The sequence below is a fragment of the Arachis ipaensis genome, chromosome B1 (assembly GCF_059453495.1).
Source record: "Arachis ipaensis isolate K30076 ecotype BB chromosome B1, ASM5945349v1, whole genome shotgun sequence".
NCBI lineage: Eukaryota > Viridiplantae > Streptophyta > Magnoliopsida > Fabales > Fabaceae > Arachis > Arachis ipaensis.
In genome coordinates this window covers 138,870,607-138,932,270 of record NC_142436.1, presented here as the reverse complement: position 1 = coordinate 138,932,270, position 61,664 = coordinate 138,870,607, and the positions used below count along the sequence as shown (strand labels likewise).

Genomic DNA, 61,664 nt, shown 5'->3' with positions numbered 1-61,664 from the left:
ATTTATTATTTATAAATGGGTTTAAATAATAGAAACATAATATATAATTTTATATCAATAAATTATAATTTATATATATATATTAAAAATATTTTAAAAATTTATATATTATCTAACTATCAATTATAAATTGTTTATTTATATTTTATATCAAAATTATATAAAAAAAAAACTATAAAATTTTAAATAAATAAAAATATTAATATATATAAAATTATATATTATTATTTTTTTATATATAATATGTATATTAAATTATTAATATGCATATTCTATATGCATTTAATCTATAATTTTTATATTATATATAATCGAACTAGCTTATGAGCTAATGAGTTTAGCTTATCCAAACTCAACTCATTTAATTTATGGGCTCAATTCCATGTTCAAACTCTGTTCAAAAAAAAAAAAAAAACTCTGTTCACTATCTTACGAGTTCAGCTTGTTGAGCTACTAACGAGTCGAATTCAAACTGGCTCATGAGTTAGCTTGAATCATTTCCAGTCTTATCTGCAAATATAACAACTTGTGAAACTCGATTCATTGACTGAATTCGTAAATTAGTATAAACTTATCCTAACATATAATAATTTAGAATTAATACTGTTAATCGAAAATATCTGATTTCAAGAAATTTCATACTCGAAATATAAGGTAGCGTTTGGTGGAGAGACAGAGACGGAAAGACTGAGACTGAGAGACAGAGACTAAGAGACAGGGATTGAAATAAATCTCAGTATTCTGTTTGGTGCAAAATGGGAGACATGAATTAAAACAAGAATGAAACTCTAATTTAATTTGCACAAAGGGTAAAATTGGAATTAATTAATTGAAATGAAAGTATTTTAGGTATAAAATGTTATTAAAGTTTCAGTCTCTATCTCTAAAATTCCAGTCCTCTGTGTCCCTACTTTTTGGAGGTACTGAAATACTGAAATTTTAGAGACAGAGACAGAAATTTTAGTACCAGTCTCTGAACTAACAAACACGATACTGAGTCTCAGTCTCTGTCTCAGTACCTCAAAACAAACGCTACCTAATAGAATTTTATTTCAAGGAATAGAGGCTGTATCAAGTAAGATTTGTCAAGGAATGAGAAGGAGCCAGTCAATGGATTAAGTCGAGGAGATAGTTGATGTGCTCAGTCGAGAAACAAATTGGTTATTTGAAGTTTATTTTAACAGTTTCTCACGTTGTGCAAAAGAACCGAAACAGTTATTCGAAGACCAACATACACGGGAGTTACTCTTAAATTTGATTGGTCAAAGATTTTTATAAATAGACAAAAGATCAATAAAAAAGTGTTTGAAATTTTGCTTCAAAAAAACACTCAAATATATTTTTCTGTAGGATTTCTTCCATATTTTTATTTTCTATTTACATTTTTTTAATTTTTATTTTTCATACAAATTTATCTTTCAAGCAATAGTTATTTTTTTTTTCTTGTTTAATTTTAAGTTTTGAAACTTTATTTTCAATTTCAAAAATTTTTTGATTTAATCGAAGGCATTCTACTATTTCATTTAAATTCAATGCACTTTATTTTAAATTTTGTCAATTTATTTTTGAAATTTATTTTATTTATCTTTCATATTTTCTTTTATTTTGTTCAATAAATGTCCTTTAATATACTTTAGAAAACTGATACTCATAAAAGAATAAGCTTCACTTCTAAATCATTAAAATATCGAATCACTTTCAATTTACTAAAAATCGATAAAACAAATACATAACACATAATAAATTAAAATAATATAAATTAATAATTTCATCACATAAAATATAATAAACTAAAATAATAATTCAAATTATAATAAGTATATCCATATCTTTTATAATTATGTAATAAGTATGAAACAAAATACAAACACAAAACAAAAATAAGACTTGAATCAAGAGTAAAGATACAGACACAGAGCAAAAATATGAGTTAGAAGTTAGAAATTTAAATTAGGAGTAAAAGCTCGTAAGCACATGCAACCATAGCAAAAATAAAAAAAGCGAAATAAAACCAAAATAAGTGAGCGATGAAGAAGGATGGATGGAGGAAGAAGTTGGTCGAGAAGCATGAAGAAAATAAAAATTAATAAAATTGTGAAAGAATAAGAAAAAAAAATAAAAATAAAAAATTTTATTGATTATTGATTAATTGAATGATGAAGGTAAAACTAAGTATATATAGCATTGTTTATAAAAGATAAAAATAAACATAAGATAAGAAGATAACAAAAAGATAAGATAAGATAATAAAGGTTAAAAAATTATAACTGAATTTATGTATTCTGTTGGGTTGAATTTGTGGGTCGTGGGACTTCTTTATTGTTGTCATGAGATAAGGTGAAAGAATGGTTTAATACGCCTCCGCAAATTGGACGATAAAAGATGTCAAGAACACTAAACTTATTGAGATTAAGATGGAAGGATTGAGAAGACAAAGGCTTGGTGAAGATGTCAGCTTGCTGCCAGAAGAGGGAATGGGGAGAAGTTTCATCACTTCAACTTGAGCTTTTTGTCGAACCAAGTGACAGTCAACCTCTAAATGTTTGGTCCGATCATGAAAAACCGGGTTAGAAGCAATATGAAGAGCACTCTGATCATCACAATATAAAACTGGTGGGCGGATAGGAGAGATGCGTAAAAATTTTAACACATTTAATATCCATTGAAGTTCACAAGTTGTGTTGGCAAGTGCACGATATTCTGCTTCAGTGGATGAGCGGACAACGGTGGTTTATTTCTTGGTCTTCCAAGAGACTAAAGAACTGCCTAAAAAGAAATAATAGCATGTTAAAAATCGCCAAGTGTCAAGACATCCACCCCAATCTGAGTCACTGGAGGAGAGAAGCTGAATTTCTGATTCTCTTGAAAAAAAATCCTTTGTCGGGACTAGTTTTCAGATATCATAACACTTGCTTGGCAGCTTGGAGATGAGATTCAGTAGGAGATGCCATAAATTGACTTAATTATTGAGTGGCATACGTGATGTCTGTCGAGTAGTGGTGAAATAGATAAGACGCCCAACCAAACGACGATATACAAAAGGTCAGATAGCAGGGGACTTTTGTCTTGATATACTCTTGTGGTACTATCTATTGGAACAGAGGCATGTTTAACACCTAATAAACCAGAATTATCTAAAAGATCAAGACAATATTTTCTCTTAGATAAGCAAATTTTCTTCGTTGATTGAGCAACTTCAATACCAAAAAAATATTTTAATGGACCCAAGTCTTTAATTCGGAAGTGTTGGTGCAAAATAGACTTAATGACAGCAAGTTTAGAAATGAAATTATCAGTGAAAATAATGTCGTCAACATAGACTAGAAAGATAGAAATTTGAGTACCAGTAAATTTAACAAATAGACTATAATCAGATAAGGTCTGCTGATATCCATGAGATAGCAAAAAATGAGAAAGTTTGTCATACCACATACAACTAGATTGTCGTAAACCATATAGTGATTTCAACAGCTTGTAGCATTGGTCGAGAAGTTGTAAACTCGGGTGGCAGAGTCATATAAACATCCTCAAAAAGATTCTCATGTAAAAAAGCATATTATTGACATTCAACTGATGTATGGACCAATATTTCATAGAAGCCAATGCCAAAACTAATCTGACGGTGGCAGGCTTGATAACAGGGGGAGAAGGTTTTCAAGAAATCAATACCTTCAATTTCAGTTAATCCTTTAGCCACAAGGCGTGCTTTATATCGATCAACTGAACCATCAGACTTGCGTTTAATGCGATAGGCCCATTTACAGCCAACCGGCTTAACGCCTACCGAGCAATCAACAAGACGCCAAATTTTGTTCAACTCAAGAGCATCTAGCTCATCTTTCATGACACTACGCCTATTAGAGTGTTGATTGGCGTCTCTAAAAGATTTTTCCTCAACATCAAAATGTAGAGATAAAGAAACTTATGATGAGAAGATGAAAGAGAAGAAAAAGACATAATTGAAGATAGAGGATAACGACACATTGAGGGAGAGAAATTTGTGGATGTGAGAGAAAAATTACACAAGTAATCGGAGAGATATGCTGAAGGTCGGTGAGGTCGATCGGAATGATGAGGACGGGGTTACTCAAATGACGAGAAAGGTGACGTGGGATGAAGAGGTGATGGTGGGTAAGTGCCTATTGCGGAAAGTGGGAAGGTTGTATGGCTTGAAATAGATTCGGGGGTTTAGGGTTCAATTTGGGTAGGACACGGCAGTGAGAAAGAAAGAGGAGTTGTTGGAGAAAAGGAAGAATTGGATAGAAGTTGGTCAATGGATAAGGGTGAGGGTCTAACCGGAAGACTAACTGAATATTGTTTTTGAAAAGACATGTTTTGCAATGTTGGGTTAAGTGTATGTATGGAATTGGATATTTTTGTGACTAAGGATAAGATCGTTTCATAAAAAATCACATTTCTAGAAATCTCAGTTCTTTTATATTCTAAAATATAAACAATATATCTTTTAAAACCATGTTGAAAACTAATAAACACAGCCTTTTGACTCTTGGATCAAATTTTGATCTGTTTGCCATTAGAGTAGAAACAAAACATAAGCATAAAAAAAATTTTAAGGCCATGATAATTTGGTAGATGATTAAATAAAATCTCAAATGATGTTTTAAAATTAATTGTAGATGATGGAACTCTGTTAAGTAAATAAACAGCATGTTTAATAACATAAGACAAAAAAGATGATGGTAAATTAGATTGAAACATAAGAGCACGAGCTATATTCAAAATATGTTGATATTTATATTCTACCCTTCTATTTTGTTGAGGAGTTTCAACACAACTACATTGATGAATAGTGTCTTTTGAAGCATAAAAATCATATAAAATGAATTCTGGTCCATTATCAGAATGAATAGCTTTGACTTTAGAGTTGAATTGTATTTCAACTAAAGTAATAAATTTTTTTACATAATTAAAATAATTCATGTAAAGCGACTAAAATCATCAACAATAATAAAAAAATATTTATGATTATTAATAGACTTTTGTTGAAACGGACACCAAATATCAAAATAATAAATCAAAACTTGCATTGACTTTATTAAAACATTGAGAAAATCAAATTTTCTTTTGCTTAAAAAGATGACGAACATCACAAGTCTCATCATGATGCATAGAGATAAAAGGAAAATGTTTATGTAAATGATTAAGCCTTCGTCCAGAAAGGTGTCATAAACGAAAATGTCATATATTTGAAGGTGTAATGAGTGGGGATTGGATGGAATTTATGGAATGTATAGTGGATAAATTTTTACTGAAATTGGGTTCAATGAGATATAATCCCTCTCTTATTATGCCCAAATCAATCGTCCCCAAATTATTGGTATGTAAAGTGCAAGAAGAAGATAAAAAAGTGAGTACACATTTGAGGAGTTAATACTCAAATTGGCCCCGAAATTTGACCTCCGACTCAATTTAGCCCTCAAGATTTCAATTGACTCTAATTGTACCCTGAAATTTTGCCTCGAGCCTCAATTTGGTCCTTCCGGCGTTTTCCGTCACCGGAGAGCTGACCTGGCAAATTTAAATGACACCTGGCAGTCTCAAAACGATGCCGTTTTACTGTTGGCGCCGAAATTGTTAGAAACGACGTCGTATCCCTTAGGAAGGGGTTAAATGAAAATCCAAACACTAACCACTCCAAAGGTGAGACTCAGTTGACCCTTTCTCTTCCTCCACTTTCTCTCGTTTTTCTTCCCGTCAGAGAAGCACCATGGATGTCACAGTAATGGAGCTTTGAAGCTTTTCTTACTTCTTTCTAGCCCCATTGTGAAGATTAATTACTTGGGAGTCATCTTTTGAAAAACAGGTTAGTAACAAAATCGATGCTCTCAACTATCATGCTCTATTTTTATCAAAATATTGGTTGTGTTGTTTTTCATTTTTTTTCACCCTACTTGATCAGTGAAATTTTGGGAGAATGTGGTTGATTATGATTGTTGATGATGATAGAATTTTTGTATGTTAGGGTTTAATTTTTTTGCATGTGTGTGGCTGTGATCAATCGAATCGTTCAATTCTTTATCCGTTTGAGCAGTCTTTGATTATTCATATTCCATTTTAAAATAACAATTATACTCCTTCATATCCCATTTTAATTTAATTGTTGATTAGATAATTTCTTGTAAAAATAAAATATTTTCTGTGCTGAACATTATATGCATCAATGACCACCATGAATGTTTAAGTGATAATCATGAACTGAGGATTTTGTATTTTGGCCAGTCATTACAGTGTATTTAACTTTTGATTATTGTTTCGTTAACAGAGTTTATGCTAATTTTTTTTCATTATGTTCGTCTTGTTCTAGATATTCCTTTCTTCCCTTATCATGGCATAGTTTTCTACGGATCCTTATCACATTAAAAAAGGAGCTTGTTTCCATATTTTCATCTAATGTAGCAGAACACATAAATTGCTAATATAGGACAAAGAATAATACACCAACCAGTCCATCCCATATCAAATCACCCATCAACAGCACAAGTGAAAGCCCTTCCAATGCATCATCCAAGTCCCAACCTGATCTTGTCTTCATATACAGACTCATAGCAGCTTCATATATAATCTCAATTTTAAAGAATTTTTACAGGATATATCATTAGCAAAGAGAACATAAAATTTCATTTCTATTTTTTCATTAAATACATAACAATGCTTCATTCACATAACTGATATACAGTTACATATATTTCATCCCACCTAATCCACAAGCTACAATCACAATTCCAAAAATAATAACAAACACAAACAACATAATATTTCACATTTTTAATATTCTAATTTCAGCTTCAACTGCACTAATTTTCCATCCCAAAGATATTTTCCAATGGTCTTCACTAACTGAACTTTCATTTCTGCCAACTATGGCTTCTTCTTCTTCAACATCTGCTCATTTAAAAAAGCCACACCATCTCTTACCGGTAGTCTACAACACAAAAAATCCAAAAAAATTTGAGAGGAAGAACAACTACAAAATCAACAAGCATTTGAGAAATAAGACACACAATCAACTTGCAATAATTCAACCAACTCACATTATAGTTAGAGCATCCATAGAATGGTCTTTCTGGATTGGAATCCGTCCCAGACCACCAAAGAATAGGACGCAACCCACAACCGCACCAATGCGGAACCTTCCCACCTCTGTCACCATGTGTGTTCTTCACCCAGCCACCATACGAACGAGCTATACCAGAGCTACCTGAGCTTTGGCTGCTGCTTCGCAACATTCTTCTCACCTCTTGGAGACACTCTTCGATTTGGGAAAATTGGAACTTCTAGGTTTTATTTGAAATTTTTAGGGGTTAAATTGAAACCTTCAAACATTTTGCCACGTCATCTAACTGCTAGGGTGCCAGGTGTCTACCAAAATTGCCATGTCAGCTCTCCGGTGACGGAAAACGCCGGAAGGGCTAAATTGAGGTCCGAGGCAAAATTTCAGGGTACAATTAGAGTCGATTGAAACCTTGAGGGCTAAATTGAGTCGGGGTCAAATTTCAGGGGCCAATTTGAATATTAACTCCACATTTGAATACTGACTTAATTTTTGAGATGGAGATAATATTAAAGTTAAAATGAGATAAATAAAGAAACTAAAGATGGTGAAAATTGAACAATGCCATTTGAGAATCATTTGTTAAATGAACAATAATAGGAGAAATTTATGTGTAAGAAATGAATCAAGACAAATTTGATGCAATGTGATATGTGGCACCAGAATCAATGATCCAAGACCCCAAGTATTCAAGAATGAATCTCGATTTGAAAAATTGTTAACAATAGAAAAAATACTGAAAGAACAAAGATAATAAGTAGTTGGACTTGATAAAAGCCCAAGTTGGTTTGAAGGATGAGTTTTTTTATTGGAAGAAAGTGTCATGAAAAAAAAGTGTTGGGCTGATAAAGAGGTCTAAAAGAGGCTTTGATAAAATTGCTGCTGTGCCATTTCTCCTTAACTTAGAACAGAATAGGGAGACAACTCAGTAATTCGAAGAAGATCGCTTTGAGTTAAATTGGAAGGTTGATTATTCATAGTGAGGGGAGGTTGAAGGGATTTTAGGATCTGAATTGATTGGTTTATTTATGGATGTTAGCAGAGTTTAAAAGGAGCTCTAATACCATAATAAAATTATAAAAGAATAAGAAAAGAAAAAGAAAAGATGAAGAATTTTTATTGATTGTTAATTGATTAAATTATAAAGATAAAACTAAATATATATAGAATATTGTTTACGAAAGATAAAATAAAGATAAAAAGATAACATAAAGATAAGATAAGATAATAAATGCTAAAATTGTAAATTTGTAACTAAATTTATATATTCCAATGGATCCTGTAAGATTTCTTTATTATTGTTACGAACTAAGATAGAAGAATAGTTTAATAAAAATTAAAAGTATTGTAATAAGACAGGAAGCAATAACTTTTTTTTTGTTTTAACTCAAACAACATCAGTTTGGTTCAAAATAGGTAAAGTCACAAACTCACGAATTTAAATGAGTTCATTCAACTGTCCAAAAAAAAAAAGAAAAAAAAAGAAAAAAGGGTTCATTCAAGTCAACTCTAATTCAATTAACTCTATATAAAAATAAATTTGAGACCAAAGCAACTTGATTCCATTTCTTGAAAATATAAATTTAGAAAATTCCACGAGTTAACTCTAAATTTTTCAACAAGAAACATCATTTTTCAAGAGAAAAGAGGTTTTCCTGAGGAGGAATACATGTTGATTTTTACGATTTAATGCCACCGCAGTGTTCAGGTGCTGAGCCAATGAAAAATAACGAGCAACTGTGGCATCGACTTAAGAAGGAAAAAAAAAAAAAGGAAAACTAGCCAAAATATTCAAGCGGTGCACACGCAGCAAAAATTTTAAAAGATTTACTTCCTTTTTGATTTTTGGAGGGGTCGTGGAAAGACCGAAGAGGATTGATCTGGAAATATCTTCCCAAGGAGTGGTATCACTGCAAAAAAAAAAAAGAAGAAGAGAGATTTATATAAAAATAAATAAGCCAGCACGCTAAATACCCAAATGGATTCTATAACAATAACAATAGAGAAATAAATAAATAAAATAACAAAATACTAGTTATAACTTATAACAATTAGAGTTAATTTCGTTTTGGTGTCCGAAAATGGGAAGGCCGGTGGGTACAGCGGAGAAGACACACGAAAGAAAGAAACAAAATTAAAATTGCAATTAGAAAACCCTCTTTGGTTGTTGTTCTTCCACTGAGACTAAAGTCTGAAGCTGAAGCTTGGTCTTCATGAAACAGAAAGAGAAAGAGCATTGAAAAGAAAATAAACGAAACGACGTGTCGTTTTAGTCGACGGAGGAAATTATGGCTGAGAAGGCGGAGGTGCAGCTCAAGGAGCTGGGATCCAAGCTTGACACCCTTCCTTCCTCGAAAGACGTTCTTATCAAGCTCTTGAAGGTACCTTCCCCATTCCTCTTCCCTCTTCTCGCAATTCAATCTCTCTAGGCGGCTTCCTTATTTCTCGTTAATTATTTTTTATTTATATATAATTATAATTATTAGCTCAAATGCCTTCGATATCGGTGGGCTTAGTCCAAATTTAACGCTTCTCTTCTTCATGGTCATGAAGTTTGTTTGAAAGTGGGAATATGGCATCTGCTTTATGTCAACGGTGTTTCCTGCAATTGGGAAACGAGAAGTGCAATTAGTTGGTTTGAATTTGCTATATATTAGTTGAGGCTTGTCTTAATGTCGAGTAAGCTTGTGAAGAATCTTGTGACTTCTTAGGTTACTGCTTGAGTGGTAGGAAAGGTGTAAGGTGCTCCAGTATTGTCTGCTAAATCAAGGGAAATTGCTGAATTGACCATTATAATGATCTTGTGCTCTGATTCTATTAAGTTTAATATATTCGGGATGTGAAGAAAACTGGGCAGCAATGGATAAAGATGCTGAAAATTGCAACTTAAGTTTGTGGATGTGAATGTAATAAGTCCACGTTGCGGAAAAGGGAGAAATTGGGGTTATTTTTAAAATGCTATTGTGCTTGAAAGTTTGTTTACTTGAGATGGATTATGGCATAAAGAAACAAACAAGATGAAGAGAGAAACATATATTGGACTGTGATTGGTGAATGAGGGATTGTTGAAGTTTCATATGCTAGCGTTGAAGTTTATATAGATGTAGCCTTACAAACGTAGTTTTTGCTAGAAAGTTAATATGCCCTTTTTGTGTTGTCAACTGCTGTTCCCCTTCTCACTTTTCTCCCCCTCTTACTTGTAGCAAGCAAGTACATGCCTTGCTGAGTTGGATCAGTCACCTTCGGTTTCAACATTGGAGTCAATGAAGCCCTTTTTTAATGCAATTGTTAAGCCAGAATTGCTGAAGCACCAAGATAAAGATGTCAAGCTTCTAGTTGCAACCTGTGTGTGTGAAATAACTCGAATCACTGCCCCTGAAGCTCCTTATAGTGATGATATTCTAAAGGTGCCTTCCCTTCTCTAATACCCTATAATCATGAATCATCTTCTCATTTACAACTTGAAAGTACAATTGTTTCCCGTTTAGTTTCAGCTGAAGTTTAAAAAGAATTTGGAAAATAATTACAGTTATCTTTTGTCCTACTTAATCTTGGAAAGATCTCTTTACAGGAAACCTTTCACTTGATTGTGGGCACTTTCAGAGGTCTAAGCGACACTAATGGTCCTTCCTTTGGCCGAAGAGTTGTTATATTGGAGACTCTTGCAAAATATAGATCGTGTGTTGTAATGTTAGATCTTGAATGTGATGATCTTGTGAATGAAATGTTCAGTACTTTCTTTGCTGTTGCCAGGTTAGTTTATCATAAAATCTGCCAAGTGGTTAATTGCGTGATATGCTTGTTTATAATAAAACCTTTAATTATTTTTTTTGATTAAACATTCTCTTTGGGTTATGAGTGTTGCATGAATATTTTGTTTCATGCTCAGAGATGATCATCCAGAAAGTGTACTGTCCTCCATGCAAACTATAATGGTGGTTCTCTTAGAAGAGAGTGAGGATATCCGCGACGATCTTTTATCTATTATATTGTCTTCATTAGGTCATGAAAAAAAAGTAAGTACTTTATGTAATTTCTTTCTCCTGTTAAAGGCAGATATTAAGAAACTATATTTAAGAAATTTTAATTCCAGGATGGTACTATGGCTGCAAGGAAGCTTGCTATGAATGTCATACAGCAATGCATAGGAAAACTTGAACCCAGCATTAAACAGTTTTTGCTATCGCTAATGTCCGGAGATGACAAGCTGGTGAACAGTCAAGTTGAATATCACGGTGTTATCTATGACCTATATTGCTGTGCTCCTCAGATGCTATCTGGAGTTCTCCCTTATGTGACGGGGGAGCTACTGGTGAGTAGTGATTTATTACCTTGACACTGTCTTTTTAAACAGATTATCATTTATTTATAAGTTCCTTATTGCTCTATGAAGTGTTTCCGTTGTGAAATTTTATTTTATTTTTTATTTTTTTGTGCTTTGTGGAGGTTCTAGCTTTGAAATGTTTAAACTTGTTATATCAGAGTCACTACTGGAGCTTTTTTTTCCCTAATTAATCTAGTTCATGACATTAACAGAATTGTTTATTCTTGCGTGTCATCTTGATGTCCGGATTCTCACATGTAATTTGATAATTTGTAGACTGACCAGCTGGAAACCCGTTTGAAAGCAGTGAATTTGGTTGGCAACATAATTACTCTTCCTGGATCTTCCTTTCCTGAAGCATTTCAGCCTATATTTTTAGAATTTTTGAAGAGGTTGGCTGATAGAGTTGTTGAGGTTCGCATGTCTGTCCTTGAGCATGTTAAGAACAGTTTGTTGTCCAGTCCTTCTAGAGCTGAATCTCCTCAAATATTATGTGAGTGCATTAAGCACACCACCATTCTTTTACTATAGTACCAATACTATTATTGTTGTTGTTGCTATTATTGTCTATATGTACTGATTGTATTTGGGTCAAACTTAGCTTCCCTATGTGAGCGGCTACTGGATTTTGATGAAAATGTCCGAAAGCAAGTTGTGGCTGTTATCTGTGATGTAGCATGTCATTCACCGAATGCAGTTCCAATTGAAACTGTGAAACTTGTTGCAGAACGTCTTCGTGACAAATCTGTATGTATAGATTTATGTGTCTATTTTTGTTTTTGTTTCCTTCTTAATTCATTGTTTGATGATTTCAACTAAGGTATCTTGATCCTTATTTTGTTTTGCATTTGCAGCTACTTGTTAAAAGGTACACATTGGAGAGATTGGCTGACATGTATAGAATTATTTGTGAGAAGCGCTCTGACAATGTCAATCTTAATGAATATAACTGGATTGTTGGGAAGATCCTTAGATGTTTCTATGATAAAGATTTCAGGTGAAACACTTGTGCTTTTAATTCTTCATCTCTATCATCATGTGAATCAAAATTTATTCCTTTCTATACATGGGTTATACTTGTACTGATACCAGTAACACTCATATCTTGAGTTTCTATTTTCTTGTTATAATATTTAGTAATTATGATTTTGAAGATTTCTTCTTGTATTTGGGCACAGAATACCTAAAGTTTGGCCACTCTATTTTTCTGTTACATTTGATCAATGATTTCCCTGTTATTGCTTTCTTCCCCTATTTGGTTTGGTTTTATGTTATTTCTTTCATAGAGTTAGGGGTGTTCAGGATCAATGACTTCCATGTTGTTTCCCTCTTCCCTTTTTGGTTTGGTTTTCTGTTATTTCTTTTCATTTAGTTACTGGTGTTATAGTTGTTGGTCTCTCTCTCACTCTCTTTTTTCCTTTCTCCTCCATTCTGCAGGTCAGATATAATTGAATCTGTTCTGTGTGGGTCCCTGTTTCCTGCAGAGTTTTCAGTCAGTGAACATGTTAAGCAATGGATTGGGATTTTTTCTTTATTTGATAAAGTTGAGGTCAAGGCTTTTGAAAAGATGCTGGAACAGAAAAGCAGGTAAGATTGGTTGACCTTTGTGAATGCTTGTACTGCACCTGGCATCCTGATATCAGTATGTAAATCAAATTTCAGTTTTAACATTATCTCTTTGGTAGCAGGTTACAACAAGAGATGCAGAAGTATCTATCTCTGAGGCGGACAAGTCAGGTATGTGACTTTGGAACTTTTCAAAGGGAAATTGATGGGCAGAAAGGATTGACTCTTATTTAAACGCAGGGTAAAGATGTTCCCATGGTCCAAAAAAAGATTTTGTTCTGTTTCCGAGTGATGTCCCGTTCATTTATTGACCCTATAAAGGCTGAAGAAAGTTTCCAGATTCTTCATCAATTAAAAGATGCTAATATCTGGAAGATTTTGACAAATCTTGTGGATCCAAATACTAGCATTGACCAAGCTCGTGTTTACCAGGTAAATAGTCTATAACTTACAGATACTGACGGTTCCAGAGATATTTATTTTTATAAACATGTTAAAACTGTTTGGCCATTAATTGTTGAACATAGAACTACTAAATATTTGAAGGCAGTATTCAATTCCTCTGATATGTTTCATCCGCTGGCTTCATGAATTTGAGGGGTTATTTTTTATCCCTTTGCCATTGGCATCTTTGTTTGCTACCATACATTGCACTGCCAAATGCTAATTACTGTGCCTTTCTGGTGCTTTTTGGCAATAATCCTCATTAATTTTCTCATTCACTCTTCCAGTTAATTGTAGCCATTTTTAACATTATAATTGAGCATGAATCACAGTTTGATTATAATTTAATGTTTTTATCAACTGATGCTAGGACAAGTCAAACTGCTGTTTTACCAACTAGATTAAAGTAAATTTAAGTCCAACATTTTAATGAATTTACAACTTGATGCTTGTATATCTGTCTCTAGGACTGCTTTTCTCTAGCCAGTAAGAATTCTTTTTCTAGGTAGAGACCGATTGAACTGCATAGATGTCATTACTGTAGTTATTCAAACCAGTATAGTTTCTTTTCCTTGTGTGTAAAGAAAGAAACTCTAGCTTGTAATTTGTTATGTGTTGATTTAAAGTATTTATTTATGTATTTTTGTTTGCAGGGTGATTTGCTCAAAATTCTTGGTGAGAAGCATCGCCTCTATGAATTTCTGAGTACTTTTTCTGTGAAGTGCTCCTATATGCTTTTCAACAAGGAGCATGTAAAAGCAATTCTTTCAGAAACAGCTGCTCAAAAATCTGCTGAGTGTGCTCAGCATATACTATCTTCCATGAATATACTGGTGGTAAGAACACAGCTTCTTGGTGTCCTTGATTAAATTTAGTTCTTGAACATTATTTGATGTCTTCAGGTGTGATTTATATTTAAATAGTTGTTAACTGGCGTCAAAATATTTTCAAAATTGCAAGGTTTATTTCCATAAGCTTACTGAACAAATTTGTGAGACATGAAAATTAAAAAGTCAGCATTATCCCTCCCTTTTTACCTTTCTTGTTCTTGTTCTTCTTCTTCTTCTTCGTTAACTACCCTCATCGTAAACTGCAGATGATTGCTCGTGTCAGTCCATTTCTTCTTACTGGCAGTGAGGAGGAGCTAGTGAATTTACTCAAGAAAAATGATGATTTGATTAAAGAGGGTGCTTTGCGTGTGTTAGCCAAGGCTGGTGCTACTATTTGTGAACAACTTGCAGTTACTTCAAGGTTCTCCTGTTAAGGTTGTTAAACTTTTAAACCAAACTTTTCACATAATTTTCTTACCATCTCTTTATTTCTTCCAGTTCTGTAGAGCTTATATTGGAGAGACTATGTTTAGAAGGTAGTCGGAGACAGGCCAAGTTAGCTGTCCATGCACTGGCTGCAATATCAAAGGATGACAGCCACAAACCTCTCTCTGTTCTATACAAGGTTTATATGGTTAATTCATTGATTATAAATATACTCATGTTTTATAATATTCTGATTCTTTCCCACCTTATATACAGAAACTTGTAGATATGCTGCAACAGAAACAACATCTGCCTGCAGTGCTGCAATCTCTGGGATGTATTGCTCAGACCGCAATATCTATCTTTGAAACTAGAGAGGGTGAAGTCAAAGAATTTATTATAGACAAGATTCTGAGATGTGATAGTGTAAGCCTTTGGTGTCCCTCTGAATGGTGTGCTTTTTAATGGAACAAGCGTTGAAATAATTGATTTTCATACAAACACATCTTTCTCTCTTTCAGAAAGAAGATCGCACGCGAGAATCTTGGGATGATAGAAGTGATATTTGTATGTTGAAGGTTGGTATGAAGAATAGTCTCTTGCTGTTAGAGTTACTTAGGATAGCTTTTTGTTGCTCTGTAATTTGATATATTGAATATGTTTGTAAGTTTGGTTCTTTTTTAATAATTTATACTCTATGTTACCCTTTTTTTTACTTTCTTTGCTACAGATATACGGCATTAAAACCTTAGTAAAGAGCTACTTGCCAGTTAAAGATGCCCATGCTCGTCCTGATATAGATGGTCTTTTGGATATCCTTAGGAACATCCTATCTCATGGTGAAATTTCACAAGAGCTACAGTCCAGGTTTTATAAGCTTCAGAGTTGTATATATACGCATTTAAGTTTAGTTCAAATTGAATTGTGGGTTCAAATACTGTGTATTCATTGATGCTCTCTTGCAGTTCAGTTGATAAGGCCCATTTAAAGCTTGCTGCTGCAAAGGCAGTTCTTCGTTTATCGAGGCTGTGGGATCATAAGATACCTGTTAATCTATTCCACCTAACTCTAAGGGTATCAGAGGTTAGCTCCTTCTTCTGTGTAGTTAATCTTTTTCATGAACGTTTGTGTGTGTGTTTTTTTTTCTTCCCCACCTAATTATTATGAAGATTCAAGACTACTACTACCATATTTGTAAACAGTAATTCATTTATTGAAGTTTTCATTTCAATGTAGAAATATTTGTTTCTCTTTCTGTTTTGACTCTTGCAGATCAGCTTCCATCAAGCTAGGAAGATTTTCTTAAGTAAAGTTCACCAATATATAAAAGAACATCTTTTGGATGCCAAATATGCGTGTGCTTTTTTGTTCAACCTATTTAGATCTAAGCCAGAGGACTTTGTCGAGGTAATAAATTCTGTCTTTTGTAATTTTCAAGTTTTAGGTAAATTGTTGATAAATAATGCCGCCTTTGCAATTTTAAGTTTTCCTAGCTTTGACGTCAACTTTGTGTTTTTATGATGACTTGTCTCTGTTAATGCAGGATAAACAGAACCTGGCTGATATTATTCAAATGCTACACCAAGCAAAGACACGACAGCTTTCTGTGCAATCAGATGCAAACTCCTCAACAACTTATCCCGAAGGCATCCTTCCGCACCTAGTTCATGCACTTGCTCACAATTCATGTCCAAATGTTGATGAGTGCAAGGATGTTGGAGCATATGATAATATATACCGGTACTACTTTACCCAAATAAGAAATTTGAGCTGGATGAGTATTTATATACTCTTCAAAAAGGGTGTGAGAAGATTCGAGAGATCTGGAAAAAGGGGGGAATAGGGCAGCTTGGATGTTATGGTATTTCATATACGTTTTGTCCTGTGCAAATCAACTTGTTGCTTACTAATGCCTGTATTGCTAATATTTGGTTCTCTTCTGTTTGAATTTGAAAGATAAGAAGAAAGCCATGTGTATTAAATTTATGCCTTCAAAAAGTTTTGCCTTTATGCATATTGGGCTGCACTTGTTCTTTTTTGGCTCTGATGCTTACATTACATGTCTATGTTTTTGCTGATTTGTTTTGTACTTAACAAATATTTAGATGCATATGTGGTGTTGAATTCAAATATGGTTAGGAATGGAACTTGGGTTCAGTAGCTAGGAATTATTTTTTAAAATACTTGAGAGATGGAGTATGTTGCATATGCTTATTGCTAGTGTTTCAAATGTTCAGGCAGCTGCACTTAGTTATGTCAATGATACTGCAAAAATATGTAGATGCCAAGTCAGAAGCAATGACTGACAAAGAGAATGAAACAATATCTACCATCACCTCTATTCTTGAGAATATCAAGTGTTCTGAAGATATAGTTGATTCGTCAAAATCAAAGGTTGAGGACAAATATAGTTTAATTTTTGACCATTAAAACTAGTAAAAGCCCAAGTGATAAGGGAGTGTAATCTTACATTTCTGATAAATGGATGTCCAGAATTCTCATGCAATATGTGACGTTGCGTTAGCAATAACAAAGCAATTGGTGCCAAAGGTTGTTGATTCACAAGGATTTTCCCCTTCAGTTCCTCTACCTCCAATGCTGTACAAAGCATCTGACAAGGAAGGAGATGAAACCGTGGTATGCTTTCTTTGGATCTTTTTTTTTTAAAGAAAAATAAAGGTTCTCCTTCCAGTATGCTAAGTTATTTCATATGGAATTAATGCTTAGTAATGCAACTGAATTCATCTGGCAGGTAAGTGAAGTGAAAACCTGGTTGGCTGATGAAAGTGTCTTGACTCACTTTGAATCTCTTGAACTAGAAGTGGTAAGTGTGATGCAAAGTTTATGTCAACTTCTAGTGCTTTTCACTCTGGACCATGTGGTTATGCTTTTGCATGTCAGGTTCCATCTAAGTCTGCTGATAATGAAACTTCAAAGGACAACGAACAAGATGAAACTGACATGCCTCTGGGAAAGATGTTGAAGCGCATAAAAGCTCAGGCAACAAGTGGCAAAAAGGTGAAAAGGAGTAAGAATGTTACAGCTGAAGTGGAAGATGCTGAAAATGATGATGATATCTTAACTCCAGTCAAACAAAATAACTTGGATAAATCAGGTGTATCTACCAATTTTGAACCTAGTAATGGTCATGAACATTCTTTGAGTACGAATGAACTGAAGAATTCAGAGTATTCATCATCAAGTAAAAAACGAAAAGCTGGAGAAACTACACCTATCTCATCATCTAAGAGTAGGCGGTCATCTACCTCTACGACTTCTCAAAGAGTATCAGGAGAAGACTTTCCTGAAGCTGAATTAATGTTGAGTGCAGGAGTTGAGCCTGATGGAAAAAACAAAAGTAAACAGAGAAAAATGGTCAAAGGCAGTGACAAAGACTTGTTAGTCTCCTCATTAAAACGAAAAAATAAGCACTCTGATAGCTATCATAATGATAAGTCTGACGAACCTGATGATCATGAAATGAAGGTGCAGTCTTGTGGTCAAGTACATTTATGCTGATGTGGAATCTAATTTATCTACATTGTAGACTTGAGCCTTCTTTTTTATTTTTCCTTTTTCCCCTCTGTTGCAGAGTTCCCATAGTTTTAAACAAAGTAATAAGATGTCAAATACAGCAGGGTCTACAAAAATGGTGAAACGAAAAAATACAGCAGGATTGTCCATGGTAAATACTATATACAGGATTTTAGTTGATGTTGTAATGGTTTGCATTTTAATATTACCCATATGCAATGTGTGTATCTTAAATGACACGCACACAGTTATTATTTGTATTCTTGCAAGTCTCTTTATTCAGATCGTTTGATTTGATATATTATCTACAGTGCACAATGAAGGAAGATGAAATTGATACTGAAGATCTAATTGGTTGCAGAATTAAAGTTTGGTGGCCCTCGGATAAGAAGTAAGTGCTTATGATTATAAGATCATGATGTAGAAGCAAAACAAATTATTGATGTCAATATATCTCTCAAATGTTTGTGTTGCATTTTCAATTCGTTTGGATACTGCAATAAATATTTGCATCTGGCTATCCACCTGACATACTCAATATCTTCCTCGTTGGAACCCTGGAGACATTGCTTGTTAGAGTTTTCTTCATCTCTGCCACATTCCAATTGAAGTTTTTATGATGGTATATTGATGGTCTGCAGGTTTTATGGAGGCACTGTTAAGTCTTATGACTCACTAAAAGGAAAGCATGTGGTATGCTGAACTTACCTAATTTAATTAAACCCCCTTCCCCACGAAAAAAAAAACTTCCTTTTCTTCTCCCCCTCTGCTTTCTGCTGTTTAATTCTAATACAATGTCCCTGTCTCACATCGTGTTGAAGATATTATATGATGATGGTGATGTGGAAATACTCCGTTTGGAAAAAGAGAGGTGGGAGCTCATTGACAAGGGTCGCAAGACTTCTAAGGTGGGTTTTCCTCTTGTGCTGTTCCTACCTTTCACCGACTTGTTTCTAATATTTTTTGTTTCCATTTAAAGACATTAATTATATTTAAAATCTGAATATCTGATGCACTTTTTACTTTTTCCCCCCCTCCAGAAGTTCAAATCCTCTTCGCTTGAAGTGTAAGTATTCCTTTACAAGTTAGTTTTTATTTCGGTTCTATCTGCATGAATTATATGTTTTAGTGTATATGTATTATGAGAATGATCATAATATCTTAGAAAATGAAAAGGCCAAGTACGTGTTAATCTATTTTAATTTGTATGCTGACTTCCGCCCCCCCCCCCCCCCTCTTTTTTTTTTTTTTTTTAATTGTTTTATAGGTCTGGGTTCAAACATAAAGGTTCAAACATAAGGTCCGATAAAAGAACAAAAAAAAGGTGAGTGTAAATAACTGATGTCTTTTTGCACATTTGTGATTCTTTCATTTATTTATTTATTTTAACGCTTCAATCATTATCTTTGTCCTGTAGTATAATTGGTAAACAATCTCCGAAAAAGCCTGTAAGACGTGAGCAACCACATGCGTTGAAAAGTAATTTCCATGAGGAGAATGTAAAAAATTCTTCTGAAGTATCAAATCCTGAAGAAACTACTAGTGAGATGGACTCAGGTACTGCGTCTTAAATGAGGCCTGTGTGTTTGTGTCTTATTCAGACTAATCACGTTTAATCATGTATGTATATCAAGAAAATTCAACTGATTGATTCATGATTATTGATTCATCATTTAGGCTGGAATGAAACCTGGTAATTGTATTCTACTTTCAATGTATTTGTATTTCTAGTGTCTCATGAAATTTCTTTTGAAGATGGTTCAGAAAAGGAACTGGCTGAAGTGTCTGATGAAGTCATAACAAAAAAGAACGAGTCTAAGAAGAAAGCAACATCAACTTCAAGAGGAAGGAGGCTTCAGAAAAAGAAGAGCTGGAGTCATTTAGAGGAATCAGATGAGGAGAAGCAGGATTATGGTGAAAGGCTTTCTGATGACAATGTGAGCATCCCACAAGGTGGTCAAGACGACATTGATGGCGAAGAAAGAGAAGTGGAGCAATCAAGTGAAGCTTCAAAAGAAAATGATCATGGAGAAGAAGAATCAGATTCTGAAGGGCACCAGGATAACAGCAATGTGGGAGGTAGTCCTATACAAATGGAGAAATCACATATATCATCAAGCCTTGATGGTGCCGGGGTTGCTGAGATTTCTGATGATGAAGCTCCTCTGGTAAATGATTTATCCTTTCCAGTACTTATAACCCTTTTCTTTATTGCATGTTCTAAGCTCATCAATGAGTTTGTCTGGTGCAGAGCAAATGGAAACATCGGAAGACAACGTCAGGGAAAAAACGGTGAGCATTGTAGCAAATATGGACAGCAGCACTAGCAGCAGCAACAGAGGTGACAGGTTTCAACAAGAATGAAGATGACCCCCAACTTGGATGATGGATATCATAGTTATTATTAACACACCATAAAATATAAATGTGCTTAGCATGCCTGGTGATTACTGGTTAATGGCCATGGCCATTTTATACAATGTAAAAAGAAAATATTTAGCGCGCATCTAGGTTCATTAGGAGTAAGTTCATGCTAAATGAGATGACCTTTGTTTTTGGTACACTGCTAAATGATCTTGTATTAGGCTGAGGAAGTTATAGGTTTAGCTTTAGCATATGATTCATTACCGACTCTGGCTATCAACAATGTGTACAGCTATACCTATACGTGCTGGATAATTATGTTTGCATCTTTAGCATCTTTATGTTTTTGCTTAATTTTTATAATAAAATGTTTAAACGAAAGAAATTCAATTAATGAAATTGAAAACGGAGTATTTAAGTGAGAGTATACCAAGTAATTAATAAACGTTTTGTTCTTTGTTAAGAACTGAAGTCCTTTTTCAGGACGAAATAAATTAAGGACGCACTTGGAGCGAGTGAACTAATTTATACATGATATATGATATAGAACACATTTTTCGCTAGTAAATTGTGCATTTCAAAATAGACTAATAAGAAATGATTAAAATGCAAGAACGAATGTTGAGTATCAATATTTGTTAGTGAAGTGACGCGCTCTCTTCCAGTTTCCATGACAGCAGATCAGCGAGGAAGTCTGGTCAATGGTCAACCCGCGGTGTCGAGGTGGAATGACAAGCAAGCTTCACGTGGTGACTCTGGACGAGGATGTTCCATTAGCACTTGCTTCTTTATATAGTTGTGTGGAATATACTCTCCACTCATTCTGTTGAGTTTTCCCTTGCTTCTGTTTGTCGGCATTCACTTGCTGGTTTCTTTTTCTTTGTTCTAGTTGTGTTCTTGTTGCTCTATAATTAAAATTAATGGGTGAAGGGTTGAGGCTACTGAAAATCACAGTTGTGCGAGGGAAAACATTAGTGATCCGGGATTTCAAGAGCAGTGATCCTTATGTTGTGGTCAAGCTTGGCAATCAGGTATATCCTTTTTTTTTTGTTTTAATTAATATCATATCAACACTAATCAACATAGTTTAATCTCAGATCAGAATGTTAGTATGATTCATCTAACTGTGTATCAGACAGCAAAGACCAGGGTCATCAATAGCTGCTTGAATCCTGTTTGGAATGAAGAGCTAAATTTCACTCTCACTGAACCATTGGGATTTCTCAATTTGGTGAGTTGAGTTTCTTGATATTTGTTTGCTCTTCTTAAATAATCAAACTTCCTAATATAGTGTAAACTAACTAACAAGTTGGTCTTGTATGAATAGGAGGTATTTGATAAAGATGTTTGGAAGGCTGATGACAAGATGGGAAAATCATACCTGAACCTTCAGCCATTGGTGTCTGCAGCTAGATTGAGGGACATTTTGGGGAGTTCATGTGGTGAAACAGCACTGAGGAAGGTGATGCCAGAGAGAGATAACTGTCTTGTCCGTGAAAGCATCATCAAAAATAATGTGAATGGAGAGGTGGTGCAGAATGTTTGGTTAAGGCTTGATGGAGTTGAGTCCGGGGAGCTTGAATTGACCATCAAGTTGATCACTCCTGTTGCCTCTTCGTAGCTTTAGACCTTAGTCAATTTATTTATCTATTCTTATTATATAAAAGTTAATACCTGTTATAAATATATTTATTGTGAATATTCTAGCGAGACGTTGGACCCTTAGCTAAAAGTTGGGTCCTTGGCTAAGAGTTAGACCCTTGGCTATAAATAGCCCTTCTCATGTTCTCTAATGCATACAATCAATAATAGAATTATCTATTATTCTCCTTATTCTTTCTCCTTCTCTCAAATTCTAATCCTTATTTTCGTAATACATTATAAGTACGAGTTCTACTCTACGGCTAAGTAATTATCTCCCCTTATTACTCACTTTATTTTTCTTACTACTCATTTTATTTTCTCTTTTTTTCTTAAACATCATTGTCAAATTTTTTTTATATATATACACCACACATAAATAACTATTTTTATTATTTTTTTCATAAATGCATTTTTCTTTTTTTCTTTGTTTTAAATCATATAAAGATTTTTGAAGTTTTACTGAACAAATCTCTAAAAAATTATTGTATGCTTTAGGAATTTTGAGTCATTCAAGAACTTTCATATAAATTTCTTTATCAATTGAGCCGTATAAATAGGCTGTAACAACATTCATTAGGGGTATGTCAAGCTTTTCATACATAACCAAACTAATCATATATCTTAAATGTTAATTGAATCCACCAGGAGAATATGTTTCCACATCGTCAATACCAAGTTTTTTGTGAAAACCTTTGTACTACTAGTCGTGCTTTGTATCTTTTTTTTTTTTATTATTTTTCTCATTTCGTTTGCGCACAAAAATTCACTTGTATCCCACTGGTTCTATACATTCAGGGATTTTGACTATAAGACTAAAAACTTCACATTTTCTAAGTGAAGTTAATTCAGCGTGAATTGCGTCTTTTCATTTTGGCCAATCATCTCTCTGTCTGCATTCCTTGACAGATTTTGGTTCATGATCCTTATCTTGCTTTACTATTTCTACAACAATATTATAAGTAAAAATGTTGTCGACAACAGTATTCTTTCGATCTCATATTTTTTCGGTAGTGACATAACTTATCGAGATCTCTTCATTTTCAACTACCTGAACCTCTTCAGAGGTTTCGTCAATAGTTATGTTTTCGGATCCCCTTTGAGTATTTGCCTCCATATTGTGACCATGATGATTGATTATCTCTCTCCTTTTTTGGGGATTTTTATCCTTAGAACCGATTGGTCTTCCATTTATTAGGCGTGGATTGCTTTCATTTGTACTAACAATTCAACCTTCCGAAATACTTATTTTTATTGATACATTTGCAGCTGGAATGTGAAATTTTGTTACTCTCTTTAGGTCAATAAATACGTCTGACAATTAGTTTGTAATATTTTGCATATGAATTAACCTTTGTACTTCTATTTCACATTGTCTAGTGCGAGGATTTAAATGTAATAACGACAATATATTCTAAGTAATTTCCTTTTTCAACTGCTTATTTTCTCTCCCTAATTTTGAAAAAGTTTTTATCAAAATGGCAATAAAAAAATCTTGTCTTAAATAAATCACTTGTCATGGGTTCAAGATATTTTATAATGAACTCCGCTAAGGAGACAATGAGAAATCTTAACAATGTGTACAATGGACTGGTTGTTTATCCTAATAAGGGTAAAAAATAAAAATCATTCTACAAATTACCTTATATCCAAAAACCTTCGTTCAGTTATTTCAAAAATAACCATCCAAACCCTAAATTATAAACAATTTTCACCCCCAAATCACTCTTCCTCCCCAGCCAGCAGTCACTCCTGTATCCCCCTCTCTCGTCACCGTCGTGGGATTGTCATCAAACAACTATTCACGTAGTTATTAAAAGGGTTAAGTACTTTTTTCGTCCCTAAGGTTTGGGGTGAAAATCAAATTCATCCCTGACCTTTTTTTGTTATTAAAATCACCCTCAACATTACAAAACGTTATAAAATCATCATTTTCTACTTCAATTTTATTTTTTTGACCAAATTATCCTTAACAATTAATAAAAATAATAAAAATAATATTAAAAAAAACAAAAACAAAAACACTCCACCCCCCACACCCCACCTTCATCCCCGATCTCTCTTTCCTCTTCCTTTCCCATCCCCTTTTTTCCTACTCTCTTCGAATTCCTCCTTCCTCCCCATCCCCCACCCAAAAAATTCCAATTCTTCTTCTCTTCCTCAGTAACAGCAACAACCAAATTCAACAAACAATAAACTCAGCAAATTCACAATAGCAAATTCAGCAGCTCCGCCATGCAACCAATCCACGTTGGAGAGTGAAGTCCCATACTGCACCTTTAAGAAAAATCATCAGAAAGCCTGCAATTAAGAGCTTAATGTATGTATGTATTTATATTTAGGATGTGAAATAAAACTTACCGTAAATCTCAGCTAGTACTGCAGAATGGAATGGAGGTGGTTAAATAATTGAAATCCGAAGCATAAAAGAAGAGATATGAAAGGAAGGGAAACTAACTAGTGGCTCCGACGAAGGCGAGCAAGAAGTAGAAGTCGAAGAGGGTGAGGTTAGGGGAAGTCTTGGACTTGGTAATGAAGTAGAGAAAGGCTATGTATGGGAAGAGAGAGAATGCAAACAACTGGGAAGCAATGCTCGATTTCCACCTGCTTTTGAAGTGAGGGAGTATGGCGTGGAAAGGGGAAGGATCTGGTGACTGGTGGAACCTAGCTTTTGAAGTCTTTTTTTTTTTAATTTTTGTTTAAGGGTAAAATTGTCCAAAAAATATTGTTCCTAGACAAAATGATGATTTTATAATGTTTTGTAATGTTGAAGATGATTTTAATAACAAAAAAAGTAGGCGACGAATTTGATTTTCACCCCAAACTTTAGGGATGAAAAAAATACTTAATCCTTATTAAAATAATCATCTGGCTACCAGTAAAATGACCATCCAACATTTGTTAATTATATATACTTAATCTGAAACGAATAAAATAACCATCCAATTAAGAATTAAAATAACCATCTACATATTCAGTGAATTGAACATTCAACACATTTGCAAAATAGAGAGAGTTGACGGCGGTTAGATTGTGAAAGATAACAGAATTAAATCAGAAGTGTCAAAAAAAGGGAAAAAAGAGCTAAAAAACGTATTACTTGATATGTTTGCAATCAACATTGCTAATGAGTGAAGATATTGACAAGAACTAACATGTTAATTCCATCCAAACTGATCCCAAAAAAAAAACTATATTATATTGGAGGAAAAAAAAACAAACAAAAAAAATTAAAGGAAGCATGCATACATGATGTATGGTGTAAATTGCTCGGTAAAATGGTTTCTCTAGTAGCTTACTATACATTTTTTTTATGACAAAATTCTCCAACTGAAATCGAAAAAGAAGTGCTGCTAGGGGCTGCACGAACGCCGCAATGGGGCTGTTCGGGTCACTCTTTGTACGCGAAAGAAGTGCACAGACGTCCGCGGCGAGCACTCTTGCGTCAGTGGGTGTTCTGGGCGGTGGCGGCTTGTGTTTTTTGCGGCCACAGACCAGTGAGAATAGAAGAGAATAGGAGAGACGAAGAGAACTCACATGCAGAGGGAAGCGGGTTTGCTCTCTCCATAATTTCAAATCCTAGTGTTTTTTTTTTTAATTCAAGAACGGTAATTGTTAATAATTAATTAAACGGAAAAGCTCTGCATACAAGCCATTAGGGCTTGTATGCTTTACAAGTTCATTAAACAATAAAACCAAAATACGCGCTGCTCCACATACGTTGATTACACGCGCTATATAAGATCCCGCGTATATCTAACTACCAAATTTAAAATATTTGTTTCCTTCTTCGTTTTCGTTATTTTGAGATTTGGTTGTTCTTCTTCTCGCGCGTCTTCCGTCCTTCTTCTCCATCGTTCTTTTCCTCTCCTTTTCTCACTGGTATGTTCTTCGTTTACGTTACCTTTTTCTCTCTCTGCAACTCGAGCTTCGTTTTCTATTTTGATTTGTTGTTTTCTGAAATCAAAGTTTGAACTCGTTTTGAAGATAATGGATCATTCAACCTCAGATTGTCAGCTGAATCCAGGCGAAGTGGATTATGAATTTGAATCTAACGAAGTTCCTGAGGTTTGATTTACATAGGATTAGTATGAATTTTCTTTCAGTAATTTGTATAGCATTGTGTAGTTGAAAAATTGCTGAACATTGACTGTGAAACTAACACGTTAACATGAATCTGTCGATTCAATGTATTAGTTGTGATTAATTATCTGGAATTTGTAGCAGACGCTCGGGTGTAGATCAGGTCTTTTTTGGGTGTATTTTTGCTAGAAGTGTGGGTGTATTTACACTTTACTGGTTTTTTGTTATTTTAATTGAGTTGTTGTTGTTCAGGTGTATTATATCAGACATGATTGGGTGTGTTTTTAGTTGTTGACATGGTGTATTCTGCAGCCTGTGTATTTTACAGTTTATGGCTTTAAAGGTCATTCTGTAGTTGAGTTGTTGCAGTTCGGGTGTATCATATTAGACATAATTGGGTGTATTTGAATCATATCTATGGGTGTATTCACAGTTCTGACACGGTGTATTGTGCAGCCTCTCTCAGTTGTTGATGACGAGCTTGTTCCGAAGGTTGGAATGACCTTTACCACCCTTGAAGATGCTGAAAAATTTTACAGGAACTACGCCAAGGCTGCAGGTTTCTCTACAAGAGTTCGGTGCACAAATAGGAAGGGAAACGAGATTAAGAATCAACTGATTACATGTAGCAGAGAAGGAAAATGGAAATCTAAAATATCTCTGACCGAGAAGACCAATCCGATAGCTGGTTTAAACTGTCCAGCAAGAATTTATATACACACATTGAAGGATGTCGGTGCTTGGATCATTTCAAAGGTTGTGCTGGATCATTCACACCCCTGCTGTCCAAGTAAAGCAGAGATGCTCAAACAGCACAGGGAACTAAGCATGTCCATTCGTCGTACGATAGAGAATAACGAGGAGGCCGGTATCAGACCAAGCAAAACTTACCAATCATTTGTTGCGGCTGCCGGGGGCCACCGCGAGTTAAATTTTATCAAAAAGGACGTGAGGAATTACATTACCAGGGAAGTGCGGAATGTTTCCGAACAAGAAGATGCAAAGGAATTCGGGAAATATTTGTTAAGAATGAAAGAGAAGAATCCGAATTTCTTTTTTGAGCTCGAACTCGAGGAGGATCAATCGATTAAGCTGGCTTTTTGAGCCGATGCAAGAAGCAGAGCCGCCTTTGAGTATTTCGGAGACGTCATTTCATTCGACACCACCTACAATACAAACAGGTAACAAACTGCCCCTGTTTATGATGCTAAATTAATTTATTTTTACGAATCCGCAGCAGAGGTGTATATTGGCTGTTTCATTGGGTGTATACGAAGCATTTGTTGGGGTGTACCTAATGATTTTGCATTCTGGACTATGGTAATTTGTTTCAGGTATAATTTGGTCTGTGGTTCTTTTGTCGGGGTGAATCGCCACGGTCAGTCAACACTTCTCGGATGCTCTTTGATGAAGAACGAAGAAATTGAATCATTCAAATGGTTATTTCAATGCTGGCTTCGTTGCATGGGAGGAAACGCTCCGAAAGGGTTTCTCACCGATCAGTGCGCATCAATGAAAAGGGCTTTAGAGGCCTGTATGCCAACAACAGTTCACCGTTGGTGTATTTGGCACATCATGAAGAAGATTCCAAGCAAATTAAACGGGTACAAGGGACATGCCGATATCGAACAAGAAATGAGCCAAGTTGTTTGGAACTCTCACAGCAAAGACTCATTTGATAGGAATTGGAATGATTTTCTGCTGAATTTTGGTCTTGCGGACAACAAGTGGCTTTCAGGTAATGTCTTTTTAAAATCTGCAGCAGAGGTGTATATTGCATGTCCCCTCGGGTGTATTTATAGTCTATGTTTGGGTGTATTATGCAGATCTGTACGAACACCGTCACATATGGGTTCCTATCTATCTGGATCACCACTTCTGGGCAGGGATGAGAAGCACACAAAGGAGCGAGAGCATGCATTCATTTTTTAACAAGTATATCACCCGGAACAGCTTGCTTATTCAGTTTGTCAAACAATACGATAATTGCCTCGGAAGCAGGGAGCAAGCAGAGAGAGAATCAGATGCTGCAGATTTTCATACGGTCATACCGTGTGCAACCAAATCCTCCATTGAAGCTCAGTTTCAAGATGCGTACACGCATGCAAAGTTTAGGGAAGTCCAAGCGCAACTTAGAGGAAAGACGAATTGCATCACCAGATTAAAGAATTCCGCTCTAGGCTATTCAGTATACGAAGTCGGAGAACAAGTTTCCAGCTCAATATTCAACAAGTTCGTGGTTACTTACGACTCAGTTGTAGCCAAGGTAAAATACCAAAGCTTATTATTCGAGTCGAGAGGGATACTGTGCCGTCACGCACTAAGCGTGTTAAGCTTCGAACAAGTAAGCCAAGTGTCCCCTAGATATATACTGGAACGATGGAGCAAGAAGGTAAAGAGGCGACACACACACATCAAGAGCAGCCACGACGAGCCACTGATGGAGCCAAGAAGCAAGAGGTTCGACCAATTGGTTTTTCGTTCGCAAAATATTTGCGAATTTGCATCCAAATCGGAGGAGCTGACTGCAATTCTGCACCGTGCGTACGATAACGTCATGGTCGAGATGGAATCTTTAAAAGCCAAAAGGAAGGGGACATCTTCTTTATCCCACGAAGACGCCAACTTGGAATCCGTTAACGAGCTTCAAAGCCCGCCAAGGATTCGAACAAGAGGACGTCCAAAAAATAGGCTAGGTTCAAAATTGGACAAACAGATCGCAAATACCACAAAGAAGAAGAAGACGAAAGTTTTAAGCGAGGTAAAAGTAATGTTCTTTAAATTTGTGGCGATTGAGTTTATTTATCTCGTTAATAGTTTAGCTAATGTGTGAGTGTTATATTTAGATAAACCTGTTTGATGCTGCATCAGCGGTGCATTCAAATTTCAGCCAATATCAAGCACACGTTATAAATTATCAGTTCAGGGTACCAGCAGCAGGGGATAACTCTTTGGGTGTATAGTTTTAGAGAATATGGGTGTAAAAGAAGTGTTCTTTTGGGTGTATTTTTGTTCATTGACAATTTACATATAGATACATATATAGATACATATAGAACAAAAGCTGTAAAAATTCGCAGGTTATGAGTGTATATTTGATTTGATGTTTTTCTTCATATTTTAGTACATGTAATTCATACATTTTGAATACAGCACAGACAGTTTGGGTGTATATTTTATGCAATCTTGGGTGTATTATTAGGCCTGCGTTGGGTGTAACACTTTATAATTTGCGTTTATATATGCCTTGATTTTTTCCTTCATATTTTACCACCTGTAATACAGCTTTTGAATACAGCACAGACAGTTTAACAGCACAGATAGTTTAACTATGGAAAAAAATATACATGGAATAAAAATTGTTGATAAATGGCAAATATTTACATCATTTGTTCAATTTACAAACTACCCAGCAGTTGGATTACGCAGTTTCTATATCAGCAGAATTTATCTGACAAAACGGACTCAATAATACAGAGGATGGCTTTGACAGCCTTATAGCACTACTCTCTCTAATTGTCCGATCTCTCTGTTTATTCATCTCACTGAATAGTATCCGGGAAGCATACTCCACTCTATAGTGGTCCACCTCCTCCTACAATTAAAAAGTATATTCTGTTTAAACAGCAATATTAATTCAGTAAAGTAATACAGAGTTATATAATTCTAAAGATAGTTACCTGTTTCCAATTATCCCATTTATACTTCCCCTTTTTAATGTTTTCCGGCTCAATTAACTCAAGCCACTTCATAACGTAGATAGCGTAGTCATAGCTGAAAACGAAGAAAATAGATTACAAATCTCATTTAGGAAAGTTTAATGTTCAGAGTTACAAATTTATACCTTGTTTTTTGGCCTGATATTTTAACATATGATGCTTTAATTTCCTTCTCCTTCTCGTCTTTCTCCAGAGGTTCCCCGCCGACATATGCTCTCAATATTGAAAATACATATCCCTTAAATACCAAAACAAATCAGTAATACACCCGAATGAATGCACAAGATACACCCAACTGAATGGACAACATACACCCAACACAACTAACGAAATAGACTTATCTATTAAAGTAAAGAAGACAGAGACAACTTACATTGAATTTATTAATCTGCTTTCTCTCTTCGCTTGGAGCTTTTTTGTGTAGCGAGTCAAGTATATGACATTTCTGCTTCGTTGTATTTATCATCCATAACCACCAATGCCCCGAGTGGCAAACAGGTGCAAAAATCTGAAGGATTGCCACATTTCAACAGTGCGTTATCTTATTTGGCATATAAGTAAATAAGCGTACTAACAAATTTAGCAAACGAAAACTTACATATGGATGCGAAGTTAATTTTTTTCTATCTATGAAGGGAATAAAACTCGGGTAGCCTTCCACCCTGAATTCCTTATTCGTTTTCGGTGATATGAATTCCCCATTTGGGTGATCTGAAAGTGCCATGCTCTGCAAGAATTGCGAAACAAGAAATGAAATACTGAAAATACACAACTTACACCCAATTGAACGTAAAAAGTACACCCAATTCAATACAGAAAATACACCCAAAGTTCGTAGAAGTAACACTTACCACAATATCGGGGGGGAGACAGTATATTTGTTCTTGAAACCTCTTTTTATTTTTTTGGTTGAGGATGAGGCAGATGGCAGATACAATCTAGAAATATATGCCGAAATCAATTTTACATTAATAAACATTGCAATTGACTTTGGTGTAAAAACATTAATGTTATTCTAATATTACCTGAGATTCTATATCACTTTTTGCCTGGAGGGATGCAAGGTGCATTCTCATCAAAATGTATTCATTTTGGGCAATGAGAGTGCACATCTCCTCATACTCGTTAGTATTGCCATCTGCGTCTTCCTTCAGTCTCGTCCCCCAGATGTAGCACTTTTGTTTCATATCATCCGTAATCTGATTTATTGCCCCAGGAGTTTCAAACTTCGCAGAACTTTCTCCCCCAGTCTCCCTCTGAATTTGTGGACTTTTGTTTTTTCCCTTCGCCGCACTGCTTGCTATTTTTTGGACCAAATCGTCCAATTGTTCTAGCAAATTTGCAGCTTCAGGAGATTTTGCCCTTTCTGTCTCCTGCGTTGACGCCCCCTCCTGGCTTGAATCAGTCAATCCAAGGCTGAATGATGGCACACCTGGATATGTTTTAGGAACATAGGTTGCTGTCCGTGCCATCATCAACAGGGCAGCAGCGTCTTCTGCGGCTGGATGACTGCGTCATCATGTATAAGAATAAGAATAAGAATATACAGATGATAAGCAAAGATTAAATTTAGTCTGATGAACTTACATTTTAGTTGGAGCTGGGGGAATCGTGGGTGTGGTCTCTTGAAGTTGTTTGGGGGTTTCAGGAGTGCTGCACAGTTACACAAAATTAATCATGGCGTAAAAAAAACTAATCATGAACAATATACACCCAAACTGTTAGCAAATATACACCCAAACTCTAAACAAATATACACCCAATACTATTTCTTACGTTTCTGTAGTCCCTTCAATCTGTAGCATAGGGGTTGGTTCAAAATCTGTCTCAGTGGTTGTTTGGGATGCCGGCACAAAAACATGAATCGGGACTCTAAACAAGAAGAAAAAAGAAGGGTTAACAACGCCTTTGAAAATAATAAGGTTATAAGGTTTAAATATTCTTGAAAAACTCACATTGCAAGCGCATCCGACGGTGTCTGTTCCCTCACAACCATCATGTTCGAATCAGCCGGACTCAACCTAAAATACACCCAACGAAGGTCAAAAAATACACCCGAACAATTCAAAAAGAAGACAGGCTTTGTTTTTTGAGAACTTACATACTTGCAGTTTTTGCTTTCTTTTCCTGCCTTTTTTTTCTTGAATAAAATAATAAATGGCTTTTTTTTCTAAAAAAATATATATATAGAATTAGAAGTAGAAGGTAATAGAAGAACAAAAGTAACGGTTATCTGAAAGAGAAATTACATGCTCTCTGACGGCTGCTTTACACTACTCTGTTCTGTGCGTCCTTGAGAGGAAGGATCATCACTTCCCAAGTTCACAGCCGGTATTCTAAAACAGATTTGATGTTATTCAGACAAAATAAGATACAGGTATAAAATACACCCAAATGAATGCACAAGATACAACCAACCGAATGGACAATATACACCCAACACAACAAACGAAATATCCCAACTTAATAAACAACATACACCCAAATGGTTCCACAAAATACACCCAAATCATGATAACAAGATTTTATTAAATAAAGCTTCTTACGTTTCAGAGGACACATAGCGACCTTCTGTCGATCGCAGGTCTGCTTGGTTCTCCCTGCGAAACAAGAAACAATTATTAGCAAACAAAACACACCAAAATCTGAAATAGACACCCCACCAAGACATACTCATCTGCAGCAGATTTATCAACGTTTTTCCTTAGCCATTCTTCCAGTTCGTCACTTGATATTTCATATCTCTCACTACATTCATAAAAGAAGATGTTAACAAAAATAATTACGATGATAGACAGTAATATAGCTTACGAGGTACTGTACCCATCAAAGTATTGATCTTCTTAAGGAGGTGAATCCTCCACAACAACTTTTTTCTTTTTTGGTTGTGTTCTGGGTGGAAAAAAAGAGAGTACCAATCAGAAATAAAAAATTAATTTTATCACAGAATATTATCCAAAGAAGTGCTTACTTTTTTGGTGATATTTTTGTCTTTTTCTTTTTCTTTTCCTTCTCCACCGGTGATGATTCTTCGCTCCTATAAGTTAATAAGAGACACTTCAGTTAATACACGAAATCTTTATAATGAAGGCAAAAGAAAGGAGTAATAATTTCAGGACATTACTCATCACTTGATTCAGATTCAGATTCTAAATTAGAATCTGACCCCTCTTGACTCTTCTTTCTTTTTCTGGAGTCCATTCTGGAAGGCAAACAATCATTATTTAGAACATACTAAAAAATACACCCAAATGAATGCACAAGATACACCCAACTGAATATACAATATACACCCAACGCAGCAAACGAAACACACCCAGCTTAATAAACTACATACACCCAACGTGATCAACAAAATACACCCAACTCGAAAAAGAAATTACACCCAAGTATGGTACTTACTTTTTCTCCTTTTTGCTGCGGTGTTTTCTTCCTGAATCCTCTGAGTCTTCTTGAGTCTCAGACTCAGAGGTAGAAGTGTCCTTGTCAGTAGTTGTTTCTGTCTCCGAAGACGATGTTGAACTCGCCTTCCTTTTTTTGTTTTTTTGATTTCTTGTTTTTTTTTCTTTTTTTTTTCATTTTTTCTCTTGCTCTTGTCTCCGCCATCTTCACAATCCCCTAAAACATTAGATATTTTAGTTAGCAGCATTCAGGTAAATAAAATACAACCAACATATTATGTTTACTTACCAAAGTTTTCTCTCTTTTTGCAGTCATTCTTTCCACCAACTGCTCCTTAGTCCAGTTGGCAATCCAGGACTTTGGTGGTCTTTCAGCCTTCTTCTTTCCTTTGTTTTTTGAAAGATGAAAGTAAATTATCATCAGGGCGAAGAGGCAGCCATCAATTGCCTTCTTCTTTTTCTCCTTGTAGTCTGTGATGCCCTTGACCATGAAGGTCAAAACATGCCCCCCCAGTTTCTCTCCGATGTGCTGTCCATCTTAAAAATTGGGGCCAAGTGCACAGGCGATATTTTGTTTATCGTCGTTGGCAAAAGGAACGCCATCTGTATATAGAGGATGAATATCCTCTTGAACATCAGGCGTTCCTCTTCGTTGCCAACGCCGATTTCCATCATTTCATCGGTAAGACTTTTGAGGGTCTTACCCTGGAATCTTCTAAAAATTATTTTGTCATCATCAGAAAGTTTCTTATACTCAACTTTCTCAGGAAATAGATCTCCTAGAAAAAGGAAAATAACAAAGTATCAAAGTCGGTTCAAATACACCTAAGCATCAACTTAAATACACCCAAGCATCAACTTAATATACACCTATAATTTTAAGCTAGTTACCTGTTGCATTGATGCCAAGCGCATCACCTATTGTTTTTGGTGTTATTTGGAAAGAACCATATCCTGTTTTCAGTCTGTTCTCCCCAAGTTTGAATTTGTTTGCCAGCTCCCTTAACAGTTGGTGATCCACCCTCAGTGGTGGGATGTGCATCAACCCACCGAATCCGAGATCCCTCACAATCGTCTTCTTCTCCTCACTCATGTTTCTGAACTTATCACTTAGGAGATGTGTGGCACACTTAAGGTCTTTTGTTTGGTTTCTTGCTGCCATTTTCTCTGAAACGAAAAATACACCCAAAGATATCAGTAAGATACACCCATATATATGAGTCAGATACACCCATTAATAAGAGTAAGATACACACATATATGAGTCAGATACACCCATTGATAACAGTAAGATACACCCATATGTAAGAATCAGATACACCCATTGATAACAGTGAGATACTCCCATAGATATGATTCAGATATAGTATCCATATATATCAGTCAGATATCACTCAAACATGCTTCAATATCAAGCCACATTACAAGGTCAAGCAGTATACACCCCCAATCTACGGAATAAACCCCCAAAAATCAGTTACCAGAAGATCTAGAACAACAAGAATAACAGGATAACTTAGAACAACAACGTAGAAGAACAGTGTAACAAAGAAGCAAGAATAACAGTAAACCCTAGAACAACGACGTAGAAGGAAAGTAAAACGTAGTTTGTAATATGGAAAATATACAGGAATCTTAATGAACTTACGTTGACTATTGTTGCTTTGTTTTCTCTTCAGATTCTTGATGGAGAGTTTGATGGTGTTTTGACGGAGGTTTCGAACAATGACTTGTATATTTTGAACTTTGATTTTCGCTCGAAAATGGAAGGGTTTCCTTGTTTTCGAAGCGCTTTGAGAAGTGGAAGAAGTGGAAGAGTTTGCCATACGTAACCGTTTGAGTGTTGAGCGCGTGAAGGTGACGCTCCATGTAATCTCTCTTCATGCGCGTGACTTGTATTTGGGCTGGGCCAACTTGTAAGCTTGTAAGCTTGTATGTGTAGCAGGCCCGTTAATTAAATTAATTATTATATGATTTTAATTTTTTTTATCCTTATTGTACACTAAAATTAATGTCTCCTTATATTTTCTCTTTTATAATTGATGGGAATTCATAACCAACATATATCCCCAATTTTTTTTAAAAAATATGTCTTCATAAGAACATATAAAAAAAAAACAAATCTAATAACAACAGAAATTAAAAAAATTAAAACAAATACAAAATAAAAATAACAAATAAAAAATAACTTTGTATAATTTTAATATAAACAAATTTTATATTACAAATATTTTAAATAAAAACACATCAAATTTAATATTAATTTATATATATATTTTAGTTAATTTTTAAATAATATAATATTTATTAAAATATATTTTATATTATCATTAATTTATCATTCTGCGCATCATTCAGGTATCAATCTAGTTTAATGATAATGATTAATTCCATCATATATAGATGCATATGCCAATGTAATTTATCATCTAATTTCTAAATGAAAGTGTTCTGCTTCATGCTTATAATTTATGCCATGTGGTAATGGGATAGTAATAAAAAGATAAAATTGATAAAAAAAAATTACCAGCCAAAAGTCCAAAGCAAACAGAAAATGAATAAAAATAATAATTAAAAGAGGTTGCCTTACGTGCCTAAAATTTAATCCATAAGAATAGGATCAAAGAAAGGAAAGTGTATACTACTATGGAAATTGATGAAAGTGATGAGGAAGAGAGCGCGCAAAGACAAAAAAAAAAAAAAAAAAAGATGAGGAAGTGGGTCCCTTTCACAATAACATATAATAATTGCCGTATTTAGTTTCCCAACGTAATTCACTTTTCCTTCGTTTGATCTTAGCTACTTTGCTTGGCTTCTCAAAGTCTGGCGCCTCTGTTCTAACATCGACCTTCTTCTCTTCTGTTTCCTTCTTGTTCTGACTGTGAGTTTCCTCTGCAACCGTAACTGTAACAGTAATTTTAACTATGTGATGGTTCTTGTGACATAACAATAACATATCACTTTTGTTGTCAAAAGGTTATTTTTTCTATTTCCGGAAGCACCCCATGTCGCCAAAATCCCGAGGTATGTCTCTCTCTCGTTAAATTTTGAAACGCCAATCATTAATTTACAAATTTCAGTTTTGAGATCATGAGTTGGTGCTTCTCTCTACTTCCTTAGCTTGCTGAATTTTTAGAAACTTAAGATAAATCCCCTCTGAAGGGAAGTATAGTTGATAAATGAGAACAGCATGAAGCCTCTCTAATCAGTGAATTTAACTCCGCTTTAACTCAGCCTCGGTGCATGTGTGTGTACTTTTCTTGTTACAGATGTTTGTATTGTTGGTGTTGCAAGGACTCCAATGGGGGATCTACTTGGCAACCTATCATCTTTATCAGCAACACAACTAGGCTCAATTGTTATTAAGGGTAATGATCAATGTGCTTTGTCCAATTTTTTTTGTTGTGTGTTGGGGGGAGTGTTCTTATTAATTATGGAAAGGGTTTAGCTAACATGTACCCTTACCATTAGTAGAAAGTTTTAAATGTTTTTGTTTAATGCATGCAAAACAAATGCATTGGAAACTTAAATTTTTTATATCTTCAATGAAAACTTTCCTAATTTGTAAACTTAACATAAGATAGATAAACTCTTATGGAATCAAATACTTGATCTTCTTGTGTTTTATGCTGTCATGTAAATATATGCAGCTGCTCTCAAGAGAGCAAATGTTGATCCATCACTTGTGCAAGAAGTGTTTTTTGGGAATGTTCTTAGTGCAAATTTAGGACAAGCTCCTGCCCGACAAGCCGCCTTAGGGGCAGGCATACCTACTTCTGTAATCTGCACGACTATTAACAAGGTGTGTTCATCGGGGATGAAAGGTACATCTTTTAATGGGTTCGGAAGGCTATTCATACTCCAATATATGATTTATTAGCGGGTATGTGATGAAATCACGGTCCTGTGTTTTTTGTTGCAGCTACCATGCTTGCAGCACAGACCATAGAATTGGGTAGAAATGATGTTGTTGTGGCTGGTGGTATGGAAAGCATGTCAAATGCGCCTAAGTACATTGTAGAAGCAAGGTTTTCTTTTAATTCATAAATTGCCAAAATTATACACTTCTGCCGTGTTCAAATGATTTTCTTGTGGTGTTTCAGTAGATACTTTATCCCACCTAGTTTCACCTACTAAGTTGCTTGCATTTTATGCTGGGTTTTTCTTGTATATATTGCACTTGTAAAACAGGAAGGGGTCTCGGTATGGACATGATACGATCATTGATGGTATGATCAAAGATGGCCTTTGGGATGTCTATAATGACTTTGGCATGGGAGTTTGTGCAGAACTATGTGCAGATCAGCATGTCATAACAAGAGATGAGCAGGTTGCGTAATATATTTCATGCTATGCTTATATATTTCTTTATTATATCGATTTGAGAAGGTTTACCTTCTTGCCAAATGACATTACTCTATCCCTTGGAATATATTATTTCAACTCATTGAAAACCTTAGTTGAATCAAGTATTTATCTTGCTATTCTTTTTTTCTATGTATATCTGTTAGGACTCGTATGCCATTCAAAGCTTTGAGAGAGGAATAGCTGCTCAAAATGCTGGTCATTTTTCTTGGGAGATAGTTCCGGTGTGATTATGATTTCTGCCTGCACTGAATTGTTGATAACTTATGCAGTAATATTTATGTAATTCTGATTTAACACTTTGGTCTCCTACAGGTTGAAGTTTCTGGTGGAAGAGGGAAACCCTCTAGAATAGTTGATAAAGATGAAGGATTGGGGAAGGTAAGCAGATCACAGTATGTAATTACATGTGTTAACGTATCTCTATTGGACATAGTGGTAGATATTAGGATTACATTGTAATGCCATGTGTATGCGCATCTATAGTATAGTGTACTAACCAGAGTTACTCATAAAGGAGAGTTTATTAGAATTTAGAGTTTCTTTCACTTTACTCTTTTTTTTTTCTTTTTTATTTTGTGGTACTTCTGCCTCTATTGGTGTAACTAGAGAAATTTGTCACCAAATTCACGTCAGTTCCGTAATAAAAAAAAATCTGTATCTGTTGTTGATTTTTGGAAGGCAAGGGGAATTTTTCAGTTCATTGTTATTTGTGTTTTCAGTGTTATCTCAGCATCTAGCCTTTTGGTACCGCCAAGGTTAAGGTTCTTCTGAACACCCTAAAATTAAGCTCTGTTAATATGGTATCATACAATGGTTAATGTTGGTGTGATTACTTCTGTTATTTAGTTCAGAAGTTCTTCTGACTTTTTACGGTTCGCAGTTTACTTGATTCATGGTCTTTCTGACTTGCTTGGCATTGGATTATGGTGGAGACTTGTGCATTTTGATTGATATCTATATTATTGTTCTTGTGGCTAGTTTGATGCTGCAAAGTTAAAGAAGCTTAGAGCAAACTTCAAGCCGAATGGTGGTACTGTGACTGCTGGCAATGCTTCTAGCATAAGGTCCGTCTCTTCCACCATGTCACTCCTCATACATGTCTCTTTGCTTATCTGTTATGTGTGCTCTAAAATCTAGAGTGCATTCTTTATTCTTATGTGAATTCATGGGAATAGTTCCATGCATCATTGCAAGAAATTCGATTAGTTTTAATCATACCATTCTAGAAAACTGTGATATAGCACTCACAAGGTTGTGAAGTGCATGCCCTTTTATTGATAATGAACTGGTTTATGGATTTGACTAGTGATGGAGCTGCTGCGATAGTGCTAGTGAGTGAAGAGAAAGCACGTGAGCTTGGATTGCATGTAATAGCAAAGATAAGAGGATTCGCGGATGCGGCTCAGGTCTTGTGACTGATTATTCTAAACTGTTTTGATCTTGATAAATATGATCATGTAGAGCTGAATCAAAATGATCTTTACAGGAACCTGAATTATTTACAACTGCTCCTGCCCTTGCAATACCAAAAGCTATATCAAATGCTGGTCTAGAGGCTTCTCAAATTGATTATTATGAAATAAATGAAGCTTTTTCTGTAAGGAATACAGCACCCTTTACTCATTCATTCTTATTTCCTTTATCTTTTGTTGTTCTAATTTCTTCTATACAGGTTGTGTCTCTTGCAAATCAGAAGCTTCTTTGTCTTAGTCCTGTGAGTGTTCATGTGACTAAACTAGTTCTTTGCACATTAATCTGACATTTTCTTTTGGCTAGCATGGCTGCTTCTCCAATTTGATTCCTTCATTCTGCCCCATTACATGACTAAATATTGTATATAATTCATGCATTTCTTATTAAATGCAGGACAAACTTAATGTACATGGTGGAGCTGTATCATTAGGCCATCCACTGGGTTGCAGCGGGGCTCGAATCCTAGTTACATTAATAGGGGTAAATTGCAATCTTGGTTACTCTAAGCATCTTATTCCTTTGCCCTTACATACTTTCGCATGTATATGAACCAACTTGGGTTCGGCTGTTTTAGGTATTGAGACAGAAGAATGGGAGATATGGCGTTGCTGGCATCTGCAATGGCGGAGGCGGAGCATCTGCACTTGTCCTTGAGCTCATGTAAGCACTTTTTTTCTTTGGTTAAGCTTTAGCCAAGCTTAACATACTTTATACGGTGTAGTTGGTCCTTGTTTTTAATTAATGTAGCTTATAAAGTTATAACTATAATTTCTGGTGAATTAGTCAGGGGCCTTAAAGCCTTATGTTCAAATATGAAGGCTTAAATATGGTTTAAGATGATAAATATGGCTTAAATAAAGGGAAGAAGATAATCCTTGTAGAACAATGAGGGTTATACATAAAAGAATGGAAATATTGTCAATGAAATTGAACAATCTTAATTCCTGTAAGTTGTAACAATCTCTATCAACTGTCTTGGTATGTTTCTGAATGAATAATTAAACATATGTTTGCTTATTATTAATCAAGAAATCCCCAATAATTGAGGATTTTTGAAATTTGCAGGCCATCAGCCAGGTTGGGGCATTCTAAATTATGATCTTGGTCTCCTCACATACTGCTTCACAATACTTCTGTAGCATTTTTTTTTTCTTTGATCGATGAATAATGTAATAAGTTCAATTAGAGAAATATATGGAAGTATTAGCTAAGCATCACATTTTTCTTTCTTGGATTCATCTCCTATTCATATATCTTTTAACACTATTATTGGTTCAGCTTTCAATGGCATTCAGTTTCTTCCATAATAATTTGGTTTGGGGATTCTGAGCATGACTTGCATGCCTTCCCCTTCTTGTTTATAACATTTATTCTATGGAAAAAGTTTTTTTGTTAAAAAAAATTCACTATTGTGCTATTCATTATAAACTTACATAATGATTGAGAGATTTTGGTAATTTTATGGCAGCAGATTAGATTCAAAGGGGACAAATAATAATAATAATAAAAAAAAGAAATGCAAAAAGAAAGGAAAAGAAAAAAAAGAAGGAAGGCAGGAGTTATTAAGATGTGGAGTTATTCATTGTGAAACATGAATTGATTTAATTTGTTTTATGAAAATTAGCAAATTTAATACGAGGAGTATCAGAATGAGTTGAATAAGAAAGATGGTACCAATAGGGAAGCTAACGTAAAGTACAAATAACTATTTGACATCATCTTTTTCCTAAGAAGTGAGATGCCTTCAAATATTATACGTATTATTTTTTATATATATTTTATTTTAATATTAAAAGTGATTGATAAGAAGAGAAATTTTTTTATACAAAAAAAACGTACTCTTAAAAAAAAATAGTACAAATATATATATATTTGAAACCAAAGAGCTCAACACATTACAGTGGAACAAGAACTAGAGATACACAACAACCAACTTCTCAATGTAACACTAACACAAAGGAATCTCTATGTCATCTCCAGCATAGCCATTAACACCTTTCCACTCGTTGGAGCTCATCACGGTCATGGTTATAATTTCTTCAACATCCTTGCTTTCATTTGAAAAATCCTTCTATTTGTTTCCAACCAAATGTTCCAAACGATCGCACAGAAGCATCTCAACAGTTGCTCACAATCCTCCTTTCTCCTCGATTCCTCCGTCCAACATAGAAAGTGTTCTTTCATCGAACCCGGAAAACACCATTGTCGGCCGAACACCGATATCCAAACACTCCACTGTCCACACCTGCCAAGTAAAATCACAGCCTAGAAACAAGTGGTGTACGAGTTCCACATCTTTATTACATAGAACACAAATGTTATCTTCCTGGCTGATTACCCCAAATCGGCTTAGCCTTTCTTTTGTATTCACCCTATCTATCAGGACAAACTAAGTAAATAACTCCACTCTTGGTGGAACTAAGCCTTTCCAGACGGTCTTAGTGAACCTGTAGCTAGTAACCTCCTCTGGGAGTATCTCCTCCTGCAAAACCTGCACAAATGAGTTAGTTGAATAAACACCTTGTCTATCATATTTTCACACTACTCTATCCTCTCTGTTATTCACTAGCTTCACAAGTCTCAACTCCTCATGTAATTGACCCAGGAGTTCCAACTCCCATTGAAAGAGCTCTCTCCTCCATTGGAAGTTCCAAATCCACTCTAACCCATCACATAACCCACAATCTCCTATAACAGATCCACATTGGTTTGAAACAGAGAAAAGCCCGGGAAACCGATCCTTCAAAGGGCCACCAAGTAACCATACATCCTCCCAAAATCGTGTACGCCGCCCATCACCAATCTCCATGGACAAGGCTGTAATCATCTTATCCCTTACATGTTGATTCGTTATATGTAACTGGCAAATATCTTTCTATGGGCCTTCTCTAGTAGGTAGTACTTGGGTTGACAGTAACTCATTAGGATTCAGATGATTGCAAGAATATACTACTTTCTTCCACAACGGGCATTCTTCCTTCGCAAACTGCCACCACCACTTAAACAACATGGCTGAGTTACGAACCATAGCATCTCTAATTCTCAGTCTGCCTAATTTTTTAGGAGCCTGCACCACTTTCCGTCTTACTAGTGCCATCCCATTACTCCCATCCTCCTTGCTCCACAAAATCCTTCGCTGCAAGGAAATCAGTTTCTCAGCAACAGCTCTCGACATCTTGAACAGCCCCAAATAATACACTGGCAAACTATTTAAAACTGATTGATCATCACCAACTTTTTATCTTTGTTAAGTATTTTAGCTTTCCACAGACTGAGCTTCTCCCCCACTTTGTCTATTATAGGCTTCCAGGTCTTCACCAACCTCGGATTTGCTCCTAAGGGGATACCCAGGTATTTAACTGGGGAACCACCCTTACAACCCAACAATCGGCACATATGCTGGACCCACTGCTCATCACAATTTACCAGAATCAAGCTCGACTTGTCAAAATTAATGTTGAGTTCTGACATCAACTCAAAGCATCTCAGGAGCCGCTGGTAATTCTTAATAGTCTCCTCTTTTGGTCGACAAAACAGAATAGTATCATCAGCAAACTGAAGATGTGACAATTCTATACTATCTCTCCCAACCAACAAAAGTGATACACGTCTATTCCTGGCTGCCTCTCCAACCATTCGATGCAGTACATCCACAACCAGTACAAGCAGGAAAGGAGAAAGTGGGTCACCCTGTCTCAGACCTCTTTCCATTTTGAACGGCTTGGACGACGAACCATTTATCGGAACCGACATAGATGCGGTGGCCACACACTCCATAACCCACGATCTCCATCTATGCCCAAACCCCATCTTTTGCAATACTATGTCCACAAAGCTCCACTTCACTCTATCATATGCTTTTTTGGAAATCGAGCTTGATAATTGCTGCCTCCTTTTTTCTCAATTTAAGCCAGTTTACAGTTTCACACGCGATAAGAGCCCCGTCATGTATTTTCCTTCCCTTTACAAATACACTCTGAGTCTCCCCTACTAACACTGGCAACACTGATCTCATCCTCCTAACTAGCACATTGGAGATAACCTTGTAAACGCACCCAACCATACTAATAGGTCGCAGTTCTTTAATCCCCCTCGCCCAATGAACATAGGTGCTAATGCCACCCAAGTGATATTTGAATCCGCCGGTAACCTGGATGTCTGAAAGAACCCCATTACTGCTGCCATGAAATCAGACCCAATCTCACCCCAACACCTCTTAATAAAATTTATGTTGTACCCGTCACATCCTGGAGCCTTAGAAGACTCACAATCCCACACAGCCTCTCTGATCTCTTCTACCGATGGCATCGCCTCCAGATGCACAGAATCTTCCTAATCAATCCTACCCACCAGACCGTCTCTGAAACCTACCATATGAGAATTTTCCTGGTGATACAAATCCTTGTAGAAATCTCTAATAGCCAATTTTATTCTAGCTTGATTCCTGACCAGTCTGCCGTTGATTAACAGTGTATCAATCCTGTTATTCCTCTTTCTTGCTGACGCTATATTGTGAAAGAACCTTGTATTTTTATCCATATCTTTGGCTTGCCGAGACCGAGACATCTGTTTCCAGTGAACTTCTTTTCTCACATACCATCTCTCACAGCAAGTAACCAGTGCCTTTCTTCGAGCCTCCATCGTTCCATCATACACTCCCTTGCTGACCATATCATCAATCTTCTTAATTTCTTTCTCAAACTTCGTAATCTTCTTGTCCATCTCCCCAAAATTGGCCCTATGCCACCTCCCTAACGAAACCGTCAAAGCCTTCAATTTATCTGTAAACTGCATCTCCCCTAATCCTCTCCACTCCTCCTTAACCATTCTGAGAAAGCCTTCATGTGTAAACCAGGAATGTAAGCTTCGGAACGGCCTTGGACCTCCCTTCAACTTCTTGTCTTCCACTATTATAGGACAGTGATCTAACAAACCCCTTGACCCACCTCGTAACCGAGTCTCGAAAAACTTCTCTAACCACTCCAAACTAACCAGAGCTCTATCAATCTTGCTACAAGAACGTCCCTGAAACCATGTGAACTTTCAATCAGAGAGTGGCAAATCCACTAAATGCATATCTTGTATCCAATTCTTAAAATCTTCCGCAGACCGAGGTAGAACCGCAGTACCTTGTCTCTCTTCCACCTGTATGATTTTATTAAAGTCTCCCATGTAACAACCAGGAACTTGACATAACCCAGCCATATAGCTCAGCTCTTCCCACATCTGTATCTTCGCATCCCTACTATGTGCACCATAGACCAAGAAAAAAACACAATTGAAACAACTCTTTACCAGGACTCCTTCAACACACAACCATCTCTCCCCCTTATAACAGTGATCGATTTTAAATACTGATTCATCCCATATTAACAAAAGTCCACCTGATGCACCATTAGAACTAACATATTCCCATCCCGCACCATCTTGTCCCCATATTCTTGCAACATAAAATTTCGTCACTATCTGTCTTTTAGTCTCAATCAAACCCAACAAATCTACCTTATGTTTATTCTTTAAGTCCCTCACCATTCTTATCTTTCCATCACCCTGTAACCCCCTAACATTCTAAGAACTAAAAATCATTTTAAAATCTTTTGACACACCTTTTTTTCATGTTTGGGTCTGCAACATCTCAGCTTTTTCTTCTGCTTTGCCATTTTTCTTTTGCAGGCTATTTCTTCGTTTTGCGCTTAGAGTATTGCCATAAAGTCATCTTCCTCATTGAGCAGCATTGCACCTGACTCTTTTGCCAACTCCCAGGTCCTTCTGTTCTTCAATATCTGCTCCTCCAAATTCGAACAATGGGTGTCACTGTCTTTAGTAGCATTCCTCATGCCCAAGGTCATTCCCTTCAGAGCCACCCTCATCATGTCCGAGATCCATCATCCTTCCACTGTGAACAATAATTTGACCACCACCTCCACCCAGTACAAGATCGTCACTGGTTGCCTCTCAATACGCTGGTCCTTCGTGCCCCTTTTGAGTGATACTACCAATCTTTTGCACGGCTCCCTCCGCACCCACCTCGTTCAAGTCACCAGTCGCACCTGCTCCCTTCCGAATCTGATTCGTTGCCTCCAACTTATCCCTGCCATCATCCTCCATCTCGGGTCTGTCATGAGTTGTCCCAACCGGGTCGATGTCGTCGGTCCTGGTGCGTGCATCCCACTGCGGCGCAGCCTTCTTCCGACGTCCGCTGTCCGCCAGCTTTCCCCGTGGCCAGCCACAGCGATTGTGTCGCATGCACCGTCTACGGGTGCCCTGCGATGATGGCTGCTTCTAGCCCCTTCGCTCACGTCATTGAGAGGAAGGAGTAGAGCCCGACCCGGACTCCCTCTCGCAGGCCCAGACGCAGCACCGCATCCTTCACATGATGTTAGGCCCAAAAAGATCTTAGTTCCCTCCTCACCCTTTTTGTTTCGGCTGGCCCAATCCTTGCTTAAGAAAGTGGATTTTTCCCCTTTTGTGGACCCCCTTATCAGACCATTTAACGCGCATGAAACTGTTCTCTCAGAATCTGCCTCATCATCCATAACGGTTCCTGCCCCCAAATCATGCAAACCTTGAATGTTGCCATTAACTGCTTGATATGTTACGATATTCAAGCGATTGTGATGATTACCGCCGTTAGACCATTCATTCAAAATCTTAGTTGGAATTACTAATCCACCCTTGTCTTCTTCCTCTCCCTGTGTTACCTTCATCAACATCTCTTCATCTTGACCATCCTCCTGCGACCATTCTGCTTGATATCTCTGCCATATACCCACCCCTGGCCTCTTACTTGCTTTAACGTTGTTCTTTTGCTCACCGTTTACTATCCCTTCATCACCAAGTCTTTCCGTGCACTGTAGGTTACACGCCTCATGTCCAACCTCCTTCACCAAAACATCGAAGCGCCCAGTACCAACTATTATATGGATCCATTCCTGGATGACGTCCATGACACACGTATCAATTTGCACTTGACCTACAGTGAACGAATTGCATAATTTCGTCTTCCTATCACACCCAACTACTTCACCCCATTGGCCCCCTATCGTTTTGAATGTGTCAATAGACCATGCATGTAGGGGAACCCCAAAACATTCAAGCCACACTCTATGAGTTTCATTATGCTCCGACTCCTCCCATCTCCATACATTGTGGAACAACTGTAGGAGATGATTCATGTTCAAGGTGTATGTCTCTTCAGCATGTATAGCGCTATCAAAAGTTAGAAGAGCTTTGTACGCCCCCAACTCCCTAACTTGGACAACATTAGGCAAGTTTATCGCGACCCTTTCCTTCAAAGATTCAAAGATAATAGGCTTGGTCGTGCCCCCTACAAGACTTCGTTGCAGCCATTCCAAATTTTCCTTAGCCACTCCTACCTCTACCTTCTTCGTCCATCCATTTCCGAGCGGGTCCTTTTCGACCTTCTTCTGTAAAGCATGTCCAGATGACAAAGCATCATTCGGCACCCCTTCTCCATGTGGCTTCTGATTCGTGAGGTTTTTCGTGGCCTCTACTCATTGTCCATTAGTTATGTTGGACGTTTCTGACATCCTTCTGTATTTAGCCTCTTCCACAAATACAACCTTACCTTTCAGCCTCATTCGATTCATTTTCGCTATAGCTTTCAACGTCCCTCCTTTCATTGTGTATTGAATGAAGGCAAAAAAGTATACCCGTCCACTTTTTTGTTTTCCGGGATAGATATATATTATTGATGCATCCTGTCCAGTTGAACAATTGGTATAACTCTCTCTTTGATATGTCTTCAGGAAGGTTGCTCACAAAAATGGAGTAGGACTCATGCTCTAGCCGCCGATACTCTTCTCGGTTCCAAACCCTCGGATCTTTGTCATGTTCTCTAGATCTACCCCTCCCGGTGTTTCCCACCCATGCTCTCACTCTCTCACGCTCTCACTCTCTCATCCTCTAGTCCTATATTTTAATTTGATCTCCAATTTTTTTTTTGTTTTTTGACTTTCGTTTTGTACAAATATTATTTCTCAACTTTAAAAGCATTTTATTTTTAGAGAAATATTAAAAAGTGAGCAAAATTTATTGTTTTTGTCTTTTTGGACATCAATGTTTAACCTAATGAGTTAGAAGTAGAGATTTTATTTTTTATATTGTAGTACAAGTAGTATTTTTTAATAATGTAAAAACTTAGCGTATTTTTATTTTATATGAATACTACAAATCCGAGGGTTAGATTTGTATTCCAATACTGAAAATTTTTTGAGCAAGCAAATCGGACTCTCCAATTTGCGTTTTTTGAATTCTGTTTTGTTTTTTTTATTCAAAATCGATCTTCAGTTTTCTACCCCTACTCAAAATCGACTCTCAGTTTTTTACTTCTATCCAAAATTTGACCCTCAATTTTCTACTTCCACCCAAATCTAAGCCTCCAATCTATAAGTTCTAATTAAAAAAATAAATTGTCTCCATATCCATAAGAAACACACCAATTTTTTATAATTATGCATAACACATTCCTCCAATCCATTATCAAAAAAATTAGATTGATGTTAACGTAGCAGAGTTGTATTCAATTACTAAACTAAATAAATTGAATTGGTGGCTAAAAATGATGATAAAAAATAATAAATTTTGTCTATCCTTAAACATTTTTATTATTTTTTTATTTCATCATTTTTTACAAATTACAAAATAACGAACTCATATATCATATCATTTAGGCATGTAACATGACCACTATCACAGTTAGGAATATTATCGTTACGTAATTACATGAAATTGTAGTTGATTTCTACTTGTTGGTTATGTTATGTATGGTATGGAGTCAAATCTTATCAAAGGATTGGCTGTAACAATTCAATTCATGGACAAGAGAAGAAAAGAGAAAGACAATCCCCATCCCCATAATAACAATAACAGATCATATACATGATGTTATGGATAAGGTTAAGGTTAAAGTTAAAGTTAAAGTTAATCCTGTGGTGTTTCACTATGTCCAGCGTGGCATACTTACTAATGATATTCCGAAAATACCCCGGGAGAGAAATTTCAAAATAGTATTTTGACACCACCCTGTAATGACCACAAACCTGTCTGTGAGATGAGCCAAAATAGGCAAAGCGAAATGTACGTCGCTGCAGATTTATTCAAACACATTGTCAAAGGGGAAGGGTCCCTGAAGCCTTCGCATACGTGTATAGGAGGGAAAAGCTTGGGCTCAAAGGAACCTCTTCCTCTTCTTCTGGGGAGTTCTTTTGAGTTCCTACCTTCCCCGGGCCCCCCTCTCTCTCTCTCTTCTGCCTTCTTCATCATCTTTGTGTCTTTCACGTAAGATATCATATTATTTGTACATAGTAATAAGAAAATGCCGTTTGAAAAGCTTGCATATTTTGTTGTGCATTTTTTATATCATGCATGTCAAGATCTGTGTGCTAGAAACGGTTATCAATAAAATATTATATGAATTGTGGTGTGGTGCAGTGCGGTGCAGGTAATTAGAAGGATCAAAGAAAATGCACGGGTACACAAGGAAGGCAGCTTCTCCAAGAGGAGAGGTGGGAGAGATTGACACAACGGCTCCGTTCCAATCCGTCAAAGCTGCTGTTAGTTTGTTTGGAGAAGTAGCCTTCCACAAGGACAGATTTTCTATCAAGAGAAGATCTTCAGAGGTATTCATCAATTAAGATACCAAAATTCAATTATTACATAGATAAATGATATGCAATGTTCTTGGATCTGTAGGCAATTTTACAAACTCACAATCTAGATGATGGATGTTGAATAAGGAATATATATTTATAGATATATTGTTTGGCTCTTCTTTTATGGTTGCAGAATGTGTTTGAGAAGGAGACACAGCTTGTCTTGGCACAAAAAGAGTTGAGCAAGATAAAGAAGCAGCTGGACAATGCCGAGACGGCGAAAGCAAAAGCGCTGTCAGACCTTGAGAAGGCAAGGATGACACTCAAGAATTTGACAAGAAAGCTGTCCAACATGAGAGAATCCAAGCAATCGGTGATCAATGCTGCTCAGGCTGTGCAGAATCAGGGAAAACAACTCGAGAAGTCGCTAAAGTCGCTGTCCGTAAAAGCCATAGGATTTGAGGCATGGAAACGTGAAGTGGAAAATGCAAGGAAGAAGTACACGGTAACCATAAATGAACTAGATGCTTCTAAGCAAGACCTCACCAAGATCAGGCAAGATTTTGATGCAGCTTTGGAGGCAAAGCTGGCAGCACTGCAGGCAGCAGTAGACGCTCAGCGTTCGGCAAAACTCAACTCCGAAAGGATCAGCGAACTCTCGAGTGAAATCGCAAACATGAAGGTGAGAGCATCAATTGAGCAAATGAAGCTTTCATCTGAGGCAGCAGAACAAGAAGAACAGCAATCAAATGTCACAGGACAAAGAGAAGCCCAACTAGGCTTCTACAGAAGTGCTAAGGAAGGAGCATTGGAAAAATTGCAGGCCTTAAACAGCCAGTATGATCCAGAGCTAGTGAAGAGTCTAGATGCCAAACTTGCTGAAGCAAGTGCAGAGATTGAGGCTCTTCACGAGCAGATGAGAAAGATCCATGCTTCTGAGATGGAAACTGTGAGAATTGTAACTGCAGAGCTCAAAGAAGCAACAAAGACACTGCAAGACATTGTTGCAGAGGAAAACTCCCTCAAGAACCTTGTGTATACTCTCAGGCAAGAACTAAAACATGTGAAGAAGGAGCAGGATGAAGTGAGGGAGAAGGAACAGGCAGCAGCAGATCTTGCTTCTTCCCTTGCTGAAGAACTGCAAGGGAGCATGGCAATGGCAAAGCCTAAGCCTGGTTCTGAGGAGGAGAAGGAAGCTGAAACCTATTACGAGCAGAGTCTGCAAATCCGGAAACTAAAAAAGGAGGCAGACGAAGCGAAGAGAGAAGCTGAAGAGATGAGCAGTAAGGCTCAAGAGCTGAAGCAGGAGGCTAAAAATTCCCGGGCAGTGTCTGAAGAGCAAGGGATTAAGCTCCAAATTGCTATGAAGGAGGCTAAGGAAGCAAAAGCATCAGAACAAAGAGCCCTTGTGGAGATGGAGCATCTGGCTGAAGTGCAAGCCAGAGTCACAAACTTGAAAACCGGTGCTAGGATCAAATTGTCAAAGAATGAGTATGAAACAATGAATGAAAAAATCAAGAAGTGTGAAGATTTGGTTCATGAGAAAGAGGCAGCTGCCAAGGCTGAGTTACAAGCAATTTGCATGAGGAAGAATGAAGTGGATATGAAGGTGCAAGCTAATCTGAAAGCAATTCAGGAGATAAAGGCTGCAACGGAGATGGCTTTGTGGCATGCAGAGATGGCGGATTCTGCAAAGGAGGCATTTGAGAATGAACTTATGAGGTGGCGCCAACAAAAGCAAAAATCAGATGTTTCCTCCAAGATGATGGATTTCTCAGAGAGCTCTTCAAGATCAGTGTCACTTAGCATCTAGAAAGTGAAATCCACCAACAGATGCTTGTGAGATTGATTGACTCATTCTTTCATTCATTCATTATAACAAAGGAACACTCCTTGCAGTGAACCACCACTCACTTTATGTATCAGCATCTCTCATAGTACGCTTGGAAACATTTAAGGCTTCCTTTTTTTCATTGAAAAAACATTGTGCAAAAAATGCCAATTATCATTGTATACATACTCTTGCTCCTAGGTGATAACTTTAAAGTAAAGTTTCTGCCTCTTCAGTCAGGTAAACTTAAAATGTAGACATAGTTGTCTATCGTTCCTTACTGCACATTATGTAGACTTTTGCAAAGTCAACGATGGTTAAAAGTACCATGTGTTATTTCAGGAAGTAACAAAACATCATCAACATCACAAATTCACAATCTAGTCGTACCAAATAATCAGGATTCTTAGAATGCTTCTAAAACCAAACCAACTCGCCTAATATATATTGAGACATTAGGAGGCTTGAGCATCAAACATTCTCATTGGAGAAATTCTTGTATGAAATATAAATCTAGCACTTCATATTTTAACACAATAACAATCAAACTCAGTCCACTGGCTTTGTTTAAACTACACTTCACTGCTGTGCTTAAATTATGAATGTCATGTCCATCAATTTCAAGAGCCTTTTTAATTAACGAGGACAAAGGACATGATTATTTTATATTGTAATAACAAATGGGAAACAAAACACTGGCGCATAAATGAATTGGATGTGATGAATTGATTATATTCTGAGACTAACATTAATAGTAAAGTATTATGTAAACAACAATACTTTAGCCACAAATAAGAATGTATTTTTATTCCTACTTATTTCTCTATACAATACTTTCAATTTGATATATTATATCTGCAAAGAAATGGACAAATGATATATCTAATCTGGCTACTACCTCTGAATTTCTAAAACAAACAAAAATATGGCTGAGTAATTCCTGTAATCCTGATAGTAGAAATATGGATGATTAGTAGTACTGTCAAAGATCAGATGATCAAGAGATTCAACAAAGCCTTAGATGTTAACTCATCAATGCAAATCCTGAATGCAAGTATTAGTCATCAATGATTTTGAGGTCTGAAACTCCATTGCCATTATGAAACTTCTGTAACTCTGACTCTAAAGTCTTGGCAATTGATGCTTCTTCACCTTCGGCCGGCGGCTCCGGAAAATCTACATGAAAGGATCCCTGCTTGATGGGTTCAACAGATTCGCGGAGTCTGGCTTGCTGATTGATGTAACTGTAGAGCTGTTGGTGAAAGGGGTGATCCAAGGAATAGCAATTTTCACTTCCTCTCCCTGAATGCTTGGATGATCCAGAGCCTTCTTTTTTGCAGAAGTGTGGCAGAGATGAGTAATCCATGATCTACATACCAAGTTTTCTTTATTAGATTCAATTAGGCAACGTAGAAAAAGAATGCGGAAACCACATAACCAAGACTGTCTCTACCTTCAACAACTCCTCTCGCCCACAGCCTGGTAACACCTGCACTTTTCTTTTTGTCCTCTCTTGTAAAAGTGGCTTCACAACCTGCTAATGCTAAGTGTTTAACATCATGCTGGTGTCTCAATAGGTGCTCAGCAGAAAGCAACTGCCATTTAAAGTAGCAATTTCGCACAGGAAACAAGGTTGTACAGAATAATGTCTTCTTACCTTCCAACAAGCTGAAAATATGTATGGGGTATTTACAACGTAATAAGTTTCTGTCTTCTCGGGGTAGTTCAGATCATCAATGGATGATATAATAGTTAACAACTGCAACAGCATAAACAAGTCAGCAAGATATATAGCCATTAAACTCACGGAAGGGAGGAGAGAAGAAACTTCATTATGTCATTTTTCATAAAGCAATGAGCAAAGACTCCAATCTGGAACAAAATTTTGTGCATGTTAAGCACTTTCAGATATACTACCAGTTACTAATCCTGATCTGATAACAACCATTTTTACATGAGCACACACTTCTCCAGCATACCAATTCTTCACAAGCCATTCTATTCACAATCCATATATAACTTCAAGAAGGAACATAAATAAATTCAGTGCATAATTAATCATGGGCATGCTAGTCTTGCTGGATCAAGTGGCCGTATGAACTAAATAAGTACCTTAATCTGGTTCAGGGCTGACAGCTTCAATCCTGTCATATCTAAAACCTTTATACATTTGGTAATAGGCCGCCCATGCTTCTTCGACGCAGAAGGCTGCAGCCATATATGTGTCAAAACAAAAAGGAAGAAAGTCTCCTATAACTAATAACTGGTTAACAGAAGAATATTCCAAAGACTACTGCTCACCAAGATTACTCGATCACGATATTCATTAATTTGAATGTGAGACTGCACATAATAATGAACCTGCATTCAAACAAACATACAAAATAATGCCAGAAGAGATTGGAATCAAAAGCCTGAAGATTAATGTATACTGTACCCGAAAAAATAAAGCAGTGTCCTTTTTCTTTTCTTCTAATAATTAAACTTACAGATGCTTTATCTAATGTGCTAAGCCCAGCACCAATTGCGAAGACAGGAAGACCCTAGAGGAAAATAAACAGGGAAATAAGTCAACTAAACAATATTATTTAATCAACGTCAATGTAAGTATGTGGTCATAAAACCAATGTTTCACTAACAATTGCAATAATGTCAGGTTGCTTTCTGTTTTGAAGCACAACTACGATGAAATGGAATGAGAAAAAGAATATGCTTGAGAATGAGTACCTCTCTTGAGTACCCTGACAAACCTATGAGTTGTGAATCACGCACTGCTCTGTATAAATCAGGAGGAATAATTGGTCTCTGAAAAGAATCACCAAAAAGATTTATGTGATGTAAAAGAAAAAACCAATACAGCACTAATGAGACACACTGTATACTTAGCAAAAGAAAAAAAAAAAAAGGATAGCAGGAAACAAACTTCATTCAATCAAGCACTGAACTTGGAAAAAAAGAATCTATATATATATATATATAAACTATTGTGTTAGAGATACAACATAATATGAACTTACAGATAAGATGTTGTCAATATCATTTTGAACTCTCCAGTTTAAACAATCAACCAACTGAAACACAGTACAACATCATGTTACTTAGTTTTAACTTACAGTGAAGAAGATATTAGCAAGCAAAAGATTAAACAAAAAGGACACTTGCACTATGTATCTTACCATTTTATGGGCCTTGGAAGGATTCCATTCTCTTGCTTTTAAAAACCGCACTAGAGTTTGAGTGACATATCCTTGATGAACATTCTATCAATGAAAGCAAGTAAAATCAATGAGAGAGAGAAAAGGAGAAGGAACAAATGTATTATATCGAATTTAGAAGGAAGAGTTATTAGCTTTTTCAGCCAACTTTTAGTCAATACTAATATAGACAGAAATTATTACTCTTGTGTTGATCAGTATATAATTAAGAAACTGAGTGAAAGTGTGAAACACAAGAAAGAGTAGATACTTAAAAATTGAAACATTTTACATATTGTGCCAAATATTCAAATCACCAGCAAAGACAAAGATTTCACTTTCAGGGACTCGAGCTATGTTAAGAGAATCCATTATCTCACAAAACCTACAAAGCAGCGAGCTTTCTAACAGGCCATACAAGAACACAAAAATTAATGCAGATAAAAAAAAACAATATATAAACTGTCAAAATCAGCATAGTTTCCTAGTAGCAAAACCCATGAAGTAATTTTAATTCAAAGTCAATAACTGTGGTCGGGAGAAAAGTTGGAAGGTCAAAAAGTCAAGGAATGAATTTGACTTGAAGAATTTTGAACCGATCGGTTAGAGCAGAAAGAAAGGAAGGAAGAAAGAAAGGATGAAGAATGAATGCAGAAGGAAAATAGGAGAAATGCTAACCTGGAATGTTTTCTTCAATGGCTCCTCAACTGCCATTGATGGGAAATGGAGTTCAGCAAAAGAGAAAACAAGTGAGGAGCCCATAATGAGAAGAAAAAGAAGAAAGAGAGGTAAAGGAGAAACCTTGATCCATTGATGCTTGCAACTCTTTGACGGCTTCCTCGGGAACAAGCCCCATTTCCTTGTTGCTGAGAATGAATGAAGAGTCAACAAGCCCAGAAACTGGTGGCGTGAATGTGAACACAACACAAACCCACTTCAATTGGGGATAAGCCTTTGTCGCAGCTTGCTTAGGTTCAATTTTCTTCGCACTTTAATTTGCTATTTTGCTTCAATGTTACTGATACCGCTAACGAGAAATTTGAAGAACGGAGAGAAACACGCACGGAGAGAAAGGTCTAATGAAGAAAAGGAGGGTGCATTATATATAATTAAAGAGAGGAGAGTCAAAACTCAAGATTCAAGAATGGCGGGCCTAACCTAACCCCCCCTCTCACCTGGAAACAAATTCTCTGTGAATTAAATTTACATTTGATAAATTGAATCTTCTTGAGAGAATAGTTAATTCAAAACACACACACTCTCTCTCTCTGGATTAAATTGAATGTTCTCGTGATTAGTGGCATGGTTGATATTTATTTTTCCCTTACTACTATTATATGTTAGAAATAAAGATGCAGAAAAAAGGGAAGCTTCCGAATCTAAAGTATCAGAAGACTTTTCAGCATAAAGCAGGAACCCAAAGTATCTTTAATTCTTGAATAAAGTCACAGCCACGTCCCGGAAGATTTTGATTTCGGATAATTAGTGTCCGAAGAAATTTTTCTTTTTCATTTGGCCATTTACAATAATAAATGGTGATAATTTTTTATTAATTTATTACGTAAAATTTAATAATGATATTTATATATCTTTATTTGTATCTGAATCAAAGTTACTAGTTTATGAGTTTTGGATATTTTAATTGGCACAATATTATTTTTAGGTCAGGAGATAAAATTATCTGCGAATACACTCTAATGCTTAAGTTAATAGTGTTTTTAAGTGTTAAGATAGGTAGATATCTACTTGCTAAGTTTCCTCTTTTTCTTATATCATTTTTCCGGTTCGATGTTATTAGATATTTACTGTCTTCGATATCTATTTTTTATTATCATAATATGGTGACTTAAAGAGGTTTTAACGTTTTCTTTTTCTCATGATATATCCTTTAGTTCGTAACGTAGTCTTTTCGTTAAATGTTAATAATATCCTTTAATTTGTCGTTTCGGTAAAAAAATCTATCATTGTCTAGTCTTTGATAACATAACATGGTTTATATTGTATATCAAATTAGGATAACTCTATGGACTAACTCAACATCCAACCTGTCAAATATGCTTTTTGCAAAACCTTTCGAATCGGCTTATCGGCTCGTACTATAATTAAATAGCTTTGAAAATATTGCCGTAACTGACGCGCCGACGTAATCAAACCAAAAGCCAATTTTTCTAATTTTGAATATCTTAATTCATGTAATTGAAGAACCTTACTTATAAAATAGACAGGCCATTGGTGTTTACTCTCGTTTTCCAATACTAAAGTGGAAGCTATAGTTTCCTTAATCACAGACAAATACAAATAAAATGGGTTTTCAGGTTCTAGTTTCGCTAAAATAGGAGGAGACGGCAATAATTGTTTAAAATATTGGAAGGCAATCTCACACTCCTCTGTCCAAGCAAAATCCATGCCTTTTTCATTAAATTAAAAAACGGCTTCGTTTTTTCAGCAGAAGCACCCAAAAATCTTGATATAGCGACTAACCAACCTGTAAGTCTCTGAACTTTTTTAAGGCTCTAAGGTCTTGACATGTCGAGTATAGCCTGACACTTCTCAGAATGAGCTTCTATTCCCTTTTGAGTTACCATAAAACCTAAAAATTTACCTCTCCAAACTCCAAAAACGTATTTTGCTGGGTTCAACCTCATCTTGTGAAGTTGGAAGCAAAAGATTTCTTTCAAATCAGTAATCAAATCGGAGTCTTCTTTAGTTTTTATCAACATATTGTCGATATAGACTTTCATGTTCTTCCCAATTTGCTGTTTGAACACTTTGGCCATCAACCCCTGATAAGTGGCCCCTATATTTTTCAAACTAAAAAGTATTACGGTATTAGTAAATCCCTTCCGGGATAATGAAAGAGGTTTTATCTTCATCAGGTTTATGGATAAGTATCTGATTATACCCAATATAAGCATCTAAGAAACTGAGTATATGATATCCTGAAATAGAATTTATCATGTTATCTATATTAGGCAACCACGTAGAATAAGTTAATTCTCTGATAAATCCAGCATCCAACAACTCTTGAACCTATTTCTTGACCTCAAAAGTTCGATCAGACGACATCATTCGACGTTGTTGCACAACAGACTTAAACGTAGAATTAATAGCAAGTTGGTGGGACATAAATTTGAGATTTATCCCGCACATATCAAAAGGTTCTCATGCAAATAAATTTACATTACCTCTTAAGAAACCCTAAAGTTTCGACTTCAGGGGATAAAGTAGATCCTTATTAATTTTGCTGTATCTTTATACAACATCTCCAATATGAAACTTTTCCAAATTTCCATTGGGTTCTGGTCTCGACTTCTCTTGAATTCGGGAGTCCATATTAACAAGAAATATGCCAGTAGAATCCTTAGCTTTGTCTCTCAAGGACAAACTCGCTTTATTGCACTTCATGGCGGCTACCCGATCTCGTTGAATAGTTGCCACCCGACCTTCTGAGGTTATATACTTCATGACCAGGAATTTTGTTAAAATAAACGCAGACAAATCATTCAACGTCTTCTTTTCGAGGATCACATTATAAGTTGTTGAATCCTTCTGAATGACAAATTCTGCTAGAACCACTTTAACGTTTGGACCTTCCCTTACGGTAAATAGGAGATCAATACCCCCATGAGGCTTGATGTAGTGATCTCTTAATCCCACTATTCCAGGAAGGTATGACTTCAAGTGCTAGTCCTTCAACCCCAATGCATCAAAAGCGTTCCTAAAAAGAAAATTTGAATCTGCCCTAGTGTCTACTAGGATTCTTCTTATAATGTAATTTCCTAATTTTCCAGTAATTACTGATGGCTCATCATCATCTGATATGGTGAACTGAAAATCATCCGATGTGTATTGTACAGTAGGGATGCTGGTTACTTCCAGGACCTCTGAATTTACTGCTTTAACATATCTTTTAATGACATTCTTAGATTTAGGCAATCCATTTCTGCATATTTTGGTCTTCATCATCATTTTGCCGTCTGAGCGACCTAATGTGTTGAATAAATTTGGGAAGTTTCCCATCTTGAATTGCTTGTTTCAATGTATCCTTTAAATCGATGCAATCTTCAGTTTGATGACTATAGGATTTATGATAGTCACAATATTGTGACTTATTCAAAGAAGCCCTTGATCGTATTTGTCTTGCTTTAGGGAGGATACCCCTGTGAGACACTTGCTGATAAACTTTCGCTAATAAGGCCACCAATGGAGTATAGTTTAAAAACTTTCCAACTTGCGGGGTTGACGGTTTTGGGGGTGTAGCTTATCCCGACGTCCTGACCTTATTAGGTGATGGAGCGAGGTTTTTCCTCTTGGTCACAATCACTTTCGAGACATCTTCATCCCTCATATACTTTAAGGCGATCTGATGGATTTCTTCCATAGATTTTACATTCTTGGAAGTCAAGTGTCTCCAAAAATTCCCTTCTAACAAGTCTGCAACTAGGAACAAACACACAACCTCAAAAGTTCGTGTGTTGACTTCTAGTAAAGTCTTATTAAAGCGATCCAAATAATCCCGAATGCTTTCACCCATTCTCTATTCTATACCAAGTAATGAGATCGGGTGTTTAGCTTGAGTCCTCCTAGTCGTGAAGTATGCTAAAAACTTTATCTTTACATCATCAAACGATGATATAAAACCGGAAGGAAGAATGTTGAACTGTGCCATGGTTGGTCCAGATAGTGTGACAGGAAAAGCTTTACATCTAATGGCATTTTCGATCCCTTCCATATTCATTCTTACTTCAAATGTATCTATATGCTCTTGAGGATCTGACTTCCGTTTGGACTTCAAGTTAGTTAGCTTATCAAAGTGTTTTGATAAACAGACCTAAAGCACGTGTAAAGCAAATGGAGTCTGTTCCATAATAATGTGTTCCCGGGATATCCTTATGCCTTTTAGGACATGGGATCTTTTCTGGAGCTTGCCTCTTTCTAGATTGGGGAGAATGAGAACCAACTATATCCCTTTTCCCTGGGTCACGATGTTGCTCATCACGTCATGTGGAGTCCCTCCTATGTCTGTTGTTACAATCTAACGACCTTCTAGCGCGACTATCTCGTCGATCCCTTGTGTGACTCCGGGATCGAGAGTGTTGTGACATAGACTATTCTACCAATCGATGCTCCAGCTCCTGCATGTGATGTTGCATTTCTTGGATTATTCGCACATAATTTCCCCTAACCCTACCAGATGTTGTTCTCCAACATTCTGGATTGGTTGCTGCTCAAATCCAGGGGGAATTGGCTTCTTTTCAATAGTGTTGGGATCAATTTCATGCCAATCTTCATGGAGCTTCTCATTGTGAGGAGTGTTTCAGTTGATAATTAATTGTAACTTGAGGTCGGCCATGGAAACAATGATGTAGGATCCCCACATACGGCGCTGACTATTTGTATCTGAGTTGGGGTTACAAGCTTATGAGTTTAGGAGATCCTAACTGGTACAACATTGTTTCCAGGCCAGGAGAGCTACCTACGAAGATACTCTAACGCTTAAGTTAGTAGTGCTCTTAGATGCTAAAGTGGACAAATGTTTACCTACTAAGTTTCCCTTTCCCTTTATACGGTTTTTCCGGTTCGGCGTTATTAGACATTTAATGTCTTTGATATTCGTTTTTTAATGTTGTAAAACCTACAAAATTAATAAATAGATGGTCAATAAATTAATTATTATTTAAAAAAATTATAAGGTTAAATTTTATAGTTTGTAATGGAAGAAATAATTAAATACGAATTTAGACACTAATTTTAAAGAATTTGGCTAAGATTGGACCAAACGGACCAAACCGATTGAACCGGACCTGTATTGGGCCCAAGGCCCAACCCAACAATACTAAAGTGAAGAGCACAGCTCTTCTTCCCCAAAAGAAAGGGGGAAACACGCTGGGCAAGGGTGAGAGAGAGGAAGAGGGTTTCATGAAAGCATAACCTTCAAAGTGGGATAACTTTTGCTCTGGTGGTCGGAATTGCATATTGTTTGTGGCCACACGTCGAGCTCGTCGAGCTCTTCAATTCCATCCAAATAAAACTATAAGTAACTTGCGTTTGCCTAGCTCCATTTCTACCGGTGTGTTAAATTCAGGTTTAGGGTTTGAGGAACTCAATTCCTTGATAATTTTTATGTTTCAGGGGTTCACTAGCCTTGATTCCTTGTGGGTATTGCTCAAGGATCAGTGGGTGAAGGTAAGAACCTTAAACCTTTTGTTGATTAGTGAATTAGTAAGCTTGAATGTTGATTATAGTGATATGTTGTGAGATTAAATTGAATATTATTGATTTGGAGTACATTAATGATGTTGGGAGCTTGATTGTTGGACCTTTGGTGGCTGGAATCATTGGGTGTGGATTGGAGTCTTTAAAGCTTGAATTGTGGTGGTTTTGAGCTTAGGGAGGAATCGACCAAGGTATGGTTTTGGTTTCTCGTAAATAATATATAATGTCTCGTGAAAACATAGGCTAGATGACCATAAGATAGGTAGAAGCATGTATGTATGTTAAAAAGTTAGCAATCCTAATAAAAAGATTGATGATTGATGATTTTGAAGAGGATAATGAATGTGAATTGTTAAATGAGTGAAGGAAGCAAATTTGGATTGTGTGTTGGTGTAAATTTAGTGGTTTTAATTAATGCAATGTGTATTTGAATTGATGAATGATGATTACGTTGAATGATGATTTTGTTGGTGTTTGATGATGATAATATATTATGATGAATATATGTTGTTGATGTGTGTTGTGGTGAGAGTTTGGCTATGATATGAAAGTGGTTATGTGTATGGTGGAGAATTGATGTAGCTTTGGTAAGAGTTTAGAAGGTTTGGAATGGAAAGTTTTGAAAGCTTTGAGATTTGGTACTTTTATGAAAATTTGATTTTTAATGAACTTCTGCGATTTATAACTTAAGCCTCGGATTTTGAATTTGAATGAAACCTATTTCAAATTAAAGATAATTTCAAGAGTTTTAAAATGGTATAAAGTTTGTGAAAATCTGAATTTTGTAGAGGAAGTTATGGACATTGGAAGTTAGGTGCAAAAATCTGTTTTTGCATTCTTAACATTTTTCTGGAAACTGGATTGGATGCATACGCGACACACGCACGCGACGCGGGTGTTGGCCTCTGTCCAGCACTTTCTCGTACGCAGCACATAGCTGCATATGCGGCATGGTCCGATTTTACCTGCGTGCGTACGCACACTCCCATGTTTTGCACTAAAACTCTGTTTTTCACGGTTTTACCTTCTCGGCAAGCTTGTAAACCTTCGAAACTGTTGTTTTGATGAAAATTCATTATTTTTGAACTATTGAACAATCCTCTGATGTTCCAAACCTCTAGAAACTCTGATTAAAATGTATTAGTAAGGTTTTAAGTCACGGAGTAAGGGTTAGCGAGTTGAAGAAGGGGATACCTGATTTGATGAGACGATGAAGGTAATGAATGAGATGATAGTGAAAGAGTTTGATTGAGAGGATGATGAATGATTATGTTTGAGATATACGTGACCGGGTAAGACATAGTGGTGTAATCCACTTGCTCCGGGTATGAATTGAGAATGAATGGATGAATGAGAATAAATTGTAATGATAATGAAAATGTGTTTCTGTATGTGACTCCGGGTAAGATGCAATGGTGTTATCCACTTGCTCCGGGTAAGAGTCAATAAGCTGGATAAGATGCAGTAGTGTTATCCACTTGCTTCGGGAGAGTTCGAGGCTTCGGATAAGATGCAAGGGCTGTGTTCTGTCACCACTTGCTCCGGGTTAAGAACTATAACACCA

General features: G+C 36.2%; 7 protein-coding genes across 12 annotated transcripts; 4 read left to right on the top strand and 3 right to left on the bottom strand.

Moving 5' to 3' along the window:
- The first annotated feature begins 8,919 nt into the window (after positions 1-8,919).
- LOC107636891 (sister chromatid cohesion protein PDS5 homolog A) lies at positions 8,920-20,895 on the top strand. 5 transcript variants are annotated; one of them, XM_088501923.1, is made up of 33 exons: positions 8,920-9,453; positions 10,276-10,479; positions 10,644-10,825; positions 10,962-11,088; positions 11,166-11,384; positions 11,673-11,889; positions 11,998-12,143; positions 12,251-12,393; positions 12,834-12,983; positions 13,085-13,133; positions 13,203-13,394; positions 14,060-14,242; positions 14,503-14,657; positions 14,735-14,861; positions 14,939-15,088; positions 15,184-15,240; positions 15,393-15,529; positions 15,628-15,745; positions 15,935-16,069; positions 16,206-16,402; positions 16,900-17,056; positions 17,156-17,299; positions 17,415-17,486; positions 17,564-18,148; positions 18,255-18,347; positions 18,508-18,587; positions 18,838-18,889; positions 19,018-19,104; positions 19,237-19,262; positions 19,464-19,520; positions 19,614-19,753; positions 19,961-20,364; positions 20,448-20,895. In XM_088501923.1, the coding sequence occupies exons 1-33, from the start codon at positions 9,361-9,363 to the stop codon at positions 20,490-20,492; spliced, it is 4,923 nt and encodes a 1,640-aa protein (XP_088358049.1). In that variant the 5' UTR covers positions 8,920-9,360; the 3' UTR covers positions 20,493-20,895. The 5 variants fall into 5 exon arrangements, 3 of the variants coding, with proteins under 3 accessions (XP_088358049.1, XP_088358047.1, XP_088358048.1); XM_088501921.1 differs by having other exon boundaries at positions 19,952-20,364; XR_015902510.1 differs by lacking the exon at positions 19,237-19,262 and having other exon boundaries at positions 19,018-19,119.
- Positions 20,896-21,325: 430 nt separating this feature from the next.
- LOC107636908 (protein C2-DOMAIN ABA-RELATED 11) lies at positions 21,326-22,393 on the top strand. 2 transcript variants are annotated; one of them, XM_016340386.2, is made up of 3 exons: positions 21,326-21,591; positions 21,696-21,791; positions 21,888-22,393. In XM_016340386.2, exons 1-3 carry the CDS (start codon positions 21,481-21,483, stop codon positions 22,179-22,181), a joined length of 501 nt encoding a protein of 166 aa, XP_016195872.1. In that variant the 5' UTR covers positions 21,326-21,480; the 3' UTR covers positions 22,182-22,393. The 2 variants fall into 2 exon arrangements, with proteins under 2 accessions (XP_016195872.1, XP_016195867.1); XM_016340381.2 differs by having other exon boundaries at positions 21,663-21,791.
- A 1,968-nt stretch (positions 22,394-24,361) lies between these two features.
- On the bottom strand, positions 24,362-34,497 carry LOC110263072 (uncharacterized). The gene is made up of 11 exons (XM_021103611.2): positions 34,412-34,497; positions 31,959-32,024; positions 31,780-31,875; positions 31,591-31,656; positions 31,029-31,512; positions 30,855-30,941; positions 30,602-30,730; positions 30,377-30,511; positions 30,155-30,241; positions 29,965-30,030; positions 24,362-24,472 (listed from the first exon to the last, which is right to left on the bottom strand). Exons 1-11 carry the CDS (start codon positions 34,495-34,497, stop codon positions 24,362-24,364), a joined length of 1,413 nt encoding a protein of 470 aa, XP_020959270.2.
- Positions 34,498-36,039: 1,542 nt separating this feature from the next.
- LOC107636927 (acetyl-CoA acetyltransferase 2) lies at positions 36,040-40,549 on the top strand. The gene is made up of 15 exons (XM_016340401.3): positions 36,040-36,285; positions 36,381-36,428; positions 36,674-36,772; positions 37,055-37,228; positions 37,327-37,432; positions 37,596-37,734; positions 37,916-37,993; positions 38,085-38,150; positions 38,751-38,836; positions 39,079-39,178; positions 39,259-39,369; positions 39,445-39,486; positions 39,639-39,725; positions 39,820-39,905; positions 40,311-40,549. The coding sequence occupies exons 2-15, from the start codon at positions 36,410-36,412 to the stop codon at positions 40,342-40,344; spliced, it is 1,227 nt and encodes a 408-aa protein (XP_016195887.1). The 5' UTR covers positions 36,040-36,285; positions 36,381-36,409; the 3' UTR covers positions 40,345-40,549.
- A 2,546-nt stretch (positions 40,550-43,095) lies between these two features.
- LOC148578581 (uncharacterized) lies at positions 43,096-45,118 on the bottom strand. The gene is made up of 4 exons (XM_088503109.1): positions 44,951-45,118; positions 44,367-44,795; positions 43,596-44,270; positions 43,096-43,395 (listed from the first exon to the last, which is right to left on the bottom strand). Exons 1-4 carry the CDS (start codon positions 45,116-45,118, stop codon positions 43,096-43,098), a joined length of 1,572 nt encoding a protein of 523 aa, XP_088359235.1.
- A 3,212-nt stretch (positions 45,119-48,330) lies between these two features.
- Positions 48,331-50,946, top strand: LOC107636937 (WEB family protein At1g12150-like). The gene is made up of 3 exons (XM_021103584.2): positions 48,331-48,545; positions 48,699-48,886; positions 49,053-50,946. Exons 2-3 carry the CDS (start codon positions 48,731-48,733, stop codon positions 50,670-50,672), a joined length of 1,776 nt encoding a protein of 591 aa, XP_020959243.1. The 5' UTR covers positions 48,331-48,545; positions 48,699-48,730; the 3' UTR covers positions 50,673-50,946.
- A 447-nt stretch (positions 50,947-51,393) lies between these two features.
- On the bottom strand, positions 51,394-55,314 carry LOC107636954 (phosphatidylinositol/phosphatidylcholine transfer protein SFH9). Its single transcript, XM_021103588.2, has 11 exons — positions 54,686-55,314; positions 54,563-54,591; positions 53,867-53,950; positions 53,708-53,761; positions 53,418-53,495; positions 53,180-53,233; positions 52,992-53,051; positions 52,803-52,898; positions 52,348-52,449; positions 52,144-52,224; positions 51,394-52,059 (listed from the first exon to the last, which is right to left on the bottom strand). Exons 1-11 carry the CDS (start codon positions 54,738-54,740, stop codon positions 51,748-51,750), a joined length of 1,005 nt encoding a protein of 334 aa, XP_020959247.1. The 5' UTR covers positions 54,741-55,314; the 3' UTR covers positions 51,394-51,747.
- Positions 55,315-61,664: the final 6,350 nt, after the last annotated feature.

What these genes read in the sequence shown, in the direction of transcription:
- LOC110263072 (XM_021103611.2), bottom strand. Translation starts at nt 34,497, where the DNA reads ATGAGTGAGGAGAAGAAGACGATTGTGAGGGATCTCGGATTCGGTGGG. An exon ending in CCCCCAGCTCCAACTAAAAT is followed by an intron (nt 31,513 to 31,590) that starts GTAAGTTCATCA and finishes ATGATGACGCAG; the next exon opens with TCATCCAGCCGCAGAAGACG. An exon ending in AATGGGATAATTGGAAACAG is followed by an intron (nt 24,473 to 29,964) that starts GTAACTATCTTT and finishes TTAAAGGTGCAG; the next exon opens with TATGGGACTTCACTCTCCAA.
- LOC107636954 (XM_021103588.2), bottom strand. Translation starts at nt 54,740, where the DNA reads ATGGGGCTTGTTCCCGAGGAAGCCGTCAAAGAGTTGCAAGCATCAATG. An exon ending in CTTCCAAGGCCCATAAAATG is followed by an intron (nt 53,762 to 53,866) that starts GTAAGATACATA and finishes ACTGTGTTTCAG; the next exon opens with TTGGTTGATTGTTTAAACTG. An exon ending in TATTTTCAGCTTGTTGGAAG is followed by an intron (nt 52,225 to 52,347) that starts GTAAGAAGACAT and finishes TAGCATTAGCAG; the next exon opens with GTTGTGAAGCCACTTTTACA.
- LOC107636927 (XM_016340401.3), top strand. An exon ending in AGGCTCAATTGTTATTAAGG is followed by an intron (nt 36,773 to 37,054) that starts GTAATGATCAAT and finishes AAATATATGCAG; the next exon opens with CTGCTCTCAAGAGAGCAAAT. An exon ending in TCCTAGTTACATTAATAGGG is followed by an intron (nt 39,726 to 39,819) that starts GTAAATTGCAAT and finishes CGGCTGTTTTAG; the next exon opens with GTATTGAGACAGAAGAATGG.
- LOC107636908 (XM_016340381.2), top strand. Translation starts at nt 21,481, where the DNA reads ATGGGTGAAGGGTTGAGGCTACTGAAAATCACAGTTGTGCGAGGGAAA. An exon ending in TGGTCAAGCTTGGCAATCAG is followed by an intron (nt 21,592 to 21,662) that starts GTATATCCTTTT and finishes ATCTCAGATCAG; the next exon opens with AATGTTAGTATGATTCATCT. An exon ending in CATTGGGATTTCTCAATTTG is followed by an intron (nt 21,792 to 21,887) that starts GTGAGTTGAGTT and finishes TTGTATGAATAG; the next exon opens with GAGGTATTTGATAAAGATGT.
- LOC107636937 (XM_021103584.2), top strand. Translation starts at nt 48,731, where the DNA reads ATGCACGGGTACACAAGGAAGGCAGCTTCTCCAAGAGGAGAGGTGGGA. An exon ending in TCAAGAGAAGATCTTCAGAG is followed by an intron (nt 48,887 to 49,052) that starts GTATTCATCAAT and finishes TTATGGTTGCAG; the next exon opens with AATGTGTTTGAGAAGGAGAC.
- LOC107636891 (XM_088501921.1), top strand. Translation starts at nt 9,361, where the DNA reads ATGGCTGAGAAGGCGGAGGTGCAGCTCAAGGAGCTGGGATCCAAGCTT. An exon ending in ATAGTGATGATATTCTAAAG is followed by an intron (nt 10,480 to 10,643) that starts GTGCCTTCCCTT and finishes ATCTCTTTACAG; the next exon opens with GAAACCTTTCACTTGATTGT. An exon ending in CTTCCATGAATATACTGGTG is followed by an intron (nt 14,243 to 14,502) that starts GTAAGAACACAG and finishes CGTAAACTGCAG; the next exon opens with ATGATTGCTCGTGTCAGTCC.
- LOC148578581 (XM_088503109.1), bottom strand. Translation starts at nt 45,118, where the DNA reads ATGATGAGGGTGGCTCTGAAGGGAATGACCTTGGGCATGAGGAATGCT. An exon ending in ATGAGGAAGATGACTTTATG is followed by an intron (nt 44,796 to 44,950) that starts GCAATACTCTAA and finishes AGGGGGTTACAG; the next exon opens with GGTGATGGAAAGATAAGAAT. An exon ending in TAGGTTTCAGAGACGGTCTG is followed by an intron (nt 43,396 to 43,595) that starts GTGGGTAGGATT and finishes TCAGACATCCAG; the next exon opens with GTTACCGGCGGATTCAAATA.